We start from the raw sequence: 60,948 nt of genomic DNA on the forward strand, positions 1-60,948 counted from the left end.
GCCTTGGTGAACTGTACTGCATGATGTGAGCTTGGGAGTGTTCAATAGCTATTGCACTGCATGGTGCATCATAGATCGAGCAATGATTTTGGCTCTCTAGCCTATTGAAAGGCAGTAAAGAAGCTCCTCTTCCTTTTAAGGCTGTCCAGTAATCTCAGAATTTTTCAGTAAAGTTACAACCCGTGTGTTGCTCATTTCAGAGCTATTTACTGCAAGAAAACACCTAAGAATTCAATTTTTAGGGGCTTTGTTCACAGCCGCACGATAAAAGATTTGAATCCAGAGTTTTTTCCTAAAAAGAGTTCAACATACTTGCCAAATGCTTGCCAAAATTGCCAACTGCTTGCTTCCTGCTTGCTTTATGGCTTCAGAGAAAGCTACTGCTGCCTGTGCAACAGAGCATGGACCTTATATATGAATACTTTCAGGAAAAAAGTCTTTTTGTAGTCTGGTTCTTGGAAGGTAAGTACTAAAACAATAGCTAGCAACCTGATCTGAAGTTGCTCTAGTCTTTTACTCATGGTGCCTGCAAAACTTTATTGTGATAGCGTCCTGGGTTATCAGTCTTAGCACTTTTTCTACATGTGAAATTTGTAGCTGACAGTAAATACGCATGTCCGTCATCCAGCATCCAATTGCCTCTTCCATCCAAAAGAGGCTGAATGTGCAGCAGTTTTCATTAAGTACAGGTACCAGTACCTAAAAGAAATGGTAAAAAGTAGTCTGTGAAGGTACAAAGCTCAGAGCAGGTGTCCAGGAGAGTGTGCAGAAGGGTCCTTCTGTGGGGCTGGAGCGTGATGTGGGTTTTCAGAAGCCCAGCGCGCCGCCACTCTCCTCAGGTCTGCAGTTCTTCTCTCTGGGAAGCAAAACCAGTTATGCATCTACTCAAACGCTCATGTTGCAGCCTGTTGAACTCTGACAGGGAATGACTTTTTTTTCCCTACTGTACTAGGGTCACCAAAAGAACCGCGGGGCTGCTGGAGCTGGTTCTGCCAGCTGAAGTTCTTCAGAAAAACACACCACCTCGACAGAAGAAATATGGTTACGGGGGATGGAGGGATGTGTTAGTAATAGCGGTAGATACTGCATGCATGGGACACATGCATACAGGGAGCTAAGTAGACTTTGAAGGGCTTTATTTTGTTTCCTTTTAGTTTTTTCATTGCTAGTTTCCTTTTTTTTCTTTTTTGCTGGGGTGGGAACCTTTCACGTCTATTCAGATTTAATAGTTGAGGCATAATATTTCTCAGACATTAACGTATGTATGTCACTGGTATTCCCCTTAGTGCTATAAATTTTTTGCTTCCTCCCTAGTGGGAGAGCTGTTCAAAATGGAGGCAGCAGAAATTCTGTTCATAAAGTTCAACATCTTGCTAAATGACATCAACTAATTTTCACCACTTAGTGGAAAGGAATAAACAACTTTTCTTTGCACTCACAGGAGAGAGCCTTTAGCAAAATGTCTGTATGCTCCTGAAAATCTGGGAGACAGAAGTGGTTTATTCAGGTTTCAAAACTGGAAATGGAAGATCAGAAACACAATGCCTCCTCTTTGATCATACCTTGTATTGATTGCCCCTGATGGGTCAGCTGTTATAAAGCTGATTTCCAGAAAGAAAGCTTTTAAGGGCATGCTGATGGCCAAATTCCTTATCTTGCCATTTTGCATCTCAGATCAAAATGGATCTCTTTCCTAACTCCTTTGCTAAGCCTTAGCTACAAGAGTTAACTTTGTTTGAAGAAAGCACAGAAACTTCTGGAGAGACCAAAGGAACCCCAGTCCATGGTGAGCAATAGCAGGTAAGAGCAGATCAGGACCGTTATGCCACAATACAGATCTAGCAGGTGCAAGCCATTCCCTTGGTCCCATTTTCAAAGGCACACTAGTTCTACTTTCTTTTTGTTTGTTTCAAAGTCCATTAAAAAGTGTCCATGTTTCTATGCTGCAGTTGAAAATTTTTTCTGAGAAGATAAATTGATTAATTAATATTTACATCTGAAGGATGTCCCTGTGAAAAATTATAACATGTTAGCATTTAGCTAAACAAAGATTTAGCTGTACTTTTTTCCCCTTCATCACTTCTTTGTAATGGAGATCTGTGCTTTCATGGGATACAAACTCTTCAGCTGAAATATCTGGGCTTCTGTATCTGCAAATGAATCACAATGGTGTACGTATTTGGGGAGGGAAGAAAAAAAAGTAATATTAGAGGTCTTAAAAATTTAGAAATGTTATCCTGTCTTCTTTAGCTTTGTTGAGTGACATATAGGCATGTGACAGCATAAATCTTTATGAGTAATATAGGTTGTGAAAAGGGCATGTGTCATACAGTATACAGATGGGGGCCGAACTGAAATTGCACACATAACCTTATTTCGGGCATTTCCTTGTCTGTGAATGCTTGATATTGGCACTTCGGTTTGAGGAGGAAATCCCACATATTTTACAAATGAGATGGGGGCAGGCGTGGTTTCATCACGTGCCATCACGGTGGCACAGGCAGCTGTCAGGGCTGGGGGCTGTATTGCTGGTGCTGGAATAGCATCATTGCTACTTATTCATTCATTCATTCATTCATTCCAGCAAACCTGGTGCTGGAATAGCAGCACTGGCACTACTGTCGGTGGGGACCAGGCTAGAGCAGGATGAGACATGCACTTTGGTGCTTGGGGTGGCTTTGCCATGAAGCTAAGAAAATGACAATTAAGAGCCTGTGCATAGGTGTCTACCTGTGAGCTATGTGTCTAGGCTCCTACCAGGGCAGTGGGGGACGGTTCGCTTGCCTTGCACATGCACTATCTAGTGCCACTTGAGGTGTCTTAGTGCACTTTGCCTGACCTTCAGCAGTTGGTCTGGAAGGCCTCAGATCTCCCATAGATCCTCTATCATATCTACCTGAGCCATCGCAGGGTATCTGAGACGTCTCCAGGGGGATGGTGGATAGAACCCAGGGCTACCTGCAGATCCTTGCCCTTCTGCAGGAACACCTGTAAGCCAGGCAGGACAGCCTGGGGTCTCTGAAATGGCTTTAGATGCCTCTGCTTAGGCAATAGATCCCTGCCTGGGAGTCCACCTGAAGCACCACGACTCTCCCTGTTCAGCTGACTGAACCCAGCATCTCTCTGGCAGTGCTGGAGGGGTGCTGACAGCAGAGGACCTGGTCTCCGGAGCGTGGGCCACCCCCAGGTCAGGTGATAAGGTGGCTGCAGCATCCCCTCACTTCCTTGCCTCTGCTCTCCTCTCCTTCCAGCCAACACCATCTCCCCCTCTCCCCAATTTCTTTGGCCCACTCACCTTCCACTCCCCAGGCTTTTTTATAGCAGCCTCATGGCTTCAGGGAAAGTCCCCTAGCATCTCTTCCCTTGCCCCCCATCTCCTTACTCAGCCCTTTCACACCTCCCTGCTCCCTGCTCTGTGCCTCCAGGCCCCCTCCCCAATCACTCCCACGCTCCTTTCCCCTCTCTACCCCTGCCCCGGTGCTCCCCGCATCTCGCTAAGACCCCCACACCCTGCTCTGCCCGCTCTGCGTGCTGACCGGCCCCGATCCCCAAATGCGCCCTCGGGTCGCACGTGTCTGTAGGACGCAACTCGGCTGTGATAAATATGAGCTAAACCCCGTGCGGCACAGGCGGAGCAAAGCGACACCGGAGATGGAGAGACAGGGCAAAACCAGACCTCCATCTGCTCGTGTATCCAGTCCAGGAAGGAGGTGGTTCGGCTGTAGACGCCCGGCTTGTTCTTTTCTGCACAGCCCACTCCGAAGCTGGTGGTCCCCACCAACTTCCAGATACTCATATCTTCACATGCTAAAGGGCCTCCACTATCTCCCTGGAGGACAAAGAATTAAAACAAATGTCAGTGCCCTAGAAAAGGAGGGGAGCGTCTATTTGTGGGTGTAGGGGGAGAGGCATAGTCCAGTAATTCAAAAAGTCTCCTGTTTCTGCTCTGTTCTGGGTCCTGGGAAAAGCATATGTTACAGCAGAAGTTGGAGACTTCTTAGAGACGTCTATTAGACCATTTTTTTCTTCCCCCAGTTAGCAGTTCAGTACAACAGAAGCAATGTTGAAGCCTGCTGTTAAACAACATTCAGGCGCTGGGGAGCGTGCCTGTCCTGCAGGCAGGGCATTGCTCATCTGCAGTCTCCATGCCACGGTCTTGGTCTCTCACAGCTGCTTCTCTCAAAAAGCTCCTGGCTATTAAGCTGAGCTGAGCCCAGCGTTGCAACAAGAAGCTTGTAGCCCACCTCCTTCCCTGCCTGCTCCTGCACGCAGTCTCGCCCAATGCTTTTCTGGTCCTTCCCAGACACTTTGCTAAGCAGATCCAACTCAATGGACTCACATCTAAGTACTGAAAACTCTCAATGTATTTTGCTGGGGCAGTTTCCCGCCCTCTGAGCATCAGAGCCAGCACAACAACAGAAAAAAAGGGAATTTGGAACAAGCCTCTCCCTTTGGTGAGTAGGGCTCATTTTGTCACGTGGAGCCGTACACTGAGCGTGCTGCCTTTGGGCAGCTCTCCCAGGCATAGTGATGTGCTGGTGCCGGGTACCTTGCTGAGGGGGTTGTGCAAACAGGTGCTTGAATGAAGTTCTATGCACCTAATAGCTTTGCTTTGTCTTGTCCCATGCGTAATTAGGACTGAGCAAATCTGGAAACATGAAGTTCCTCCCCAGCCCTCACTCTTCATCCATGACTAGCTAGGTGAGTCCACATTAGTGTGTATGGAGATGAGACCTGGCACAAGGTGAGCGCTGTCATGACTCTGACAGTGATTTTGAATCCTCACCACCCTGTGTTGTGAAGGATCCTCTGATCCATCACTGCTATGAACCCTTCTCCCCAAAGTCGTTACCAGTCCTCTGAGTTACTCAAACACCTCTCCCTTTCTTCCTTCCCCTGCCTCACTCTACTCTTTCCAAAATCACACGCTTCTGCTTCTTTATTGATATATGCTTTGGCTGCTTTTCACCATGGGGTTTCTACACCTTGCAGGTCTCCAGAGCTGCTCACAGTGCAGTGCAGTGCAATTCAGTGCAGTGCAGAGGCCACAGCCAGGGCAAAGAAAGGATGGCACCATGCTGTAGCACATGCAAGAAACTAAAAAATGTCTTAAGTAAATTTGGCTTCAGAAGTAGCAGATATGGTCCACAGAAGAGGTATAAGAAGGGAATTGTAACATATGAATGCATGCACAGTCAGTGATCGATATTCATGGTAAACAGAGTAAATGGCACAAAACCAAATGTTTGCCCAAGAAAAGCCTGGGAGTGCCTTCTGATAACTTATCGGTCATGTTTTTCCATTACTGCTGTTAATGAGCACAGTTGCAGTTCGGAAACTTCCATACCTGGCAGGTGTCTACCCCTCCCTTTAGGAAACCGGCACAAAGCATTGAAGGAGTTATGATCCCACCGTAGACATCCCTGTGATTGCAAATTGCATTAGAAATCAGAGGAACACCTGCATAATTCATGGTGTCAGATGTATCACCTGTTAAAAAACAAAAAAAAACACCAAAGAAAAAACTCTCTATCCTTGAAACTAATCTCTAATTATAAACAGAAAATGTTTTAGTATATGCAGAATTGACAAGAAAGGGTGAAAGAAATACGGTTAAAATGACAACATATAAGTAAGGCAACTAGGTGTCTCATCATTTACAGAATCCAGTAACTAGCGATTCTATAGAGCTGTGGATTATCTCAGTATATAATATAAAGCTGTACATTATATGTTTCTACTTCAAACTAGACAACCAATGACAGCAATGAACACAAAAGCTAGTTAGACACTGTCTCCAATACTAGTGCCAAAATTTGTTTTGAATTTATCAGTTGTTCTGTTAGTGAACAAATCATCTGCAAACATCTGATTTATTTTATAAATATTTATTTGATTTTATTCAGAATCTGAATGGATCATTTCTACAAATGGGGGTATTTGCACACTGTCTATTGTCAATTTACAGCTGACTTTTTATGTGGTAAACCTTGCTTTCATCTTTTCCCACCTTTCGCTATTATCTGTGGGTGAGGTAACATACTGTTCTTGTTCTCTAAACAATGGGAACACATTAAATGAGACGAATGAAGAACGATAAAAACCAATGACCTGAGAATTCAAGCATTTTCACATGAAAGTGATTCAGTAAATATTATTGATTAACATGACCTGTGAGTCATGGTAAAAAAAAAAAAATTCCCTTTTCTTTGTGACATTATTCACAGATCCAATTTCTACATCATCCGACCGGCCTGAAAATGCATACATGCTTTCTCTGAAAAAATGGATGGTCGATTCTTACACTCCTGCTGTGCTTTCTATGCTTGAAGTTATAAAGGACACAGCCTGTTTGACTGCGGCTGAGTACAAGATTGTGGACAGTGTTGCTATCTACATGTCATTTTCAACCTTTTCACAGAGGAATAGTTGGGTATCCATTCCTTGTGGTGGTAAGGGTTTGTATAGCACTTTTGCAGTTCAGGGTGAGCATAAAATTTAGGAATATGTCTTCTTTTCCCCCCCAGATATTCCAGAAAATTTAATGTTGAACAATGCTCCAACCAAATCCTGTATTTACTGTATGTGAGATGTTTTCATGTAGTGTAATCAACAGCAGACCATTTAAAGTACCTCCTTCCACAGTTGCTCCCCATCCTGATACCCAACACATTTTCCCTTCTGGGAACTGTTCACCAAAATTAGGCAGGCAAATTGGCTCTATGTGACCTATTTAAAAAAAAGAGCGAAAAGAGACAATTGTTTTTAAAATTTAGCAAAAATTGTATGCCTCAGTAAAACTTGAGGATTTGGCTTGCAGTGAACTTGTTATGAACACCACCCACTCCCCACATAAATAGCCTGGCAGTTCTGCAGGTCTTTTGTCTTACGACCAATACCATAGGTTTGAAACAATACCTACACCAGGCCTAATTAGTTTCAAGTATGCAGCAACAGATTGGCAGGTCAATAAGTTGAAGAATGAGCAAACAAGAAACGCACAGCATACGCAGCTGATGGGCAGATCAGAGATCCCATGCATGCTGCTCGGGCAGAGGAACGGCCGCGGCTAACCACGGCACCACTGCATGGCACCTCCTAACAGGTTTTGTGCAGCGGCACGTGCAAAGAGCCGTGCGTGCACATCTCTGCGCTCTTCTGAAAAGGCAACAAGAGGTCTGGGGTGCTCTTTGCTTCCCACCCATCGGCTGATAGAGTTTCAGCGCCTCTGCGCTCTGGGGCACTGGATGCCGTGCAATATAATCAGTGTTTGATGATTGCAGGGACAAACTGTGACGTGTCAGGATGAGCTGGCACTGAGCAAAGCGAGGGAAGATACAAGGTATTACTGGGCAATTCCTAGCGGTTCAGTTCTCCACAGTGCAGTGGTCCCAGCTCAAAGCATCAAGCCCCCAGCGTGGAGCCTCCAAGCCCCCCTCCAAGCCCCCCTCCAAGCCCCCAGTCCCCCAGGGCATAGCAGGTATCTCGCTCAGGTGCAGAGCCATTACTGTTCTTGACAGCCTCCCAAACTTGCTCCTGAGCAAAAGAAAACAGCACTAGCTGAGATATAAAACAGAATAAAATCAAGCTTAATTTTCATTCAAAGTGGCAGTTTCAAGAGAATTGATTTAGGAATTGACAATCTAGAGGCATCAGAGAGAGCCAGCTCCCCTTTGCAGAGAGCTCACAGTGATTAGGAGGTATAGGCAGGTGATCATTTAAATTCATCCAATATTATTATACATTATTTCAATTCACTAACCGTGTCAGCTGTAGGTGGCATCCTGCTGAGAAAATAAAAGCAGTTTTAATTTAAAAGGATCATTATATTTGAATTGCCTTTTCTTCTCTTTGAAATTTAAGCTTGATTTTCAGCTTTGGACACTGCTGGATCTCCCTATACTCACAGAAAGGACACGATAAAAATCTCTGTGCCTTCAAGTAAAATGAGGTGGGGCGTTTATTTTAGATAGGAAAAATATTTAGAAAGAATAAAGTTAATGTTTGCCTATTATTAAATGCCTTCAGTAAGCTAATACTAGAATGGACGGGGAATGTTTTGCAGAGCCCTGTGACCGTGTTGTTGCTTTCTGTGCCTGGATATGAAGTACAGAGGAGTTCCTGATACTGAGGCCGGGGGGTTTCTGCCGGTGTAGTCTGAACAGGGGTGGCTGCCTTGCCACCACAGCAGCAGGCTGGCTACATCTACGCTGCACATCTCTCATTGCTTTTAGAAGTGGTGAGGACGCACCCGACTGTCCTGGGTCAGGCATAGGGCACCAACAGAAATTTCCTTGTCTCTACTAGGAAAGACCCTTTTTGCTTTTAGCTAGAAAGGTGAAAAAGTCCAGTGAAAGCTAAGAAAGCTAAGAAAGAATTACCATTGAGAGCAAGCGGTGCTGCCAGTTTCATCAGTGCTATATCATTTCCCATTGTCTTGGGTTTATAATTTCGATGGTATATAATTTTTTCCACTGAATATGGGTGAACCTGGGTGTCTTGCTGAGTCACAAAACCAACCTGCACGCTCCATGAGCTCGGCAAGTACAGGCTGAAACAAAGAGGTAGGAGAGAGTGAAAAACCTTCAAGAAAACCCTCAGGTTTTCTAATTGTCTGCTGAGCTTACAAACCACATAAAACTCTACAGGCGAACGGCTACAGTCTGCTGCACTTGCTTACCTATCTATTAATATTGGCTACGTTTTGCGTCTAATTTCAAAAAATGTAGAAAAGGCGACTAATCTTAGTAACACACTGGGTCGCTGGTATATTACCTGTGCAGCTTTCTACAAACACATGAGAGTTTTGCATTGGCCTACCTGCCTGTCCTCCTATGTGACCCCACAGCAGTCGATGCCGCTGCCCGGCACGCCTCTGCCCAGCCATCCGGCTAGCTCAGCCGCACTTGTGGCAAGGTGTTTCCAAGGGAGAGGCTTTCCTTCTGGAAGGTGCTTCTGCCCCCAGTTCATGAGCAGCTGCATCTTTCAGCCTCCAGCACACGGGCAGCTCCTCTTCTCTTGGCTTCACCCCACCGGGCTAGCCGCGGGCTAGCGGCAGGGCTGGGAAAAGGCTCCCGGGATGTGGGTTTGCGGTGCCAGCTCCCATCCCCGTCAGCCTTTGAACACACCACGACCAACTGGGTTGTGGGGGACAGAGCGAAGGACAAAAGTCCTAAAATGCTTAATTCCTAAGTAATTATTTTTACGGCAACACAGGGCTCTAGATAGGATCTAGCAGTGGGATTTGTCTGTCCCATCTCTTCTCTCTACTGGGTATAAAAGCATCCTGCAGGACTTGTTCAGAAGCAGGCATCCGTGTTGTGGGTGCCTAAAAGTGGTCAGACAAATCCCATCTTAGCTGTCTAAATGTCTTTGGTGAAAGCAGCCTGGAGTTTGTAAGAGCGAGGAGAGCTCTCCTGCTATTAGCAACAAACCAGATTGCAAAACCAGAAAACTCATTATAAATAAGAGAGAGGGCTATGTTTATAATTACACAGAAGAGTCTAAATAACTGTTTAGCATCTATTTACAATTCCAAGACTACTTTGAACAGCATGAAAAGGAGCAGTCAGTATGTGGTAAAGGGCACTAAGCACAGTACAACTCACTCACTACCACTGATTGATCCTGTCAACTTAAAAAGGATCGTGTAATTTATTTCGGAGCTCCAGAGTACCTGAGCAGCCAAGTACAAACTCTTCCTGAGCTCACACGCAATGTGAGAAATTGCAGATTGGGATACCTAAAATCTAGCACTTAAATGTTGTTTTAAGCTGATTTTCTAGGAAGCTGGGAGTGCCCAGAATATCTGAAAAATGTGGCCCCTGATTTGATCCACTTTTTGGGGACACCTTTTTTCAATAACGACTTGCACTTGTGCAAGGAGAGAGATGGTTTAAATGTTACGGAGCAAGCCCACTCCGTAACTCAATCTCTCCTGCAGTTTATTTTTAAGAGAAAGCACGGTGCATTAGCCCTCCTCTGCAGTGGCCCCACACACAAACGCGCTGGAAGCGGGGTCAGTGGGACACCCCGAGCAAGACAATTTAGCGACTTACTCGTAGACGCAGTGGGCAGCCGTGATGATCCAGCGCGGGGTGATGACGGACCCTCCGCAGAGGTGGTGCCCGTGGAACTGCAGGCTGACCTGCCAGGGCCACTGCCGGGGGGAGGACGCGTTGCCCCCCACGATCCGTGGCCCGTAGCTGGCCCGCGTCCCGCACGCTGCCAGAAAGCAAAGGTTACGGTCCGCGGAGGAAACGCAGGCGTGTTTTTGGTCACCTTCAGCCCCTCTACTCCCAGCCTTGCTGAGGCTGGGAGGTCTCTGCAGCAGGACTGTCCCCATCCCCATGGCCCACATCTCGGGCTGTGGCTGCTCCCAGAGGTTTCTCCTCCTCCCTCCCATCCCTGCAGCATCGTGCCTGGAAGCCGATATGGGGGCTGTGGGGCTCACATCTTCTCCCCTGCAGACGTAGTGCTCAGCTGAGCAGTAAAACCCACTGTTCTGCCCTCCTTAAATGCACAGGGTCCCAGGGGCCCACACAGGCAGGCTAAAGCATCTCCTCTCCCCTGGTGATTATTTTGCTGGGTTTTTTTGACTTTTCATATCCCGATCTGAAAACTAGCTGACGTGGAGAGGTGTGGGATGAAAGTTCCAACGTTAAGACAATATTTCCCTTTCCCTGCTAAGATGGCAAAGAGTTGGAATTACAGTATCAGTCCATGGGCTCAAGTCACAATCCTTAAACGTCTGCTTCCTACTGTGATTCTCACCGAAAAGCTCCTGCTACCTGATGCTCCCAATCTGCCCTCTCGGAGGGAGGAGATGCTTTCTCACTTTCTGAAAATTCAAAAAGCCTTTCTCACTTTCTGAAATTATTTTAAATTTTATATAAGAAATATAATTCTTCTTTGGTGTAATAAACTGATGGTATAGTATGCCCTGAGTACACAGTTCCTCCCAACTCTTGCTCTGCAGTGGATGAAGAAGGACAGTTGCTGATTTTATTTTCACTTTTCCTGATTCTTACCCAAGCATTTTAAGATGATCACATTGCCAGAAGTACATTCCTCCCTAAGATGAAAAGACAGTGCAGTATTAGTTCCAAATCACAAATACTGGGGGGGGGGTTCAATATTGTGTCACCTTCCTGTACAGCTATGTGCACGTAAATATAAGTAACTCATAGATTGAAAGAGGTACAAAGTCATGTACTCATCCAATCTACTTAGGGCATTTAGCTGAAATACTTGAGTTAGGAGCTTAGACACCGTCGGGAGCCTGCAGACCATATGCTGCCCTGCTGAAGAGTCGTTCACTCTTCCGCGAGAGGAGGCTCATCAGCAATTTTCAACATGTGGTCTGTAGTCTCCTTGGATCCATAGATTGCTTCTCAGTGAAAGGTAACTAAGAAAAACACGCAATTATCAGGAGGAAGAAATGGACCATAAAGGGTTCATAAGCCCACTGGGAAATATCTAGGGATCTGTAAACTGAAACAAACTGCTTCACAATGGGAAAAGATAAGTGCCCGGTGTCTATCCATTTGCAAAAAGGGGATCATGAGACAAACAGGCTTTTCAAATAGCTCATTTTAAAGCCCTTGTTGATTTTAATGGGCCTTGGATCAGGCTCTTAATTCGTATTCCAGCAAGACTGCTACTGAACCTTGGTCTATGATGCATAACAACACCAACCACTTACGAAGTACTACATGCCTGAAAAAATAGGCAACAATCTCAAACTATTGGTAATCCTTCTTCTATTGACTGCTCTCTTTCTGTCAGGATGAACAAGCTGAGGCATACCTGAGGTTTGTTGCGTTGTGCAGGGATGTCACTTGGTCAGCTGATAACCAGTGGCTGAGGGATACGAAATGTCTTTGAAACTGTTTTTCGACCGCAGCCACGGGCAGGTAACCTGAACTCACGTAACTGCAAATAATCCATAAACACAGCTTCCTCAGACAGCATTTCAGTAATCTGTTTAAATAATTCAGCAGTTCTGCTAATGAAAACCCAGTGTAGCAACCACAATAAATGGATTCTGACACTTGATAAAGTCATCCTATCCACCCCAAGAAACACTTCTTATAACGTGCACGTATTTTGCCATAATCCTGGCAAAATCACACATAATCAGCATAATCACACATGCTGAGAAGCATTTAACTGGCAGAGAAAGTAAATTTTAATTCTAATATTGCAATACAGCTTTTATTGTAACTGGTTGGCACATTTCCTGAAGCACTAACAAGCTCATTGTCTCCTTTTTCTAGTTATGTTTTGCAGCAGGGAGGATGAATAATTTGTTATTTTTTCATGTCTTTTTTTGTTGAACAATTGAGTTGTATTTTATCCTAAAGGCAACAGGAATTTATTCAAAGAAGCTTTATACTGCTAACTATAATGTGCAGAAATCAGAATGACGCCATTGTAAGAAATAACAGAGCATCATTGCAAGTCACAACTTCAAACTCTTTCTCAATTGTGTTGAAAGTTTGTGAAAGAAATGATGTTTTTTCAGGAATGGGATCAATCCAGTAAGAACCACCTTGCCATGTTCTTTTCTAATTGTGAGGTGAACCTTAATTCCTAACAGCTGTCATAACATGAATTGTATATACAATTTTCCTACAGAGGAAGTAAAAGAAATGGAAAATGCTTATATGTTTTTAGTGCCTCTCTGACAGGCTGTAAGCTATTGGAGAGACAAGTAGGATTCAGGCACCTGCACCCTATAGGGAAGATTTAACCAAACCATTGTATTTAGCCATCATCCAGGATTTATAGCAATAATAAATGGTATTTGCAGTGCACAAGTATTCAGGACTATTTCCCACATCATCCTAAATCTCCTCAACCATATCATTCACAAAGGTGGATTGTTAAGTACTTTTTTCTTTCAAAGCACAGACTAATGCAAGGTTTCATGAGAAAGATGGAAAACTTCAGAGTCTGTTCAAAATGCCAAATAAAGTTGCTTTCATTTTGTGTTCATACCTTGAGAAACCCAGGTGTTTGCAGGTAGTATTTCCATACTCTGCTTTCCAGTCATCAGAGCAGACTGTTCGCCAGGAGCCAGAAGTGAACACTTGCAGCACTGCTTTCTTGCCACTCAACCTGACTTTGAGATTCAGGAGAAGAAAAGCCTGAGTGAGTTGTGAAGAAGAACCACCAGGTACACAACAGTGTCAATGCACCACTATAGCATCCACAGTTCTTGGCTCACTGAGTTTTCACTACTTGTCTTTTTCATCATTTGGATCCTTTGACAGAATTCTTCTGTGGTTTGGTTTTTGTTTCCCCCTTAAGGAAGGGAACCAAGGTACGCTGAGCTAGAACAGCCAGGAGAAAACAGTCTGTGCTCATGGGAATGGCTAGGGGATGCTAGCTCTAACACAGGTGGAGAAGGCTGCCTTGCCCTCCCCCGAGCCTACGCAAGTCTTGCTGATTGCAGTGAGTTGGAGCTGCAGATGCTTGGCACGGAGGAAACCTACGATCAAGGTAAGTGATGAAAGGTGGTAGGCACCTCCTGCGCTGCACAGCACAGTTAGAGAGGTGGATGCACTTGCACCCAGCTGCCCCTGGACCCCCGTGGAGTTTCCTCCCTGCTTCCCTCTGCTGAAATGGGATTGGTGTTTCTGGGCTGATGAGCATGTAAAGGCTGGGGAGAGGAGAGATGTGCAGGCTGGGAGCTCGGCTCCCAAGGACTCCCTCCCCACACCAGCCCGGCTCTGCTCAACACAGCCCTTCCCTGAGGCGGCTCTTCAACGCCAGCCTGGCCGCGGGGCTGAGCCGCCCCACGGAGCTAGCACTGCTGCTGCCTCCGGCCAAGAGACCGACGGGGAAACACTGCGGGAAGCCCAGGTACAGAGACATCACCCATGGTGCCGTCATCCTGCATGTCGGCATGTCCTCCTCACCCCCGCACCCCGCACCACCACCCCTGCCGGGGCGCAGGCACCTGGACCTGGGAAAGGGCACGTCTATATGGTCTTCCCAGGGAGGAGGGAGGCCACGCACATGGTCGCTGCTGGACAGGGGTTTCCCACAGGAGCCCATGGGCCAGTGTCGTGGCATTGCAAAGGCAGACAAGAAAAACAGATGTATTGCCCAGAGGCCTGAAGCCTCCCTGGGGAAAACACACCAAAGGTTAAAAGCATTGTGCGGGGTTAGCTGAGGCCAAAAGCTCATGGTTCTTGTGATTCCTCGTACTGCACAGGCGGAAAGCTGTGCTGCCTCATTACCTGTGGGTACAGGAGTCAGAATTACAAGTGCACTGATGTAAAAATCAGTTATTCTGTTTACTAATATTAGAATCCTTTCCCTCCAGTGGCTGCAAACACCACACTCATCTTCCATAGCACAGGACAGGGAGGGACCATTTAAAATGGCCCTGTGATGCTCAAAACCATTACAGAAACTCAGACATGGGGACATACATTTCACACATGAAGCGGCAAACTTTGCAGTACTCAATGCACAAAAGACAGTGCTGATCTCTCCCGTTCCCACCCCCCTGAAGATAATAACGGGCTTTTGCAATCTTCAAAACTTACACAGTGCAACTGCATGCCAGTGAATACAAAGAGTGCTTTATATACACACCATACTGCAGTGATGGTATACCTTGCAGGCAGAGGAAATGCTAGCAGTCAGAAGGCATCTAGACTTCTAATAGAGAAACATGCCCGATATGGCAGTAGCAATATTCAGCAATCATCACATTTATCTTAAAAGCAGTTTGATTTCTCATAAATTGTAAATCAGTACCTCAGAGAGATTGTTCCTCTGAAGTGGTGATTTACACAATCCATCAGTCTCTATCTTTCTTGTCTCACCCAAACCCTTTACAACATGCATTTCTTGATAACGTGCCAGATGCTACAGGAGGAGGTAGGAGGGATTTATAATCAAATTTAAATTACCACATCCGTACTCATCCTCCCCTTCTTTACAGTTGAAGACACCGTTGCACCTGGCTGATTTCTGGATACACTTAAAGGATGATCGGCAGCGAAACTTCCCAATGCAGTTGTATTGGACTAACAAGAACGGAAGAAAACAGGGTGATGAAAACACACGTGGACATTAATTTAACACTTCTGACTTCCATTATCTGGCCAGATTTCTGTCTTGCTAAGGGAAAGACAACTCCCGTACTCTAGGAAATTTTGAAATACAACCTGGAAGTTGCTACCTGGTGCTGCTAAACTCATCCATTAGTAATGACTTGTAGGATGAGTCAGCCTTGCTGTCTGTGCTGACTCCTTCCCAGTTTATGTTTCACTCCAGGGTGAGTTTCTGCCTGGTGCCTCAGCCCCTCAGCAGCAAAGCAAGGAGACCCTTGCAAAATGCGGCCAGTGCACTCTCTTCCTCAGGGGACGCCTCAGCCTCCCGCAAGCTTATCCCTGTTGCAGGTGTGAAGGCACTGCCCTGGCATCAACATATTTGGCACCTAGGCCCGGGCAGGTCACACTTTCCAGTTGCAACTAAACTCATTCTGCATTTTCTTTTCCTTTGTAGAAGTTGTTTGTGATAGGGGAAAGTTCTTTAATTCTTTGAAAACAAACTTTAAAAAGTGAATTACAGGACAAAAATCTGGTGGTATCTGAAGCCCAGTTTCTAAACTCCTAGTTCACCACCCGAGAGGAATCGGTGAAGTTTTACTAGAGAAAGGTTTCCTGGAGCTGCGGGTTCCCCAGTGTTGTAAATATTACACCAATCCTCTCATGAGTGCCAGATCTATTTTATCCCTACATGTAAATAAAATTTAAAGCCATCACATCAACAAGATTTTTTACTTCAGCAAACAAGCTGCAGTAGCAGTTTAATTCCATTCTAAGTAAAAGGCTCATGAAAAATTAAGCATTTGAATGGTTAAGCGAGAACTTAATGAATAACTAATTGTACTCACCACCCAGGCCAATGGCAACTGCTAGGATTACTGCGAGGAATAAACCACAGATGTATGGAAAGTATTTTAGAGAGATAAAAACATGGCACATCGAAGGTGGTTCGATATCTCCTAGAAACCAGAGAGAACAGCTTCTGTGAAGTTAAATCAGCTTGAGTTTGCAATGAAAAAGATTTATCTAACATTAAACTAGATGGCATAGTAACCCCTGCGTACACTTCGTGAGCGGACCTGGCCCGGAGGGGTTCGGATCCCCTGGCTCAGGGGCTGAGAAGACTCCAAGTGCTTTGGGGCTGGCTGGTGCTCTCAGACACCCCTTCAGCATTTGCCTCGCGCGGGGTCTGAATCGTGCCCTTACGGAGCACCTGGCCTGTCCTCAATGCAATCAAGAATGCGAGCTCTAAATTTTTATTTTCATGGGCTACATCACACTGCGAGCTTTGGAAGTATAGGAGCACCTTTCCTGAAAACCTGAGTCCTGGAACAAAAATGAAATTCAGACCTGTTTTGTTTGGGTGATCAAACCTGTGTGCAGGGTACAGGTGCACTCTCTGAAGACTTCAGAAAGCTCAAGTGGACTAATAAATTCTTTCAGTGGGAGTAGCAAAGAGCGCACTAGTTTGAGTTTCCTCCTTACGACCGTTCCTGTCTGTGATGCCTCCTGACTCTTGCCAGTACCAAGCCCGCGGTCCCAGTGCTCCCTCCAGCCGTAGCCCCAGGGGGACGCTGCTCTGAGCGCTGTGTCTGGGACAACGGAAATCCTGGGATGAGGCCAGAGGCCACATAGCTCCGCCTCGTGCACCGGGGAGCTAAGTCCCATGCGCGATGCATTCCTCCAGAGTTGGGGTAACAGAGGCACGGAAACAAATAAGAGGAGCCTAAAGATTCGAACAGGAGCAGGGATATTGGAAAAAGGCAGGACTAGCTGGTAAATATGTGTTCAAGACAAGAAGGAAGAAAGTCACTGGTCCTTTTGATCTTGGAAGCAAGGTTAACTGAAAATGATAGAAAGCTAAATTTGCAAAAAACAGGACCCCCAAACTAGTCTTGAAAAATGTGAGAAAAGGTGATCTGTTCAAAGTTTTGCTATAAAGATGGGGAGAGAACTGAGCAATGGCTCAAAGTCATTTTGAGTTTTCAAGGAAAAAAGATGCATGTGAATTTAAAATACACATCAGTAGTAATTACTGAATACATTTCATGAGCTGGACCAGTCCTGCTCACCAACGACCTCCATAGCTGACCTCAACTTAGTGGTGTTGTCAATCTGGAAGGCAACAATAGATTCCACTGAAAATAATGAACAGTTCACTTGTTTCAAATGTATTCTGATATACAATGAGCAAACTATGGGAAAATAGCATACACAGCTCAGTCATGGGTACACACAGGAACTGGCAAAATCTTGTCTGCAATTTTAATCCATGCAGCTCTTCACCCCCTCATTCTTCAAGCTTTGAATTTGAGACTGGCAGATGCTTGCAATCAGTCAAGGATGAGGAGTGTCTCCCAGTGCTTATAGACTCACAAGTAAATCCCAGCCTACACAGACTCTCTCAGCAGCAGCTGAGTAACTGGTTTTGGCAATGGAGTTGATGTCTGGTATGCCAAAAATCTTAGACAGCTGTAGTAGCTAATGGACTAGGAAATTAAATTGTTCTACCTTCATCCTTGATGCTCAGCCTGCCTTTGTTGAAATTAATGGTTATTTTTGCCATGAAACCTATGGGAAGTAGCAAACATGCATGCTATTCCTCTAAGGCTGCTGTATTGTATATTCAGTTTTTTAATAGACCAATTTCCAGATTGGTAAAATTTCAAATAAGCCATTCAAAAATGTGTCTGAAAAGCGTGGGCAAATATTTGCTATGTGGCTGAAGTGTGTGAATAATCCGGCTGTGAAAAACGCTTGCGTCTGCAAGGCAACACAAGATGTCATCACCTGTTAATATGCTGGCAAACCTCACAGATGGGGGAGTGAGGTTGTGTTTCTTCTTCCTCTGAGTGATTGCTTTCTCTGACTGAGTGGGCAAGCATAGTATTGCAAGGCTAAAGACCTACATTAGCCATTTAGATTACAAAGGTCAAAAAGCTGTGCAGTATCCCTACCAGATCCATCTGCACTGGGGTCCATTTTTGCTTGTGGTATGAAGAAAAATCTTTTGAAGGAAAACTGAATTTCTGGTACTGGTGGTTCATCTTCTGTAATAGAGATGATTTCAAGACTTCCAGTAGTGGGATTTGCCTCTTGCACCTGATTCAACAGGAGAAAAAAGAAAAAAAAAAAGAAGATAATCACCTTGTAAAATGTTATCATAGAATCATAGAATAGTTTGGGTTGGAAGGGACCTTTAAAGATCATCTAGTCCAAGCCCCTGCCATGGGCAGGGACATCTTCAACGAGATCAGGTTGCTAAGAGCCCCATCCAACCTCACCTTGAATGTTCCCAGGGATGGGGCACCTACCACCTCTCTGGACAACCTGTGCCAGTGTTTCACCACCCTCATTGTAAAAAATTTCTTCCTTATATCTAGTCTAAATCTACCCTCTTCTAGTTTAAAACCATGCCCCCTTGTCCTATTGCAACAGGCCCTGCTAAGAAGTCTGTCCCCATCTTTCTCATAAGGCCCCTTTAAGTACTGATAGACCGCAGCCTTCTCTTCTCCAGACTGAACAGCCCCAACTCTCTCAGCCTTTCCCCATAGGAGAGGTGTTCCATCCCTCTGACCTTTTTTGTGGCCCTCCTCTGGACCCGCTCCAACAGGTCCATGTCTTTCCTGTGCTGAGGACTCCAGAACTGGACGCAATAGATTAAGTTATGTACTTAACATTCATGAAAGGAGCTCTTATAATTAATTTACCAGCAAACTACTGAAGTTAATTTTTGTTCAAATTTATCTAAGCACCATAGCTACTTTTAATAACTCACACTGGGGGTGTGAATCCATCCCCTGCTCTTTAGTTGCAATAGGAAACAAGAGAAAGACTAAAAAGCGCATGACACCTGCACAGCACCTCACAGGATCCTCATGCAGGGGCCCACTGAATTTTATTCCAGAAAACCTTTGATCACTTTCTACACAGTGAAAACCAATTAAAATGGGCTACATTAGAATTCAGGGTAAATAGATTTGAAATGCTAATTTCTGACTCCAGTTCTGCACACTGTCACTGGCAAAAGGAATCAGATTTTTTAACTCACAGTGGTATGAAATAGGTCCAGGTTTGTTAAAGACAGTGCAGCTGGTAAGCTGTAAAAGCAGCACAAGTGTTTGCAGAGTCAGTCCCAGAAAACACTTACAATGACACATTTTAGGCAAAGAATACCTGTTTTGTCTGTGACAGTATATCTTTAAGTCACCTGAAATATCTTTTCACCTTTCAGCAAACAACTGCAATAAGGTTTCTACTCTTTCATTTGATAAAATTTCACGTACATTTCAATGAACATACTAAATTTTATCTAGAATCTGCTAACTTTAAGGCAGAGAAAAGGACAGCTTGCTGTGCATGATTTTTAAATATTAAAAAAAAAGCCTTCTGGTGCATAAGTTGTCCGTCAGGAAACAAAACAGCATTGTGCAGTATAATACACACAAGCTAAACACTGATGTGTCGTTTATTTAGAGGATATCACATGTTCCCAAAGCTTCACTCACCTCTTCCTGAGAAGTCATAGTTAAAAGCAAAACTGTTTTCTTTCTTCATTATCTAAAGAAACCAAAAGGAAATTCTGAGGTTGCTAAGCCAGTCTGCTCTGGAAAGGTTTTCACTGAGCCGCCCGCGGCTGCCCGTTCAGTCATCTGTTGCATACGGCATTATGGCAGCAGCCTGTGTAATTCAACCTGGTGAGGGGTATCGGGTAGCCCCCGATGGCATGGCTATGGAAAGGGGAAGATAAAAATTCAGCACGCTTTTTAATTAGCCTAAGAGTGTCAGGTAATATTGTAGTATTTGCAAACCTTTCTGTAACCCCTCAGCAAAGGAGCACCACAAATGGCAGGCTCGCGCTGGCTCATCTTTTATCAAAACTCGTGCAGCTGAGAAGAAGAGTCTGCCGATAGCTGTGGGTGGCAAAAGGCAGAAGCCCCAGGTCCTTCATCTCTTCGGCACACAAGGCCCATAGGCTCACCTTGCTCTTCCTTCACTTGGTTTAGCCTTTGCTGTGTGCTTGCAGCAAAGGGCACACTTAAAGAGGGTTTTTGAAAAAGACCTATGCTTCAGTTATGGATGGCTTTTGTAGTTAAATATTGCACAATATTTCAGAAGTACTTTGCAAGCAGTATCTCATGTTTCTGAAGTATCTACTCATTTGTACTTCATTTGTACTCTGGGATTTAGAAAATGAAAATGTATGCTCAGCTTCATAAAATGCTCAAGAGTAGTAATAATTTGGCTTGGTTATTTTTACTAAGAAGAGAGACTGAAGACAGAGGGGAGGGTGGAGGGAAGAAGGAGGAGGAGAGATGAAGCAAAAAGCCACGACAGTGTAGGTGAAACAAGGCTCCTGGGAGGCCAGGGAAGAAATGAAGGTTTTCCATGACAAAACCCATGTCCCTGGAACATGGCTGTGATGAGGGAAGCTGTTCAGTCCCTTTGCTGTGCACGATGGAAACCGGCACTTCCAAAGGAGAGGATGCCATGTCACGATCCTGTTAACTGTTCACATCTAGGCCATGACATCAAGAGTTCTTCATCATCTCTTATGCCTGTCTTTCAGCAGCCTTCCCTGGAAACGGGAAACACAGGGGGACATAAGAAAAAAAAAAAAAGAGGCAAGCAGACAAGGATGTATAAAGAAAGCTGCACTTCTTCAGTAGCTCACAGTGCTCTGATGCTCTCCCCACCGGGCTTCAGAGACAAAGAGTTGGAGAAGCAGCCCAAACTGGCCAGGTGCCCCAAGGGGAACTTCAGTCAAGGGGGAGAAAGTGAGGGCTCATTTCAGGAGACCAGCAGCTCAGGTGACCCTTTCAGTCCACAGGGTGACATGTCCTGTCCTCCCCAGGGAGCGGTGATACCTTCAATGAGGACAGCCCAGGCCAGAGAAAATTGTCTCCAACCATTTCACCTGCTCTGGCCACGCTGGAAACCCTAGGGTCCAGCCAGCGCAGCTCTGGAAAGGCTCCTGTGGTGGGACTGGCACCACCAGAAAGGACAGGTTTCTCCCTGCTGCCACCCTGAGCTGCTCCAAGCCCAGCCTCAGGGCATGATGTCTAGATGGGAAGTTGGGTTTGACCTTGCACAGTTGGCCAGCTCATTGCCTTTGGCTGAGAAGACCAAAGCAGGAGCCAAGTACGACAGGGACGGGAGGACATGAAAATCAAGCTCAAAAGGAAAGAATTTGGCCTACACACTAACTTTTTACATGCTGCAGGACATCTCCGCTCTCCTCCCCCATGCTGCAATTTAAAATGAAAGGCTAAAAGATCCCATCTCAGACCCTTCAGCAAGTCCACCCTGACCGTAGTGTTTACCTTTGGACTGCTAGTCTTGTTGTGCTGGGGCAGATGGGAAAAGCCTGCAGATAGCTTTTGCTTTTTTAGCCACCCTAAAACAAAAATTCGGAGATGCAGACGCTACAAAAACAGGATGTCAGCTTTTGTCAGAAAAGATCACAAGAGGTTTGAGGGTTTTTTTATTTTAGCTGCCTCTTTCTCTTTCTCTCTCTCTCACTTTCTTACTCCCCCCCTCCCTCGCACCCTCCTCCCACCGCCCAGTTTCTGTCAGCACTCAGCACTCGGCCGGGGGAAGAGCGGAGGAGATGGCGGTGGCTGAGACACAGCTGTACGCAAAGGTGTCGAACAAGCACAGGAGCAAAAGCACCTCTGTACTCCTCGAGTCTCTCCTCGCAAAAGGATTCCCGGCTCATATTGCGTGAGTAATGTGTTCGGCTGCCTTTTCACAGTAAGAGGTATTTAAGATATAAGAATTATTTCTCATAAGATCCTGACAGCAGGCAGTTTGCTTTTTTCATCAAGAGAGCGTGCTGCTTCCTGGGGGTGATGTCAGGGATCAGGCCTGTCTTGCTTTGAATTTCTTGTAGAGCAGTGCGTATTGCTCATATTGCAAAAACAACCTGCTCTGTATCCATTTTTATAAATACTGTGTATATCTGAAGACACACGCCCTGCCACGTCTTCAGGTTGAGAGGCTTCACAATGAGTCAAGAAGTTGATGTCCATAGTCTGCTCTTCGGATATATCCTCTTTCATTTTTTCTGCTTATCACTGTCATTATAAGGGAGTTAAATGTGGATGTAACTTCTATCCAAACTTACCAAAAGTTTTTTTCAGGCCTGGCAAAATCTCCTGCTGGATTTTGTCACTCGAAACTGTTTTAAAAGAGTAAGCTTTCCTTAACAAGATGCCACATAAGTCTCTCAATTTTTCTTCCTGTCTTGAATAAGGATCTTGTTCCAAGATGTCCTACCTGGAAAATGTAATAGTAAAGAGTGAGGCACTATTCTCGGCAGCCCCAATGGATGAGAGATTAACTGGTGACAGCCAACCAAGTTAATAAAAAAGAAACGTGGTGGTCACTCCTCCCCCAAACATCATTCTGGTTGGACAAGGAAGTTTTGGGGAGGATTTCCCAACTTCTGAAAGGCAATAATGGACACTTTGGTTCAAACTGTTCAAAAAATAAATCTTTTTATTACAATGTCAAAGAACTCCTCATAAAAATATTTTAGAAAGGAGACCAATATCTCTCCCTTTTGACTGAAAATTAAGCAAGTTGTTGAAAAGACTCCATTCGTAAGTGCTGTGTTGCTTTTTTAGGAACACCTGTATTTAGCGGATCAACTTTAGACACGATGGGGACAGCTTACAAGGAAATTATGGGTCCCTTGTTCCAGTTATGCACAGTGGAATTTTAGCTGTGCAGCTGAAAACCTGGCTCATCATTTCTCTAGTAATACTATAAGTTTGGTCACCCCAAAATAATGGCTAGTTTTCGAATTTTTTGTCCTGTATGTGATGTTCTTCAAATCCCCTTAGAAACGCTTTCTGCTGTTACTGAGATGGCTTTGTGCTTCCCAGGTCAAAATCAAGAAACAGTGGCAGAAGCACTATGCAAATCGACATAAAATGACAAAATGTCCAAAAGCACTTTATTTTTTCATTTATTTGCTTGTATTGACTTTAAGACCTTCAAAATTTTGATTGTGTTTTTATAAAACCTTTTAGCTATCTCTGTAGTTCCTGGATTGAACCATAAATGAAAGTACTGAAAAGTTGTTCTTTTGAGATGTCCTGGCCTGAAAAAAATGAGGCTGGGTGGAAATATTACAAAATCTTTCATAATGTAGAACCAGCATGCCAAAGCAACATTTCCCAAAAGAACAAAAACCAAATATGTGAGGGTCAAGCCCAGCATCAGATCAACAAAATGGGCCTCCCCTGGTGCTTACACAGAACTGAATTGTGTCAGCAGCTTCTGCTTTATGGAAGAGCCAGTTTATTCCTGCTGTAAATACATTATTTTTAATACAGATCTTCAATGGTTTATTCCTACTCTCTATCTGAGAGAATTTGGTATATACAGAATTTACTCCATGCATTATCTTTCAATCTTCGCTGCTCATCTTGGAAGCATAGGATGTCTAGTCACAGCCTAATGCTCTCCTGATGCTAAGGGCTCTACAAATCCTGCTGGAAAGCATCCTACAGCCAACATATATGATGAGACAAAAGGTGGGAACAGGCGCAGAGAGGAGCACAAGGGAGCAAGGAGATAGTACTGAGCAGCATGACAGTCCATGGCCTCAGGTCTCGCTTGTCTTACTACATTTACGATTTTGCAAGCCCTATGATAAAGAAAAGCTGAAGTCAAGCTCCATTTGGCTTCAGAGCCGTTTGCACAGAGCTTCTCTCCGAGTGGGAGGAGCAGCATGGCATGAAGCAGTAAAACACTCACTTTGAGGTGTGACAAGTGGTTGACAAAGTCTGGCGTCATGGGCCAAGCAGCAGCAGGCACTGACATTTCAACAGGATACAGCAGGAAGGGCTGCATGGGGAGAACGAAAAAGACACAGCTTGTTCGTGTTGGATGTGATGGAGAAGGGGGAGCCAGCAGAGGCGTGGAAAGAGAATGTGTGGTATTCAGTCACAGAGGACATAGGCTAGTTTTAGACCAGCTACCTCATGGTTTTGCATTGATTTGGTCATGGTAGTTGATTTACTTTACAGAGAAGAAAGGTAGAAGGTAAAGCTTGAGTGGGAAGACTCACGTTAGCCCTCATCTGAGTCGAGTCCACACTAAAAAGCCAGGCATGGTTGCACATACATGTAAGTCCATTTAAATGTTTTTAACAAGCCCATGTGTAGCTTTTGCTAGAAAGAAGACAAAAGGCTAGGAGGAAGCACCAAGGACGAACCTGAGTCCTGCTGCTTAATGCACTCATTGCACTGCTGGTGCATGCTCAGGTGTCACAGGGATGGATGGAGGATAGAAATGTGAGGAGACTAAATGGATCAGTGCCCTCAGAACCCAGTGGCCAGAAAGGATGGCCTCAACAGAGAAGGAAAGAGATGAGCAGATGCCGAGTAATTTAGCAGGTTTTCCTCCATGTCCGCTGGCTCTACTTCCTCTTCACGTCTCTTCTGAGACGTTTGTAGGTGGGTTACAGGGCTCAAAATGGGGTTCATGGGTGCAGGTGCTACTTAAACACTGGAATCACCCATCACTTAGCATTTAGTCACAAACACTTGTTCATGTGAAGCACATCGTTGGCATTTTGAAAGCTCTAGTGAGAAAAGGAAATGCGAATCAAATCCGATCCCAGAGAATGACAGTTGCATTAACAGAGAGAAACATGAGAGATTGTCCCTCATCTTGGACCGAACTGGTGGCTTAGATCTGGCTCTCTGCTGGCCTATGGGAGATCCTCAATCCAGATTTTCAAACCCCAGTATAAGTATATTTTACTTTGTTTATATGTATGGGCTTGGGCCTGGCATCTTGAACCAGAACATTATCCTATGAACCGAGCAAACCCTGCTTTTACAATGCGTGGATGGATGGTTTACCCAACCTTAAGGAAATCCATATAGTCAGTAGGGCTGCCTCCAGAACACAAAGGACGACATCCTGTGGGGAGGACAGGTTACCAATCTTCAAGGAATTAAAGACTTGCAGTGGAAAAAACTATCTGGAGGGCTTCAAGAATGTTAATATTTGCCAGGAGTAACCTAGTTGTTAAAGGTCCTGTCTGTGCTGGAAAATAGACTTGGTGACCACAGCAAGTCCATTCTTTACTTTCTAGGAGTTTTGTTTCTGTTATTCTGATTAATCCATTTTGGTTTTTTTCTAGGCAAAAAGCCTTGGCTGCTACTGGGCAAAAGACAATAGAAGATGCTGCAAAATGGTAAGTACCTGCGATTTCTAAGGAGTGCTTTCGCATTAAACCTGGCTAAAAATCCTTGTTCACATGCTGATTCTGTCACTGAATTTGAAGTTAGCTGCCATAAAAAACCCTGCATCTGAGTTCTTTTTTTTTTAATTTTAGTTCACGCAGAGAAAGAAATAATTGTATTTGTACTTGTTCTGGGAAGCGAGGTTATTTGCAGAAGGTGCGGGGTAAATCAGAAAAACTGGGGAGGAAAGTCTTGGGCAGAAGCTGCTACTTTTACCGCAATAATGTTAGTCAGCTCATGGGACCGGCTGCCCTGGGCAGACATTTCTCCTCAGTTTTAAGCCTCCTGCTTATTTATGGCCGTGGCTGCCGAGGTCTGCTCCCTGCCTCTGCAAGGGGTTCCCGGGCTCCGAGTCAGGATGGCAGGCACGCAGCGGGGCACGTCCGGGAAGGCGCTCGGAGGCACCCATGGGGTAAATGTCCTCCGTGCCTCAGCACAGCGCTCGCACGGGGCCCACGGGGGAACCTGGACTCTGAGTCCCAAAGGAAAGGAGGAAGGAAACAGGGAAAATATCTGTGAACCCGTGGTTGCAGTTACAAACGCGTGCGGTAACACCGTGGGGTTAAATGGCAATGGCTGAAGGCAAACAGCAGGTCTTCTTCCCTTGAGAAAGGCTCCTTATAAAATATGCTGAAAGGCTGATGGTCAGAGGGAGGTATCATTAGAGTCAAAATCACTTGTTAGTCTTGATCCCTACCAAGTTTTTTCCTCTGCACCAAGACTCTCACAGTGTGTTCATATATTATTCATATGCTAATAATTGGTTTTTTTGCTTTAATCCACCTTCAATTAAATCCAGATTAAATCCAGTCTTTCCTTGTACTTTCTTCTGGTTTTTATTATGCTTTTTTTTTTTTTTTTGCTTGGTTTGATTGCTTTTCTCTTTTTTTTGTGTGAAAAGCCAGAGGAGACATTTGAGAATGGCATGTTCTTCCCAAATAATTTTTTGTCAGGGATGCTACCACGCTTTCCAGCTATCACTCCCAATCTAACAGCTGCAAAGCCAAACATACACCATGTGAAGAACAAGGTGAAGGATAACATCACATGGGATATGAGTTTCTGATCTTTGCTTGTGCATTTTCTGATTTGTCTTGTTTGCTTTTATTAGGGCTGAATAGAAAGGCTAGCTCTTTTTGAGTATTTTTTTTTTAATCTTCAGTTAGTTTTCATTTTGTCATTCTTCAACATTTTCTACCCATTGCTTCTTTTTCCTCCTCCAGTCCTTTGTTTCCAGTCATACAAAAGGGTGAAAAATAACCCAAAAAAACCTAAAAAAAATCTTTTTTGTTGTCTTTCATTTTCAGACATTGAAAGAAGTGAAGGCACATAATAAAATGTAAAGTACACAAAAAATAGGCAGAAAAAAAACCACCATTACCCATTAGTTAGTACTTCAGAGAGAAAATTTGTAAGGAGCTTTTATTTTAGCTTTTCATTTGTAAGAAAATAACAACCTTGTATTTCCTTTTTCTGGTGTCTACCATGGATGCCTTCAACCACAGGAAACAAGAGTAAGCGGTGCACACGCTTGCTCTCTGTGATATGCTCTTGATTTCAGGTTGCACTCCCACTGCAATGACCCCTCTTTGGACGACCCAATCCCTCAGGAGTATGCTCTTTACTTGTGTCCCACCGGCCGTTTGCATAACCACCTGCAAGAGTTTTGGAAGGAGAGCAAGCGCCAGTGCGGGAAAAACAGAGCCCATGAGATTTTTCCACACATCACTCTCTGCGATTTCTTCACGGTAAGGCACAAAAGACATGCAAAGGTCAAATATCAACTACTGGTGAAACTGGGCCACCTGCCATTGTCTCACACCAGAACTTCTCCTTGATGATCAAACTGACATGACCCAAGTCCAGGCGTGCTTGCTTAATATTTGAGTGCTCAGCCCCTGCGTAGGCACCGGGGGCTTTCTTCCCCCCACCCGCTTAGCTACCCACCTTAGGCCTTGGCATACCTAAAAATTGGATGCTGGGGCCAGTGGGATGCTTGGGGGAAGCTGAGTGACACGTGTCTAGCATCCATCTAGAGCAACCCTGTGCAGTCCAGGCTGCACATGGACCTGCCAGCGGGAAGCACTTCTCCCCATATGCAGCTATTGGCTTCAGAGACCGTGTCCATTCCTGCATCGATCCAGGTTGTTCAACATTCCTGGCCAGGGCAGCAGTGGCTGCCTTCAGCCAGCTGTGCCGTGGTGACAGCGTTATCATAGGATGTAGACAACTTTGGTATTATGCCTATGTGAATCTCAGGGAAACCCCTGCCTTCCCCAGAGAGCCCCAGCCAGAAGGTCATTGTTATGGTGGCGTGTCCCAGTCTTTACCCTTTCTATTGAAGCTTGGGTGTTGTGAAAAAGAGAGAAGCAGAATGCACAGGGATGGAAGGAGCAAGGGGAGCCAGACTGAAGTCCGGCAGTGCAATTGAGTCACTTTGTCAATAATTTAACATGGAAATTAGGCTCCTGAGCTGGACTCCCGGTGGGCTCTTTTCTGGTTCTAGAGATGCTACTGTCCTCCCAGGTGGTCTTCTGAATGCTGGGTAACCCTCTAGAGAATTTCCCAGCAGAGCTGCTTCTCCTGCATAGGTGAGTGTGTCAGTATCACCAAAGACCAGCAAAGAGTCACTGGTCTGGAAAAACTCTGAAGTCACCCAGAGTCCAGTGTTCACACGTTGATGGTGCAGCACATGAACATCAGATGCGCTGAAGCAGACATGAGCTACAGCAGTCGGACAAAAATTATTCTGTTAATCATACTTTTATGCTAAACCATGCCACTAAGTATAAACAGTGGAAATAAAAGTATTTTGTTGCAAGATATTGAATGGTACCCTGTGGCCATTAATCGCAATTATATAGAAAAAAATCATTAATTAATAACGAATGGCATGCTCCTGAAAGGTGTCGAGTTTAAAGGCCTGCCCCCGGAAGAGACAACAGAATTGCAACCCTCACCTCGTGCATCTCAGCCCCATTTCACGTAGCATACGTCTAGGGATAAATGCACCCTCCGGTGCTGTTCTCTGCTCCTCGGCTGTCAGCAAGAGCTGACCTGGGCGTCTCACAGGCAGAAAACGAGACTCACTGACCCGGCTCCCGCCTCCTTCTCTCGACCCGGCCCTCTCCTGTTTCCTGACCCCCCACATCTTTTGCAGCTCCCGGACTTGTTGCCCCCAGAGGAGCCTGCTGCGTGGCACTTGCCCTGGTGCAGAATCCCACCCATCCCTGTCCCCCCACAGCCCAGTCTGCCCGGTGCCCCCTTGGTGGATCCCTCTCTTCCCTGTGGCCTGAGAAATGCTTGAGAGAGAAAGACGGTCTAAGCAGGAGGAGCTCCTTTCTTTTCTTCCCCTTCAGCAGCTCGACCCAGTGTAAAGGCTAAATGGAGCAAATAGCTGTGCGGAGGAGAATAAAGCAGTGTAGAAACGGAGCATTGTTAATGTTCCTGTCTTTGGTTGGACGGCACAAATTCCATCATTGTCTCTTCACTTCTTAAATTGCTTAATTGCCACTTTTTTGTGGAAGCATGGCTCTGTACAATCCTTTAATTTGCTGTGATTAGAACATTAAGGATCATAATGACAAAGATGCCTTATGAATTTTGCTAGGTATGTTGCTCAGCATCTGAGATCTTGAAGTTTTAACAGGAGCAATTTCAGCTAAGGACTGTAAGATAACAATAACACAAATTCTTACTCAGAATTGAAGAGAGAAATCATGATCCCTATCTCATTTCAGGCAAGTTACTGCACACCCGTCAGACAGTAAAATCTTTTGGCTCTTTCTTACCCAGGCTAGATTCACCTCTTGGTAGAAGGCTCCATCGGCTATTATAGCACCAGGATACTGTGCTGATCAAACTACCCAATATTACTGAATTTAATACCAGGAATTTTGGGCAAGTTCGTAGATGCGTTGTCTTTTTCAGGAAGTCTAACGCCCACACTGTTTTCTGGTACTACTGTATAACACAGGCTACGATAGCGGCCGTTGAGCCGGAGGGTAAAGCCTGCTCCTCCTTTGTTTTCTTTCAGTGTGAAGACCAGAAAGTGGAACTACTGTATGACACCTTAAAGCGAGTCGGTGACAGCTTTTCGCAGCACTTTCCGCCATCCATTTCCCTATCACTACATTCATCCACCAGCTACCTTGGCTTCTTCATTGGTGACAGCCATGCAAATATCCTCAAAGAGTTTGCTCTGGCGTTCTCATCAGAGGCTTCAGCCCTGGCAGGTAGGACCAACATCAGAGGGAAAATGGGTGGGTCGTAGCACAAATGCTTAGGCATGGTACTGAAAACATCTCCTGTGTCTCCGGGGGAGCTTAGCTGATGTTTTACTGCCAGCAAGCACCCTTTCCTCCTATGGATTTGAAAACAACGTGGCTTGGGGAGCATGTTTTAAACTTTGAAGACACAGTGCTTTTATCTAGAAGCTGAAATGGTTGGCTGTGTGACTTGATAGGCAATTGATCGGGATATCCAAGATGGGGAGGAATATAATACTCCCTATTCCCAGATCCCCATTCCCATGTTGCTATGGCCTAGCCTGATGGCCTGACTGCATCCCTGAGAAATAGGTCCTAATCCCCACTCCAGTGACATCTAAGGGAAACTGCATCACCAGTGGAGACTGAAGGGACACAGCCCCAAAATAGCTTCGTCTGGGAGAAATGAGTTCAATACATCTCAGACTGGGAGAGGAATTCAAGCCCTGTTCATTTTTTTCTCCCAGCTGAAGCCAGGGAGCAAATCCAGTCCAGATTTGTGCATTCTTTTGCCATGATTAAACCCATGACATTCTGCAAAACCATTATTCAGCAAAACTATGATCTACTCTACTACTAATTACTATGATATTTCCTGCATGATGAAAAGCATGTAGGATAAAACAAGAAGAAGAGCTTTGAATGACCTTCGTGTCTATGTTGTGATGTGATTGTTTCATTCCTAGATTGCCAAGTGAAGCCCTGCCTAAAGCAGCTCCACCTTACCTTGGCTCACAAGTTTTATCCTCACCATCAAAAGACTTTGGAACAATTGGCCAAATGCATTAACCCAGGGGAGACCTGCCAGTGGGTAGCTGCTCTCTACTCACGGGACATGCGTTTTGTGCATTACCAGGTACTGTCATCAGATTGATTTAATTTCCTGAGCCCACAATAAGACTCTTTGCTACAGTCATCTTGCCTTTTCTTTCATGAAGAAAATCAGTGCATGCACAGTACAGTGTTTCAAAAAGAATGGTTGTTTCAAGTACCACTTTGGGTTGAAAAACTGTACTCATGAATCAGAAGAAGATACCTTTATGGTAGGCTGCTTGACCTGCATGTCAGCAAGGTCTAATTCCAAACTCCAGCAGAAAAAACTAATCTTACCATGACATGAGCCCCTCTACTCTGCTCTGGTGAGACCCCACCTGCAGTACTGTGTCCAGCTCTGGAGCCCTCGGCACAAGAAAGACATGGACCTGTTGGAGCGGGTCCAGAGGAGGGCCACAAAAATGATCAGGGGGATGGAACGCCTTTCCTGTGAGGAAAGGCTGAGAGAGTTGGGGTTATTCAGTCTCGAGAAGAGAAGGGTTCGGGGACACCTTACTACAGCCTTTCAGTACTTAAAGGGGGCTTATAAGAAAGACGGGGACAGACTTCTTATCAGGGCCTGTTGTGACAGGACAAGGGGGAATGGTTTTAAACTAAAAGAAGGTGGATTTAGACTATATATAAGGAAGACATTTTTTACAATGAGGGTAGTGAGAGGTGCCCAGGGAAGTGGCAGATGCCCCATCCCAGAGAGGTGACAGATGCCCCATCCCTGGAAACATGGAAGGTGGGGTTGGACGGGGCTCGGAGCAACCTGATCTCGTTGAAGATGTCCCTGCTCACTGCAGGGGGGTTAGACTAGATGACCTTTAAAGGTCCCTTGCAACCCAAACTATTCTATGATTCTATGATTCTATGATAAAAGAGACAGGAATTAATGATCCTTAAATATTTGCTAGGATTTGTCAGATCACAGCTTTGCAGTAAAATTCTATTCAGCAAAATTAGTTTTCTTGATTGTTGCAGCCATGATGAAAACTGCACAGATTAAATCTCAGTGAGCAGGGCACAGTTCTCGCTGATGATTTTCTGCTTAACAGACTCTTAGTTAAAACCAATCAACATTTTTCCAGTTCTTATTTCCAAATTTAAATTATGGAATTACCAACATTTTTTAGTCAGATCAGTATAGCACTTTGTCACAAGTCTCATATTGGATTTTGGTCACACTCAGAACAGCTGCAAGTAATCACAGAAATAACTGATAATGCTTTTGCTATGTTTGCTTTCAAATAAGACTGTACTAGTTACAGGAAAAAAGTATTTTTATGAAAACCAAGTGCCTATTTTTACACATACTGCTCATGCGGTAGTGTCTTCCTTTTTCTCTGCTGAAGTGCCATTAAAGAGCACATTGCGGAGTGGAAAACAGTACCGGTCGCTGTGTCCAGTAGAGAGTTGAACAAGTACCCCCTGAACTGCTGCGGCACTTGCAGCAGTGGGCTCCGGGCAGCAGCCTGACCCTGCTGCGTGTTCCCCCCAGACCCTGAGGGCCCTCTTCCAGTACAAGCCCCAGAACATCGATGAACTCATGATCAACACCGGGGACTTCATCTACGTGGACCCGACGCAACAGTCTGATGTGAGCGAAGGCTGGGTGATCGGGACCTCGCATCGGACTGGCTGCAGGGGTTTTCTTCCCGAAAACTACACTGAGAGGGCCAACGAGTCAGACACGTGGGTTAAGCACAGGTAAGTTGGGGTTCTATGGGTGTTGCTTTACGTCAGCCGCTTTTCCTGCTGGGAGCCGTGGCAGCATTCTTCCTCCGTGAGCTGTGGGCTGCCAGGCGGGAGCTGGAGGCAGCGTGGGCAGTGGAGGTCCTGGGGTCTGGGTGGGATGCTGAGACCTCTGGAAGAAAAGACACAGGACACACACCCACAGACACCCAGAGTTCATTAGTTCAGCTGCTCAAGGCATGACCCCCGTTTGCTCTTGAACAACCTGAACACCCTAATGAATTTTAAAAGACCGCGTTCTGCCGGGCAGGCTGAGCGTTCAGCCTGGCTCACTGCTTTCTTCTTTCTTCTTTTTTCTCATTTCAAGAGCTTGCAAAGTTAACTTAAAATGAAACCATGCAAGGGTTACTCCACCACCTTGAGCCCACCCTCGTCTTTACCTGTATCAGCAGGCATCTCCCTGGCTTCCGGCCCTTTGCTCTGCAGCTGACAGCGCGGCTGATGCTACTTGCAGATTAGAGCTGATTTTGCTAAGCAGGGAGGGGTAGGTGCATGTCTCGCTAGTCCTCAGAGACAGAGAAGAGGCAACCAGGTAGTATTTCCTGTTTGAAGATCACACTGTAGCAAGGTTACACCCAATATATGCCATCAGCTCATATTATTTTAGCCTCATTTTTACTGGGCAGATTCTAAATCAAGAACAAGTGGATTGCAAGTGTGCAAAAAACATTGAATGGAATATGAATCCTGACTTACACGTGTCTGTAGACAAAATCATGACTTAAAAATCCTTTCTGTTTGTGTGTTGCTTCTGCTTTTTCTACAGGGAATATGCTTTTGTAACAGCTTCAAGATTCTTCACCCAAACTGAAAATGAAACTAATGTAAAGCTGAATGGAGAAGTCCATAATCCTAGTATATCAAGGAGCGTAACCAACGTACTTTCTCTTCAGGTAATTGGTTTTTTCCATTTCTTATCTTTGCCAGGAGCTTGTGCAGATATATTATTAATTAAAAGCATTTAGTAAATTCAATAGTATCTTCCTTTTACTCCCTCGCATTTTCATGTTATGTTGCAATGCACATATATATATACACACACACACTCATGTGCTCATACTGTATGGTATAATATCCCATACGTATTTTGTAACATATATGATGTATATTACTCTTGCCTTCTTTCATAAAACTCCTTTCCTTCCTGTCCTAATAGCGCAACATATGAGTTCTCTGCTGAGGTTTCTCTGTGCACAGCCTTACTGGGCAAGCTGTGCAGAGGTATGGCAACAAGTCTGACAAGTGAGATGCAGGCACAACTTCGCCTGACTTTCATATGGGTTCATAGCAGAGTAACTAGAGCAGAATTAGGCTCATTGTTCATTTTTACTTTTATGTCCAGATTCTGTGGATGTCATCTTGGTAGTTTATGTGGTCCCAGATCTTAACACATTTAAATGTTTCATCTTTTGTATTTTTAGATACTTAGCTAATGCAAATAACTGCATAGAACTGCAGCAAGAGAAGAGCTAGCTGGAAAGGTTAGCACTGATGGGATTACATTTTTGTCCCGGTTTTAAAATCAACATGTATCAATTTTTTCCCAGGTTTTCCACCGGTCTTCTGGTAGAAAGAGCAAAACAAATAAGGACTCTCTTTTTTTACCTACAGCACATTTGCACCTGCACTGCCTTATAGGCTCTGACGGTCAGGGATGCCAAGACAGTCCTTTCTGGCACACTGACATGCTGCAGAAACCCCTTTGGGCTTGCTGGCCCCATGGCCTCTCTTCTTGCTGTGCTGGGGGATAATCCCAGGTTCATTTGTGTTAACATCAGAGAAACTTGAGGGCACCTTGAGGGAACTTCCATCCTGGGGCCTCCAGGACCCTGTGTGTACAACTGTAAGAGAGAAACTTCTGCAAAAGTCACACAACCTTCCACGGGCTCTTGATGGCTCTTGGCCTCTCTTATCTAGCTCAGATCTGTGGCAGAGCCATGGCTTGGTCTGAGGAACACGTTTTGCAGATATGCACGTCTCCTGTCTAGGAGTTTCCCCAGCCCCTGTGCTCCTCCTAAGCAGAAGAGCAAGACCACAAAACCTTAGTTTTAAACTCTGATCTTGTGGCTGTTGATTTGTGTTTCGTGGAAGAAATGTAATAGTGTTCAGCAGAATACATGAATATAAATCTCATACCACTTCTTAAGAATTCCCTTCTCTGCTGCTGAAGATACACATCACTAACCTCAGTGCTGCAGCAGCAACGCTGCGATGGGTTACTGTTGAAAAAGTTTGAAAGCCTTTGACCTCTTCCTCCTTATCTTCTAATCTGTATTTAACATGCATTGTATACTAACCCCAAACTACTTAGAACTTATTTGTAATTCCATGCAGTCTGAGTAAAAAAGTGGCCTCAGAGGAGATCTGGGTTCACTGTTGACTTGGCCACACAGTTATGAAAAGTATAAAAGTAGTGTTTTCATTAGGAAAAGAAGGACGAGCTTGGTGTTAGTCCTGGTGTAGAAAAGAGCATTACCACTTAAATCTTAGCTAGTTTCCCTCTTTTGTTTATACCAACTGTACGATATATATTAAAATTATGAATCCTTCCCACACTGGAATTAGATCTGTTATCAGCAGTACCTTTCACTAGGGTAAACACAGAGTTAAAACCTAATCTGTAGCCCATGAAGGTCAGGGATTTCTTTCATTTGCCTTCAGTGCAGAGCCAGTCAGGCTTACTATTGCCCTAAAGATAGGCATCTATTATAGCAGCTCCTTTCTCTCCGCCTCTGTGCTTGTTATAAACCTCCCAGGACGGGTCTGCTGTTCCTTCCTTCCAGTCCAGGAATCGAGACTTTTCATGCAGGTTATGTATAATATTGTAATGAAAACCCCTTTTTACACAGCTGTCTCAGAACGCCACCCTGCGAAGAGGCGTGCTGGTGATGCGCCACGGGGAAAGAGTTGATCAGGTCTTTGGCAAATCTTGGCTTCAACAGTGCTTGACTGCAGATGGTGAGTAAGATAATGGAACGATCTTCGCAAATCAGAACCAAAACCAATTAACCTCAGTAATGGGTACAGGAGATTCAGTCTCCTACGTGTAAATGTAAACACTGACATAAAGAGTGAGTAACATGGCAAATCAGGTACAGCACTGCTTTGACCTGCATGTAACCAGTATTTCATAATGTCCTAAAGTCCTTCATGCTTATTTTGGATAAACTCTGCAGAACAAGCAAAGATCTTGTGATATTGACAGATGTGCATCTCACTGACGGATGTACAAAACACAAGATCTCTACTGCTCGTTACACAAGGTGGTGGTTGTCAGAGCCCTCCACCTTTCCGTGCTTGAGTCAGAATTGTGGTCTGCTGATCAGAGTCACAGTACGTCACTAGTCAAACCTGGGGAAGAAGAGCAAGAGCAAACCATGGTGGAAATGAGATGTCAGCACTGACCTAAATTAACAGCTGAATTTCTTGGCCCTCTCTCTCAAAAAAAGTATGTTTTGAAGTGAAGAAAACTGACCCAGAACAGGGAAGTACATGTCAGGAGGAAAGAGGGGAACAGGAAGGTGGGAGTTCAGAAGGGAAAGCTTTATGCTGAAAGTCTCCTTTGTTATGCTGGAGATCTCCTATATTAAGTGTGCAAAATTCACACTAGATAATGAGGATGGTACCTTCAGGCTGCATAATTAATTCATTGGTTTCATTTTTCTTCAGTGGAAATGCTTTTTTGTCATTTTGGCAATGGTAAAAGAATATCAATATGGAGTGGATTTTTGTTTCATTTGAGCCCCACAAAGCCAAATTCTCATGATTTCCTGTCCTCTCTCTCCTCCCCCCTCATTTGCTCCTTCAGAGCTTGCAGAAGAGGTGCTATTTTGTTAGAACAGGTGATTTCCCAAGCCAGTGTTGTGACCTTAAATCGTGATCTCTTTAAGGTAATAGCAGTCACCGGGGTTTTTTAGTTAGTGAGACACTGACTATGTCTATAGTACTGAAATAATCCTGTAGGCATCTGAGTTCAGGCACTGCCCCATGATACCCCAAACTGCTTGGTTCTTAGTTGTCTCCTTGGTGTGGTCTCGGCTGACGGCAGCTCCCCCTCGCCCACATGGTTTCCAGGCGAGGTTTGGGGAGAGCACAGATCGTGCTCCCCAGTGGACAGACAGCGTGGGTGTTTGAGGTGGAGGGAAGAGAGACTAGCTCCTTGGGCAGATGTCCTGCTTCATCGCTTGCCCTTGTGGCCAGAGAATGGGCCTTGACCTGTTTCATTTGCCAGTCGAGATGTCACTCTGGGCTGCGTTTTCATAACCAGCCATCCAACCATTCAGAAGAAACGAAGCCATTACAACGAAATGCCACCTGTGCGTTCAGCTGCTGCCTCCTTGTGCCGTGGCAAAATGTCCCACCTCATTTCAGGAAAATACTACAGAGCAGATCTGAACTTCCCTTCCACCCTGCCGAAGCGGAAAGACAGCATGAAGCATTTTGAATACGATCCTCCTTTATCTTGCTGTGGTATTTTCCAGTCAAGGCTTATAGGTAAGCTGGATAATATCCTACTGCAAACGTAAGGGTTGGGAAGCGGGCTTTCATCATCTGCAAAAGCTCATACTGGCTTTGCTGTTGAAAAACTTCCTAGCAGCACTCACTGCGGTAACCCTTCTCTGTGGGCAACCACCCCAAGATCTTGTTAAACAGTAAAATAGAGAACGGGACTGGTTGCTCATCTTTGAGACCCATTCTGCCAGTTCTCATCAAAGAAAGTTAAAAGAAAGAAGCTGCAACACTACCTGTGCCCTGCTGCTTGTCTGCAAGGGACTAATGTCTTACGAGTTGTCACTGAATGGGCAGCGAGGAGTGAAGGGGCTGGCCAGAGGAAGCAGCTTCATGGCCAGCAGAGTGTGGTCACCTCACCCCAGGTACCTGGCGCTGGGTAATATGGGTTAGTCTGATGCAATTCACTCACCAGGTGAAGTTGTTTCTGCTCCCTGAGCAAGCACGCCTGACTGTGACAAGGCAAGTCTGGTGCAAATGCTTGTCTCTGATGATTCAGATATATGGAGACATCCAAATGCCTAACTGCTGTTTGCAGATTTGGAGTGAATCTTCTGTAATTATCTTTCCAACACTCATTTTAAACTTGCTGTTGCCACCAGAATGAGCTTTTTAGTGAGCGCAGTCAGCCAAGAGTGTGAAAAAATGAATAGAAAGGGACTGTCAATGTATCCCACATCAATGAAACTGAAAAGCTCCAAGCTGATTTTTGCAGAAAGTATTTTGTACTAGTTTCTCATCTGTCATGATTTGTAAAAGAGCAACTCACTTTGCTGTTCCCATCCAGGGGAAGCTCTGCTGGACCAGGAGGTGACAGTCAGCTACGTGTACTCGTCACCCGCACTCCGCTGCGTACAGACAGCTCAACACGTACTGCAGGGTAAGACAGCAAACCCGGCCAGGTGCTTTTGCCACAGTGAAAATGTCTTCATCAAACTTCTGTGAAGTCTGTGAGATGAGTAATTAAGAAGATGTATGACTTTGTGGTTATTTGTTGTTATATTTAAGCAAGGAAGACGAGGTGGTTTTGTCCAGCTGATAATATAGGCAGTAATAAACTTGCTGCCACGTGTATGGTCTGGAGAGTACTACCCCATTAACTCCAGGCCTCGCTAGTTAAAATGGAATCTAATATTACATGAAGCAGAGGTGTTTCACATCAGGTTGAGTTCAACATTAGTAGCTGCTCATCAAATCACCACTGCCACCTCTTCCTGAAAATATTCTGAGCCAAAAAGCAAATGTTTCCAGTGCTCTGAAGGATACGTAGGTGAATCAGGGAAGACAGCTCTCTCCTGAAAGCATTTGCCACCCGGTAACCTCTCTTGAGAATAATCAACAAAATAATGTGTCTTTTGACAAAGGAATTCAATTTCTAACACTGTAGGACAGTTTATTGCCCCAGCGAGGACCACTGAGCAAAATACTATATTAAAATGGTAAAAACATTTCCTGTCTAAAGTTTATTCAGATTGCAACATTGCTGAGGTCTTTTCTTCTGTTCTCTCCTGTACCTTGCAGATCATCACAAGAGAGCTCCAGAAATAATAATGGTAATAATGTAAGAATTTGTAGTGCCTTAACATTAGTCAGACAAGAATATAATGTTGGCTTCATTTAACCAACACGATCCTCTTTTGTTCGACAATAAGTAATTCTCTTTCATTAATGAAAACGTTACAGCGAACAAGGTAGAATGTACAGCACGAATGTAACACTTTGAGTGTACCTTTCTCTTCTTAATAAATATTTCTTGTTCTTGCAGGGCTTAAATTAGATCAAAAAGTCAAAATCAAGGTGGAACCAGGACTGTTTGAATGGACCAAGTGGGAAGCAAGCAGAGTAATTCCTAACTTCATGACTGTGACAGAACTGGCAGAGGCCTCTTACAAAATAGACACAAGTTACAGGTAATTGCTCTGTAACTAGCTGTTAAAGCTGTATCTTTTTCCCCTGAGGTATGTCTTCATCTTTTTATTTGCCATAAACCACTATGAACACTGCAAAAAATGGGTGATTCTGATCAAATTCAAGTCTGCATGATCTGTTCCCAAAATATAATATGCTGTCAGCTGTCTTGTGCCAAGGGTCAACTTTCTTTGCTGCTCTGACACAGAGACAGGCATGCTTGGGAACGTGGGCGCATGTAGCACACGGGTGCACCTGCCCATGCACAAACATCTGATGCTTGTGTACGGGACCAGCCCTGCTTCGGTGTTGCCTTCAGATCCTTCAGGCCCATGGTTTGTCACGCACAAGGATAGCTGCGTTATAGGCATTAGTGACAGGTACCAGGAGTTTTGTTTTCACCTCATGTGAAGCACACTTTAGAAATGTGAAGAATAACCTGTCGGGTAAATAACATGCTGGTTTTCAGCGACGAAGAAATGTGACTTTAGAAAAGGTTAGTAAGCCCTTTGTTTAGGGTCTGCAGGGCACCAACAAGATGTCTGCCCCGCGGCAGAGGATGAGGCCAGGCTGGGAGGTGGCAGGGAGCACAGCTGAAACGTCGCTGGTTTCTGTCACTGAAGCAACAGCTACAAGAAGAAAGAAAAGTGGGGCAGCCACCCCCGTGCACCCCGGGGCAGAGCCATGCAGGGTCTGGGGAGAGAGAGGTGAGCCCGACACGAGCCAGCTGTCCTTCTGGTTTTGGGGGCAGGCAGGATAACAGCGTTTCACTGTAATTGATGTTTATGCCAAATTCGGTCAGGGAGGGGAGTTGTTTTGGTTTGAGTTGCTCAAAGATTAGCACTTTAGGATTTTTTGGGGCCCTCACAACCTGGCGGGGGGGGGGATGCCTTTTCTGAGTGCTTGCAAACCACAGCAGGGCAGGAAATGATAAGCCTCCAATTCAGTCTAGCTCCTCATCTTGCTCACAAACCAGGTTGCTCTCTGTTCGCAGGGCACAGCCAGATCCAGGAAATTACTCAGCTAATCAAAGGGAGTGTCTCTGGGGTTTCCCACACACACAAGAAAGGGGGAAAGGAAACTCCTCATGTCTTAATGCATTTCTTACAGCCAAGCTACTGTCTTCATTTGGAATTGCATGAAGGAATGAAATCCTTCATTTTCTTGGTATGTTTTACCACCGACAGACTGTTTTCCCTAGTTTTTTTCAATAAAAAATCACCTGCCTCAAACTTCCACATAGAAAAGTGTGCAAATGCAGAGCAGTGGGAAGTTCAGAGGGGAAGCTCTGAAGCAGTGCTAACTACAGGGTTCAGACCCTCACTCAGGTCCAGGCAAAGATAGGGTGGATGAGCTATAAACTTGCACGTATGATGCCAGTTTCTTCCCATCACAGGCAGATTTCAAAATCCTCAAGTCCCAGGGGCTGATTTTACCATATTCAGCCACTGCAAATGACAATCTTCAACTAGGTTAAGTCCCTGATCGTTCCCTGACATTAGTGGACCTAACCCAAATTCTCCTGTTTCCAGGACCACTAAGAGGCAACGTGAGTGGTGCTGAAGCATTTGCTGCCCATGCGTTGTGTGCTGAGATGAAATCACCTCGAGGTTCACTGCACCCAGTTGTAGACATCTAAGAGCTGGGTGCCCAGGCTGTTACCTAGCAGCCTTCTGGTCAATGGAAAGAAGGGGACTCCCAAGACAGTGACTTTCCATCTTAGATAGGCTATGTCAGTCACTTAAGATAGCATGACTTGCCCTCTGAGGGGGCTTACACTTGTCTCCATTGACCTAGCCAGACACTTGAGCTAAGATTGGGTGAGATTAACTCTGCCTCTCTCCTCTCATGCTCTCACAGAAGCAGAAGGGTGGTAGATGCTCCCTCTCCCAAAGCAGGATAAACTCCGCCTTTGCCGTTCCTGCTGTTAAAGACTGCCGGTCACAGTGCAAGCCACTCATTTCTTTCCTCTTCAGCCTTTGCATGGAGGACAGACCCTTCCTTTCCTCTTCACAACAGCCTTTTGCGGACTATTACCATGTCCTTCTTCAGCCTTTTCCTCCGAGCTGAACTCTTCCCATCCTCCCTTGTAGGCTGTGCTTTCTGGACCTCTCTTCACTGCTCCTCTCTGGATTTTCTCTTGTTGGTCCTCATCTCACTTGCACTGTAGCACTCACAGCTGGACACAGCACTCCTACCGAGACCTTGGCCTGGGCTGAGCACTCCTGTTGCTAGTTAGCCTGGAAACCACTTGGGCCCGTGATGGCGATGCTCAGTTCTGCTGCAGGACGACTAGTTAATAACAGAGTTAATACTGAAGGGACTGAGGTGCCAACAGGACAACACATTAAAAAAAAATTGCAGCTCTGCCAAAAGGTCGACTAGTTTTGAGTACCCCAATCTGGACTTCTCTGACCTAGCCAGGATTAATATTAGCTATGATTAACAAACCGGCATGAGCTTTTCACATGGTTTTACCACCTATTTTCTACTTCTGCAGTTTGTGCTGACATAATGTACCGAGGACTCACCTGTGAAAGTACACTGTGATACCATTCCTTACTACAATATATTGATCTAATCTTACTCCTGCCTATTCACTAAATAAGGAGACAATCAAATCGGGGTGAGGGGGGCAGTTGTTTGTAGAAAAAAAATTAACACCTTGTATTGTATCACAACACATGGCTAACAATATTTGCCAGCCATAGCAGTGAACGCCTCCCCTTCCCAGAGAAGATAGATTAAGAGGATGACATGAAAAATGGATGAAAAATAGAAGAAGGGCTCAGATACTTAGGAGTGGTGCACTGTTCTTTTTTAACTCTAGGAGTGAAAGTCTTTACTATCCATTTGTCCAGCTAATGGAGATATGCCTTGTTTGTTGTTGATTTTGTTTTCCTTTGTTTATTAAGGAGACTAACACTGAGGTGCCAAATCTTGAAAGCATTCACATCATCAGTGTCTCGCCTTGGTTTGAACTCAGGCAGGATTGCTAAAGCTGGGCTGGTCTGCAAGTCTGCAGTCCACACCTGGGCAGTCATCCTTGCCGACAGAATTGCTCAAAGCACAAGCTTTTCTTAGGCATGAATCCTACTTTAAATAATCTCCACTGTAAATGGCAAGTTTTATTAAAGCATGGCTTTCCCTGCATCTGGTGCTTTATGAGCTATGAGATTTAGCCGTAAGATTTAATAGAAATTACTGGGGGGGAAGCTAATGCTCCATGCAAGCTGAGGTAGCAGTACGTCAGCCAAGTCAGTAGATAAACCTATATCCTTTTAACCAAGTGCCTTTTCTCTGGTGTAGTCATTCAATAGTGCTAACAGTGTCCCCATATTCAGCTGGATTAACATATATCTGTGATTTTATTATCAGGGGTAACTTCCCACTCTCTTCTCTGGTGCCATCGGAAAGTTATGAAGAATATGTAAGCAGAAGCTCTGAGGTTATAAAACAGATCATCACTGCCTGCCCCAGCAAAGGTAAAGGTTTCAGATCTTTGTATATTCTGTCAGACACTTTCAGTTACAGGAACAGGCAAAGATTTGCCAACAGAAGCACATTTCATATGAGTAGTTGGTATTGCACAGAGCTTAAGGCAGACTCTTAGTCCTTGTCTTGGCTACACAAAATCAAAATACATGTAATTTATGGGATAGAAATGAAAAAGCAAAACGAAACAGAAGGCGGTAAAGTACTAAATTGCTAGAGTATACTCTTTGCTCTTTCAACATCAGAATGTAGCTCAGCATGAGATAATATACTTTTCTGGAAAGCTTTTTTTTTTCTCTTTTCCTAGCAAATGCTTTCTCTCACTAGCTGGCATGCCTACAACACACCAGCCTTTTTCTGACCAGCAAAATACACCCTGCCACATTATCAAAGAGGTCTGCAAAGATGAACAGCCCCGAAAGAGCCTCATACCCACCTGCTGATGGGGTAACCTGATGGTGCTTGCAGCTCCCTTACTACTTTTCTTTGCTTTCTCTGGTATATCAGGTGTCATCCTCATTGTCGGCCATGGCTCTTCCTTGGCATCTTTCACCCGACCTCTGATAGGGCTCCCTGCCAGAGACAGCAGCGACTTTGCCCAGGTGGTACGAAAGGTAAGAAGATTTTTTTTCAGCAGCAAGCTTTTTTTTTTGTTTTGTAATACTTTTAATAAGAAGCCTGCTTAGGCAGTGAAACATGCGTCTAACTGCATGCCAATACCAATGACATTAGCTTTCTCATTACAAAGGGAATCTCATGTAGTTTTAGCAAAGCTAAAGGTCAAGAGAAGGATCTTCTCCTGCTGAACAGTATGTGACTAGCAGCTAAGTCTTTGGAGATTTTCATCTGACTCCCCTGGAAAGTCAATGCCAGGTAACACCTACAGACAAGAGGCACATTTGGAAACCTCTCCATCTGGAGCTAGCCTCCTTCCTTTAGAAACAGGGCTAAGAGTCTTCCCCCTCCTCCCCATGGTGTTGTGAGTGTACAGCTACATTCAATGAGTCACTCTTTAAGAAGCTATGTGTTTTTCGAGTCACTTTAAGTTCACAACTTTGGTGCTCAGCTGCGGAATGAAGTAGAGAAGGGTTTTCTTGCCAACTTCACAAGTGGGGCCTGTGCTTGAGACTTGGTCGCCAAGGTTTTTGGTTTCCTTTATTTATGTATTATCACTGGTGGCAGAATTCTTCACCCCAGTTTTCCTTACCATCTGCCTTGGTATGACCAACCAGAGAATTCAGTCTTTAGATATATTTTTACTACCATTGCCGATGCATAAAAAGGAGTGAATATATTTTGATCATCAAATCCAAGTATGAATGTGGGGTGATGACACAAGTTCAGCTTTCACCCCGCAGGCCTCCAGACTGTTCTTAGTTCATTTCAGAAGTGGCAAAATGTCCTGGTTTCTCCTCCCAGAACAGTCCCAGGCTCTGCTCCCTTCTGTAGCAAAGCCCTCTCTTTCCTGTCAAAGCAATCACCCTGCTAGTAACTCTGCTGGTAACTTCTTTCCTAGATCCCTTCGCTGGGCATGTGTTTCTGCGAAGAGCTGAAAGAGGAGAACAAATGGCAGATGGTCAACCCACCGGTGAAGACATTAACTCATGGAGCAAATGCAGCGTTTAACTGGAGAAATGGTATCGTGGAAGATTAGAAGGCTGGCTCTGCCTTTGCAGTTGTCAAAAAGTGAGCCAAAGACAGGTTATGGTTCAGCACAGTCCAGTGATTCATCCAGAAGACTTACAGAGGGTGGGAAATACCCTTTCTGAGTTGTCAAAGCACAGAAAAACACTTCTGAGTTTGGTGCCTGAATTTTGCCTTTATTTCAGTGGCTGAGAAGAAGGAACCTAGGAACTGGCATGCAAGTGAGAACTAACTCTTCTGGTGGTGAAGAAAGTACCTTTTAACCTTTTCTGAGAGTACCAACGTTTAATAAATACAGAACTACCTGATGATAAATTCCACTTTTAAAGGCACAAAAGTAGACAATGTTGCATTTTCCAAGACCAAAATACATCCAATAAGAATTGCTTTTTTTCATGCACCTGGATATTTTCAGACAAGACGAGAAACTGGGACTGGAAAAAAGTCATCTCCTACCCGAAGAGGAGACCAGCTCTACCTAAAGCCACAAGGTTTCCTGTTCACTCCGTCAGTTCGCAAAAGCAAATACCAGACTGACTATTTATTTACCTCTTCTACAAAGGGGGTCCATTTTCTATCGCAACAGCTCCCCATTCAGCAATTCCTGAGTGATCCATATTGCAAAAGGGACCAAATGATTCCTTTTTGAAGAAAACTGAACTGATTGCTTTACTGTTGCTGGGACAAAGCAAGATGCCCTGCGTTACTGTACTGGTGACAAAACCATGACGTAAGCAACTCTAACCGCTGAACACTTCCTGAGATGGCACTCGCAGGACAACAGCTTTGCTCTGTGCTGTTCCGTGCCAAATTGTGGCACATGGCTGCGCAACTCGATTGCATAAGGGGAGATCTCGATCTGGGTGGCCCAGGCACAGAGGCTGGTTGGAGCGAAACAAAAACCCAGGTGAGGATAAGGATGGGGGGGGAGCGACAGTGGTGCTCCAGGTTCACGTGGGAGGGGAAAAGGCCAGCTGCTCAAATGACACCCCGTGAGCGCGGGGCATGGTGGCACACTGCCCGCCTGGGGATGGAGCCAGAGGCAGATTAGGAGAGGCAGGTGAGACCCGTGCTCTCCTCGTTACACGACGCACCTGCCTGTGGGGTATGGAGTTGGCACTAACTGACAAGAAAGAGAAAAAGGAAACTCCCTTCAGGAACAGGAGTCTTCAAAGTGATTTAAAAGACTGGTCATTTTTAAAGCATTATGCACCTAAATTTTCAAGTGCTTTCATGAGAAACTTTACCCTATCTTTTTAGAAATAAGGGTTTTTTTTTCCATAATACTCATACATTAATCCTAGATTGTGCTGCAAATACCAGTTTGGGTTAAGAATCTGGATCTTCTTTTAAAACACCAAAATAAAATACCAAATGACACCTCTCCCTTCACCCAATGGCATCAGAAGTATTGTCAGGGTGGGTCTGTTGTGAAAAGTAACCTGTAAGAACAGCATCATCTCCTTTCTTTGAACAGCTTTCCTACGCTGCTGCTGCCGTGTGCCACATAGCAATGAAATATTTCTCTTTGCTTTTCATTCCTTTTGGTCTGCAGCAATAATGTTACTAAAAGCCAGTTTACGGCACTCTAATCCTGTTAATGTCCATGAAGTTCCTATCCAAAACGAGTACGCGCAGGCTGCCCTAGAGGCAGGTGTTGAGAGGGGAGATGGACACAGCTGGGGGAAGTGCCTCTCTGTCTGGTAGGACCTTTCTTACAGGTGGGGGGGACATGGGGGAAGGATTCAACCAGCTTGCCCAATCTTGGCATGTAATCAAAGGGCCCACAGAGCATGAACAACACTATTTGCAAACTAAATATGCTTAATAGGCAGATTGCTAAGACACTTGCATCAAAATCCCACTAGGCTTTTTTTTTTCAATACAGATGCACTCCAATGAATTTAACTTCATTAAATGCAATGAAGAGCATGTGGGAAAGAGGGTTTGGGGACTTAAATATTTCTTTTGTGGTGGTTTCTAATTCAGACAGTGCTGAGCAGGTGAGGACAAATGCTTAGTTGCAAAATACTTTCTTTAACTTATAAATACTTCTCTATTTCTACTGTCCGAATCAACTGAACAGAAAGAAGAGGCAGCAGAAATAGCAAGCCATTGAAACTGTATCTCAGTCTTAATAACAAAAGGGCAAGAACAAGCTCTTCTACTCACAAAGACCTTGCCTTTGGCTTTCCTGGGACCCCATGTGAGCGCAGCTTCACCTCTAAAGAACACTTCTTAGGATCGGAGCTGAAATTATATCTTTAACGTGCAAGGGTTCTTAGTTGTAAAATCTAGTGCTTAGGAGAGAAAGCGAATTCCTAAAGTGGTGTGTTCGTAATATGAAACTAATCACTGAACACAGGTGCAATGAAGAAAATGTCCTTGGAAGCTTTCAAACTGTTTTTGTAATAAGCAAGAGAAATAGGAAATTCTTTTCCAGTTTCTTGATTTTTTAATGCAAATTCAAAAAATAGATGTTGCTTTACTCCATTGCAGTTTTCTGTAATTGGATCTATTTCATTACAAAGTTATGTACTTTAATAGATGCTTTTAGTACTACCTAGAGAATTTGAATGTTTTGTTTATATCTTAAAAGCTGAAAATATATATTCTTTTGATAAAGCCCTACAGTGAAGTTATTCTATGGTGACACCTTGTGGGAAAACACAACCTCAGATTTACATGACTAAGAAAGATCTTCTGGTGTGATTGAGGGATGGGGAGGAGAGGCAGCATTTTTTTCATTTTGAACAAGAATGCTCCTTCCATACACTTTGAAAGGATAGTAACATAGAAATTTATAATAATGTTTGGGACTACTTTTAGGCAGAAGTGCTTGGAGACATACTTGAGTCCAGTTCTTCTGAAAAGCAAGATAAAAAAATGATATGAATGCTTTGTTCCTGATTTTTCCAAAGCTTTTTCCTTGTGCCAGCATTGGTACTGGTGCAAGGCGAATGTGCAATTCTGCTGATTCAGAACAGTAGTTATTTATATTCACTTTGCACAATTTTAAATCATCAGGTGGCGAGTAAAGCAATTGAGTAGATTTTTGACTCTCTCCTGAGAGCTTTGTTATTGAAATGCTCTGAAACAAAAGGAAATTTTTTGAAAAGACTGCATGCAGCTGTTTATTGTGGGTTCAGAAGGATGTATGGGTCTGGTCTTGATCTTTCAGTGCTTTCTTTTTGGGTGATTAAAAATTAAAATGTTTGTGACTCTTTGAACTTGAGATCAGCACAAAAGCTTTGAACAAATGACAAATTGTACCATGGGGAACAGAAAGGAGTTAGTGAATCATTCAGTTTTACAGTCCATTTTTTTGTGGACATCACAAAAGGTCTGGAGAGCACTTCAGGCCTCTTGATTCTAACACCTAGTTAGAAGAAAGACTTGGAGAAAAACTGTGCAAAACCTCCAAATGGGATCTCCTTGAGCTTCCTGGGTTTTTGGTGAGGATACCCAGGAGGCAGCATCTCCTACCTCTATGGGTGCACGGAATAAAAACAAAACCATATTGTTAAAAACATTTAACCTGATCCACCTGGAAGTGTCTCCTTAATTGAACTGTTTGTGTAATCAAGTGTCTGGAAAACCAGGGCCTAAATCTGTAGCATTTCGGTGTTCAGATACTGGTGGGTTGGGGCGGGGAAGCAAATAGAGATGCTACTAACACACATATGCTTTCTAATTCACAGCAGGAATTTCTGTTGCAAATCTGTTTATGAAAATTCATTAATCCAGTTTTGACAGAACACATTTAAAATGCAATGACCTTATTTCTGTCTTTTAAAGCTCAGTTGTCCCTAAACTTGTCTGATACTAAGATACCATTTCGCAGGTGTTCTGCCAGGTTTCTCTTGCCACCTGTGGGATAGAAACCTGAACAAATAACACACAGAATGGAAAGTATATGCAATATAACCTATTATCCAGTACCAAGTTATTCAAAATAACCTTGCCAAAGCATCAGTCTTTATGAAAAATAGCAATCTAGCTGTACTTAAGAGATGGGGTTTTGTGGTCCCACAGGACTTGTGTCAGGAAGTTCTTAATTTACGACTAACACGCTATGGTGTTCAGTTTTAAAATCATGTGGTACATCACTGTATTTGAGGATGGTTCAGAAACTGCTCCAGCCCATGAAAGTAAGTGTGCTATTTAAAAAAAACCTCTAAAGGGTCCTTTGTGGAAATACCTCTGCCAGTGAAAACCTCTGTGATTTTGTGGGTTGGCAAATGAATCACAACCCATTGCTCGCCTTCACAAGTGGAGCCAAGCTGTGTATTCCATGCAGAAGAACAAGGAACACACATGTAAATCTCTTTTATGGCTTTGTTTCCCATTTTATGTGCACAATAAAACTTCAGACTCTGCGGTCAGCTGTGCTCTTCTGCAGGACTAAAATGCACAGCCACCTGCATCTGCACTGTATTTTCTCCCTTCACTTGCCCACACGGCTCAGCAGCGCTTCGTGCAGAGATCTTTGTGTCTGTGTCACACCTGGAGAGATGCTCTCGGCATCTTGCTGGGCCTACAGGCTGTACAAGGCAGGTTACCAAAGACCCTTTCAAGGGATGTCATCTTTTGGGATACTGTGCTGGTTTTGGCTGAGTTGATTTTCTTCATAGTCTCTTGTATGGGGCTGTGTTTTGGATTTGTGATCAAAATAGTGTTGATGATAACACAGGAATGTTTTAGTTACTGCTGAACAGTGATTAAACAGCATCAAGGTCTTTTCTGCTTCTCATGCTGCCCTGGCAGCGAGCAGGCTGGGGGTGCCTGAGAAGCTGGGAGGGGACACAGCCGGGACAGCTGACCCCAACTGACCACAGGGATATCCCACACCATATGACGTCATGCTCAGCAGTAAGGGCTGGGGGAAGAAGAAGGAAGAGGGAGTGGGGGGTGTTCAGAGTGATGGCATTTGTCTTCCCAAGTGACTGATATGTGTGGTGGAGCCCTGCTTTCCTGGAGATGGCTGAACCCCTGCCTGCTGATGGGAAGTAGTGAATGAACTCCTTGTTTTGCTTTGCTTGTGCGCACAGCTTCTGCTTTACCTATTAAACTGTCTTTATCTCAACCCACGAGTTTTCTCACTTTTACACCTTCCAGTTCTCTCACCCATCCCATTGTGGGGCAGTGACCAAGCGGCTGTGCGGGGCTGGGCCGCCTATGACAAGTAATAAACCACGACAAGTAATATGTGGGGAAGTCATTGAAACAAGTATAATAGCAATTCCATGTCTCCTTAACCTGTTTTCTTCCCCTAACATTTGATTTCTGACATTATTTCTAATGTGGTAAAAGACCCCAGGCTGAACACATTTGAAAAGTACATGGCCAGTTTAAAAAAACCTACCTTACACTGTATAACAAATTTATTGGCCTTTGAAAGGGGGGGTGGGGAAAGACAGCCTGCTGGAACCCTTCCAGTACAATCCTCCTAGAAAAGAGCAACGATCTTCACCCATGTTCCACTGCATGTGAAGTCTTTTTAGGATAGAAAAGGCCCCAATACTGCAAGATTTCTCTGCTGCAGTCCTTCAAACTTGCAGGAAGTTAAAATTTGACAGAAGGGATGTTTCCTACATCTTGCACACATAGATCATAGTGCTCTGGAAAATGGCATAAATTTCCTTAGCATGAAGTGGATGAAAGAGGGGAAAGCTTGCTTTATGCAACAGCTCAAACGGGTCTTTGTTCCTTTATCATCTGTGAATGATATGGACTTCTCCCCAAAGGTGTTTTAAAACATTTGCATTTTCAGGTGGAAGTAGGTGCACTCCAAGACCTTCTTGGTGTGAGAAGGACTTGAGAACCCCAGATGCCTCCTTCAGCTGCAATGGACTCTTGTGACCAGCTTCCTTGTTGACTGTGGAAAAAGTCCCATCTCTGGCGAAGAAGTAGCTCTTCAAGTCAAATGTAACAGGGTCTCCTGATGTTTTTCTAAGACATGTGGAGCATAGATACTCTTAGCATCATTTTTCATACAGAGCTTTATATGTGGGAGAGAATTACCGGACTCTTAACCTTGAACTCATAATGTCTTATATGTCATTAATATACCAAGGTCAGGTTGGATGGGGCTGCGAGCAACCTGATCTACTGAAAGATGAAAGATGTCCCTGCCCATGGCAGGGGAGGTGGACTAGAGGATCTTTAAAGGTCCCTTCCAACCCAAACCATTCTGTGATTCTATGATTCTATGATTCTATGATTTAAAGGCAAAATCAACATGCATCTAAATCAATATTAGATGCATAAATTAAAATGGTATAATATTTTTAAATAATACTTGTACCAACTTTGGAGTACGTTTTAGACACCAGATGAAAAGGATGAAAAGCTGGAGGGAAATGTTCAAAGTCTTAAGTTCAACATCATATCCTTGCATTCAGCACATCTTTTTTTACTTTATTTAGGAAGAGATCTAAAAAATGACTGCTCCGATACTATCTAAAATGGTCTTTCTTCATTATTGAAAAGTGAAGATGCAGAAGGGCGAGAAAGGCTTAGCATACCTTCGTGCAACATGTTTTGGCAGGGGTTCCTCCCTCTCCAATATAGGGATGAAGGAACTACTATTAACTAGTTTCCAAATTATCCTTAAGGTATTTCTGGAAAACACAGTGAAATGAAATGTCTCCTCCAACAAAAGCACCACTGGTTTCCAACAGGAGCAAGCCATCTTCTTGGGAACACTTTTTAGCACATTAGAGACTTTCAGATGTTCTTAGCTGTTCTTGTTTGTATTCCAGACAGGATGCACTTTTGGCAGGTATACCACTGGAGGTCACTCATGTACTAATAAACAGTACAGTAGTGGCTGCGGCAGGGGAGAGGGTAATTTAATAAATCATCCAAGAATGAACTCAGCTTGAACTGAGGATTACCTTAAAATGGAAATGAGTTGGGAAATATGCTGTGCGGATATTTCTCAAATTTACAGTAGAATATATTAAAACTAGCAAGTAAACTAATAATTTTTAGTTTTTTATAAAAAGACAAAAGAAAAACATTAGCAAGCCAGGTTTGCTTTGATCTAACTACAGTAATAATGGAAATGCAGCACTTCTCTTTGCCAAAGAAAAGCAAAAAGAGGAAAAGATAACCACCTCTAAAAATGCTTACTGAAGTCACAATCAGTGTGACAAGAAATTGCAAACAAAATGACATGTAAGATAGGAGGGGAAAGATTGCATGGGAATTTTCTCACTATGACATTTCTGATAGGAGAAAAATTGCAGGAAGAAGTAATAAACTCTATTTATATGACTTGTTTCTTTATCTCTACTTTCTGTTAATCCATTTTTATCACCACCTTTCAAACTTCTGGCCATACCTTTGCTGAAATTGTGAGTTGTTGAGAAAAGGAACTTGTTAAAATGTTTTCCCTTTTTCCCCTAAACTAAAATTTTAGTATAAATTTCCTGCTCTGAGGTGAAGAGTAAAAAAATGCAGGTCTCGTTTCAGCAATATCAGTACAACATCTTTTATCGCAACTGGGCCAAAACCAGTTATTTTTCTTCAAAAGCAAACTGCTACTGACTGGCAGCTCTCTACGTCAGGCTCCAGGCCCATCAACATTCATACCAATATTCTCACAATATAAGAGAGTCAATTAAAGTCAGATAGATATGAATGTTAATAATTAAGGTATTGCTTACATATTATCAGGAAAAATTGTTTCAGAGCAGCTTTATTCACCTGCAGAAGAGGAGAAAAGATCTGTCCATGGCATTTAGTGCTTGTACAATACTTTGTGCAGCTCTGCCTTCCTCTGTACTTTTAACTTACTATTTATATAATGCCATTTGATTCTGGCGGCTTCTAGGGGGCTTCTGCAGCTGCTCTCTCCTGATGGCTGCTTCCTGATTGACAGGTTCTTGATTTAAAAGGAGCTGCATGTTCAGTAGTTAGCTGCCTGCTGATTAGGGGGTGCTGGACTGGTTTTTGTCTGCAAAGTGGATGCTTATTCAGCTGGGAGATGGGAACAGAGCAAGCAGAGCTTTTGGTAGTTTGTATGGGTGCTGGGAAAGGCAGAAACTCTCCTGCAAACAGCGTGGGACTGCGCAACACCAGTTTTGATGAGCTACTGGGTCTGATCTCCAGCACCAGTGAAGTACCCTTGGCACATCAGTGGTGACAGCCTAGACAGGGCTTGGGCAGGGGGATGTTGTGTCCAGGTGTCTCACTGGGGCTGTGGGTGATGGGGTCCTGCCCTGTGGGAGGTGTGTAGTGGTCCAGGTGCTGTGTATCCAAGGACCTGCAGAAGGAGGCGTGCAGACTGTTCACTATTAGGGAGAGTAATGGGATATCAGCAGGATCTCCACAGAGGCGAGAGCCTGAGCCTGGGTTGGAGGGATGTCTAGGAGCTGTGCTGGATGGAGCAGTGGATGGGGACTCCGCTGAGGGAGGTTGCTGAAGTTCGTGACTTCTCGCAGCAGGAGAAATATTCCTCCTCCCTGCTCAGACCTGAACGCAGAGAGTTGGTATTGAGCCCTAATAGCCATGGGAGGGGAGCAGATGCTGCTAAGGGAGGCCTCAGAGCCAGCTGTGCCCAGCTTGAGCATCAGCAGCAAGGGGTAGCCGTTTAGTGGTGGATTTGGCAGTGTTAGGTTAACAGTTGGACTCGATGATCTTAGAGGTCTTTTCCAACCTAAATGATTCTATGAGTCTATGAAAATGGAAACAAAAACAGACTACAAAGAAAGACTTTAAAAACACTGCCCCAGTGTGTTAGGAAAGCAAAATTCAGTTTGAATTCAAACTGGCAAGGGGAAATTTAGGGCAACGAGAAGAGCTTCTACAGCTACATGAACAACAGAAAAATAAACAAGGAAAATGTAGGCCTGTAATTGGTGGTCTAGTGACAGGGGATACAGATAGAGCTGGGAAGCCCAATACTGCCTTTGTCTTTGTCTTCACAAGCAAGACCCCCAGGCCTCTGTGCCCAGAGGCAGGGTTCAAGAGAAGAAGTACCAGTAGTGGGAGAAGAGTTGAGTTTGCTTCTGCAAACTTGTGAGGACACAACTTCATGAATCCAGAATAATCCCATACTGGTTTCAACAACTGACTATCTGCTACATGGAATAAAGAAAGTTGTTGTGAGACTGCACACTCTGAGATCATAAAAGTTTCAGATATATATATTCCAGACAGAACAGTGACAGAAATGTTTATTCAAAGTATCTTAACTCAGCCTTTTATGAATAAAAATATTGCAGGTTTACCATAAGAAATTATTCACTCGGAAATTTCTTTTTTTGTTTGTTCTTTGTCTTTAGTTGTATCCAATTACTCTGCTTCCTTTGATTCATCCTCCTTATCCTCTAAACTAGTAGTTCCTGTAGAGGTGAAGGAAAGGCAGGACATAGAGATGCATTTTATTATAAAATACTGGAAAGTAATCCTAGTAACCTAAAACATAATTCTAGGATTATGCTGTCTACCTCAGTCATCTTTCCCATTGCCTTTCACTGCCAACACTTGAATTTAACTGTTATACATTGTTTGTCAGCTACCAGACAGACTCAGTACACACACATTGACTGCCAGCTGGCCCGTATGTAAATCTGGAATAGTCAAATAATGTCACCTATTTAGACAAGTATCATAAGAAACATGGAGCAAGAAGGACGGAATTCCTGTGTGGAAAAAATGATGGTAATGGGACAGAGAATACAAGGCTACAAGAAACCAGATTCTGTTACATCTGCTCTTCACAGTATGCATATTTTCTTCAAATCATTTCCTCTTACTATAACTTAATCTTGCTAAACATAAAGACAAGGGGAACAATATGTTGCATAATTAATTATGGATGTAGATCTATGCTGAAAAATGTATAAAACCCAACTCTTTGATTCTAGAAATAAAGAGCTGGAAGGAACTTTGAGAATACCTATCACATTCCTATGTTTTCATGCATTGGAATCTGCATCTATGCTGTCTCTGACAGATACTTGTGTCCATTTATTCTTTTTTTAAAAAAAAAACAACACAAAAAACCAATGGGAATATCAGAACTGCTTCATTGTGGCAGGCCAGAAAATTTGTTAGAATCAAGTTCAGTCAAAAATGGTTATTTAAGTCCAAGAGACTTTGAGACAAACCAGGCTCAATGAATTTTTGCCAAATCCAAAGCAGAGCTATGCAGGAAACCCGCTGAGATTGCTGCTGGATCTGATCCAAGCCCAGGGATCCTGTAAGATGTCAGTCCTACACACCAGCTGGCTAGTCTGCCTTGAAGCAGGAGTGCACCTTCAGTGATCGGTAAAAAATGAGAGCAAATAAACTATGAAAATTCCAAGAGCTGACCTAAATGTTTAGCGAATACCTCCAGGCATTTTCACACCATTTAATAGTCTTTCTGATCCCTATGGATAGTGCTTTGCTTTGATTTATTGTAAAATGGACTGATTACAAATGGATAAATTTATCTTATGTTTTCATACATCAGATATGTAAGCTTGTAAATGTTAACACTTAATAAATACAAACAACACAATTGGGTGGAGGCCTATAGACTAAATACAAGTAAACATAGATGCATCCTTTTGTTGCTTCTTAGTAATTTTATATTTAAAACAGGCTTCTGAACTGCCTGGAAGAAAATCTGAGCACCTGAATTCCAAATCTCTTTGGTTTGTAAGAGAAACAAATCAACCAGAGACTGTTCAAACCATAATGCATAACAATACCTAAAATTTGTTTCTTCAGATTTGTTTTGCCTGCTTTTTCACTTCAGTTGAGAGAATAAGAATACACAGTTCCATTCATGAGAGAAAAGTGGCGCGCTCAAAACCCCCTGAATTTCCCAGGGTCTGAAATCTTCTCTCTCATTTTTGTACAGAAAAAAGTTTGCAAATGCAATCACTTACAAACTCAGCCCTGCAAGTGTGGTCAACTGTACATGCATAGATAACGCTGCACAGAAGTGTCACTTCTAATTTGGACTGTTACAATATATGAACTTGACTACGCAAAACCAGTTTACATCTATAGAGGACTGCCCACTTATGAAAGGTAGAGATTCCCATGGTCTCTTCAGCTTGATAATGGACCTCTCAGCAGCAGCATGACTTCAGCTCATTGACATACATCATTTCAAACCCTGATTGCTAATTGAAGAATGAGCATGCATGCCCCATTCCTCACCTTGGTCCTCCTGATCTTTGTTTTCTTCTTCCTCTCTGCTTTCCTCACCTTCCTCTCCTGCATCTGCTGCTGGACTAAGAACTTCACTGGATACTTCAAGAAGAGAAGGCTCTTCATCCCTACCCTCAGCAGACTCATCAGTGACTGAAATAGGAGAATTAGAAATACCGAAGAAAATTAATTTTTACAAATTTTCACTCAGCCATTGTTTTCATGCAGTAGCTAATAACTCCTACAGAAGTCTGCAGTCTTTACTCATATGAGAAATCCCACAAAATCTTCTGTAACTGTTTATAATCAAGTTCGTATAACAGGCCATGATATAGACTAAAATGATTCACAGGCTTTCCCAGACAGTTGTATCTCATTATGCTATGTGAGATAAAACAGACATATATATTGTGCAGTTTATGAACAGGCTTGGAAGTTCCTAACATTCAATATGTGGTAAATTATAGGAAAAAAAAACCAAAAAACCTCTCACACCACTTGATATTAAACCTGAAAAACACGGTTTCAGAGGATAGTCAAAGCATGGCGTTTCCAGCTGTCCAGCAGACAAACCTGTAATTGATGGCATTTTCTCCTCTTCAGTTACTGCTGCTGCTGCTCTTTCTTCTACTGCTTCTGCTGCTGCTGCCACCGCTAGGGAGGCTTCTCTGGGAGAAGGTGGGGTTTCCCCATGGGGAGTCCAGAGTGTTAATTTGGTAATTTTCGATGCTTTCCATTTTGGTGCAACAAGTAAGGAGGGTTCCTCCTCTTCTTCTCCCTCTCCTTTATCCTAGAAGACAACTCATGAAATCCAGCATCTCATCTTACAGGTATTAAGGGAGTAACTAAGATGATGGGTTTGTGTACTAAAACCTCTTCATCTGGGCTCAAAACGGCAATGGCATGGCCTTTTAAAGTATTTACAGGTGGAGGAACTTCAGCAGCTGCAAATCTTGGAAGAGAACTACACTTTGAACCTTGATGAAGTCAGTTGACTATTACTAATGATCAGTGCTTGCCAGCTTGCTTTCTTTCAGGTAAAATTTTGTCTCTCCCTTAAACAGAATGGCTGTGAGGGGCCTATCAACTATGTCTCCTCTTCTATGCCTGCCTACAGTGTAATAGCAGCAAATAAGACCTGATGCTCTCTCTGGTAGATGCTACCCTGTCTACCTCATACAGAACAGAGTGGCAAAACAGCTCTTTCTGCCTCAATCTTTGCTTAGGGAAGAGCTTGGAATGGATCTAGGAAGCAGTAAGGTACTGCAAACCTTTTTGAAATTTGAAGATACTCTTTTTTATATAAAAAATCGTGCTTTATTTTATCCAAATATGAAGGAGTCTTAGTAATGGAATCATTATCTTGCAAGATAATTTCTTTTAATTTTTTTTTAAATGGGCCTTGTTCTGCAGTTACTTCAAATAAAGGAAAGAAGCAAAATTTAAACTTACTTTAGTGACAGCACTTTACACAGTCACTACAGCATTCACATGAGAAGAAATTATTGTTCCTGAGAGTAATGATTTTCAGAAGACAAGTGCTTAACCTTGGGTTCTTAAATTCATGTTTAAACTCCCACATCAGTGGCATAATATTTCAAAATCAGCACATCCAACAATTCCCAACTGAACTGAGGATGCTAGATACATATCACTTTGGATACTCATATGAATCTGATACTTAATTTGAGGATCTCTTGCTTTTAGCCAAAAAAGCAAAACAGTCTCCATGTTTTGCAAATCTCTATCACTAATGCTAGGATTTTTTATTATTATTATTTTGTCCTTGTCTTAAGAAACAATTGGTGCATCGGAGAATTTTCAACGAGTGTGTAATGGGAACTAATGTGTCAGACAACAGAGGTAGCAAACTCTAAGCTAAAATGTGACGTATTTTCTTGAAATCAAAACAGCAATATTAAGATATATTTCTCATTTCTATAGCTATTTTGCATCATATTAATCAGAAACATTTAAAAACATTCATGCATGAAGGAGAAGGAAAAACAGGCCCTGATCCCAGCTTCTCCCTACAATTATTAGAAGCTGTGGATATTAAGCTCCTAACAGGACCAGGACAACAATGGGACATAAGTCCAAAACACGAATCTGCTGAAAATTACCATTTGTACGCATAGCATCAAGCAATTCAGAATTATAAGAAGAAATATTTTTCCTTGTTTTCTGGTGTTCAGAACAAAGTGGAATACAGGCTAAATGTACAGACAAATACATCTACATTATTCTGTGGTTTGAAACTTCAAATGTTTTGGGAAGGTCCTGATTCTTCTAAACTTTAAGCAGAAAGGACTCCTGTCTACAAGTAGTGCAACAATCACACCTTGTACATGTCAAAGCTTACACAGTAGAGAAGCTAAAGAAAAAAGCAAAATGAAACCTCATTTAGTTCTTAGGAATGCATGAGTTTCTACCCTTTTTGACTAATTAGATCTACTTTAACATCAGTATCTATAAGGCATTTTATAGATTACTCAACAATAGATTTGATTTACTGAGTTCTCTGATATTCAGTATAATCTGCACTGTTTCTTTTACCTGCTCTGATTGTATGTATTCACCATGCTGTTCACATCCAATATCAAAGACATATTTGCCATGACCTACAGGCTGCACAAAGATACAAAAAGTCAGCAGAAATATGAAGTTAGTACATTCTAAGCATATAAATGTAAAATATGCTTTACTACAAAATTCATACAATAGTCAATAACAATATAGTTTGAAAGCAAAGTTACAGAGAAACTTGGCATTCTGTCCTACAGATTAATTCCGTTTCATGTTACACTTATGGTACAAGAAATACTACAAGAGATCAGGAGCCTAGCTTCTTATTTTAAGTGGAAACAGATCATATTAAGGCTATTCCATGCTAACTGTTCAGATGAATAGAGAGTTTTCCAGCACACTTACATTTCCATTCAAAAACTTGCCCTTAAATCTATGGTTTAGGTGGATAAGTTCAGCTTGTCCTTCCTGGTTTCCGTTTACCCAACCACCAACATACTTGGATCCTGTGTCTTTATAGACATATGTACCTTGCCCGTGCCTAAGGATAAAATAATAATTTTGCTTTATATTACTGCATATTAAGAATTTAGGACATTGTTATACTTAAGGTATTAAAACTGTATTATTTAAGTAGCTGAAATGACTCAAGTTGGACTAAATTGCCAAGGTCATCCAGTAGCACTTGATTTGCTGCAGTCAGCCACGCTGTGAAAATAACTTTTGCATTTTAATGCCATTGGGTGATTTGAAACGTTACTGTAAGAATGAAACAAACCTATTGTGGTTAAACCATTCTCCAGTATAGGTGTCTCCATTTGCATATGTATACTCTCCATAGCCGTGTCTCCGGTCATTCACCCAGTCTCCTTTAATGAGAATACAATAAAAACAGAGTGAGACATGGTGTATTTCATTGTGTGGTATATAGTGGTCAGTTTGTAAAGTTATCATACATGAATTATTAGAGAAGGCAAAGAAAGCTATGACACCATTGTGATTCCTTGCCATTGCTTACACCGTTCCTTACTCTGAGCTCTTCCTCTTTTTTCTTCTGTCTGTCCCTCTCCACACATATTTATGCAGCTGCCTGACCTCCCTTTCACTTTGTCCATCATTCTGTCTCTATTATCACTCTCCATTACCATTATGAACACAAGAAGCTTGCTCCTATCTTTAAATTTGGTAATGTATTACAATTGCATTAGATAATGTGACATTTCCACTCAAATAAAAAGAGGGACTACTCTAGTTTGACTCATTTGCTAAAATTGTCCTGTCAGTCAGGGGGCATATATACGCAAAAGGATGCTAGATTGTGTGTCTTAATTACTCTTCTATTCAAACTTAAAAGAAATTAAAAAAAAAAAATATCACAGGTGTATATGCTCCCGTAAAGCGAGATTGGGATGCTCTTTTTGCTCTCTGCTTCTAGCCCTCACAATGTGAATGTTCTTTCTTGCCTAGCTTAGAAAGGAGGGGGGGAAATACTGTCCCTTGAAGCCTAACTGATGTTCAGAGTGTTTTGGGTACTCTCCTGGAAGAAGGGAAAAAATGCGAGTTTCAACTTCTTCAAACTTCAGAGGCATCCCAATCTCTGAGTAAGTGCTCTAATCAGTAGACTATTTTTTAAGGATGGACCTAATAAAGTCCTAAAATACTTCATACTGAACACAACTGTGGTTCTAATATTCACTCAGAAATAAGTAACTGTACTCTCTTCTACCATGATTGCACTGATTTGTAAAAGATACTTAATATTTCTCAGGACTTGGAACACCCCACTTGAAAGGAGGACATGACAAGAATAAACTGCTACTAAATATCAGACTTCTTACGATAATCAACATAAATCCCCATAAATAAAACCCACACTTCTCAGAGCTTGTAGTAAAAAAGGAATAAAAGGAAAACATTTCGTAGCAAATCTATCTTCTTAAAATAATACGTTCTCCAATTCACTATCTCCTTGCATTCGGGCAGGGGGTGGGTGGGTGAGGGGGAATGTGTCCTTTCAGTTACAGAAATCCTTGCAACTGTGTTCAATGTTTTACCTTCATACTTTGATCCGTCTGGATAAAAAAAAATACCCCGGCCATGCTTTTTGTTTTGAAGATATTCTCCAGTGTAGGAAGCACCATTTCTAAATCTGTAGGTCCCCTGAAACATATTGGGTATAGATAAAATACTTGTCAGTTCTCACTCTTGTTTCAATATAGTGCCCAAACTAACAGGACTGCTGAAACATATGCACAACCACTGCCTTTTGTCACTGTCTTACCTGTCCACTTCTGAAACCATGTTCATATTCTCCATCGTATGTATCACCATTGGGTAGATGTGCTTTTCCACGTCCATGTCGCTCACCTTCTGAATTGCGATCACCATCATACTCCTGATCAAATGTGAAAAAAAATTAAGACCTGACTGAGTCTAACCTCATTGGACAAAGGAAAACAAGTGTTTGCTCAAAGCTGCTCCAATTTGGCTTGAACCAGGGACTGCAAGAGCACCTGGCCAACAGATGTACTGCTTATGCAGACACTTTCGTCAGATCCTGGCACCCCGAGGCTTTCCTCCCTTCCTGACACACTACTGGAAAGTATGGATGACTTGTTTTCATCCAGTGGAGAAAGTTAGGCAGGTCCCAACCGAAGTGGTACCCCCCCACTTCCGAAACTCCCGTGCCCACGGAAGAAGCGCCTCGGGAGCTCTCCCAGGCTCGGCACGGCCGGCATACAGTATTTAAGACCCTACCTTCCCCGCTGGCGCTCCCCCATCCCCTGCCCGAGGCGCCCGTGGCCGTGAGCCACTTCCCGCCCCGCTCCTCCCCAGCGCCCTCGGCGGCGGGTGCTCCCAGCGGGGACGGGCCCCTCGCGGCAGCAGGGGCCGGCAGACGGGGCAGAACCGCCTCCGCTAGTGCTGCCGAGCCGCCAGCGGCCCCCCGACCGCCCCGGCGGACCCCCAAGTCGGCCTCGGCCTCGGCCTCGGTCCCCTCCGAGCTCAGGTCCGACATGGCCGCGGCGCCGCCGTCACCATGGCAACCAAGGCGCGCGGGGGAGGGCGGGGCGTGCCGCCGCCGTTTGCTGCCATGGCAACGCCCGGGGGGCGCGCGGGGGCTCGCGCTGCTGTCCCGGGTGCTGAGAGCAACGGCCGGCCCCGTCGCTCACCGCGGCGGCGGGGCGGGGGCGGGGAGCGGGGAGCGCGTCCGGCGCCGCCGTCTCCCCTCTGAGGAGAAGCGCGGGCGGCCTGCGCTGCTACCGACAGCGGAGAGTCCCGCCTCCCCAGGAGGCGTCCCGGGCTGCCTGGTGGCTTTCGGCGCGGAAGTCCCGGGAGGGGGGCACCAATCGTCAGAGGGCTGTCATAAACGCTCGGGGATGTGGGATGCCGCCTTTCCCCCGGTACTGATCTCCCCATTGCTTCTTGCACTTAGCTTTTCCTGACCTGTACCTTAAGTGTCGTGGAACAGGCTGGTGACATTTGAGATGAGACCTGAGACCCCTCAGTCTCCTGAGAGGTCCCAGTAGTTCGGCC

At 44.0% G+C, this 60,948-nt stretch overlaps 3 protein-coding genes across 4 annotated transcripts; 1 reads left to right on the plus strand and 2 right to left on the minus strand.

The window, feature by feature from the left end:
- Positions 1 to 835: 835 nt before the first annotated feature.
- TMPRSS3 (transmembrane serine protease 3) lies at positions 836 to 19,597 on the minus strand. Its single transcript, XM_075176026.1, has 13 exons — positions 19,580 to 19,597; positions 18,029 to 18,173; positions 15,920 to 16,030; positions 14,931 to 15,047; positions 13,003 to 13,126; positions 11,809 to 11,934; positions 11,031 to 11,074; positions 10,059 to 10,224; positions 8,382 to 8,551; positions 6,634 to 6,729; positions 5,348 to 5,490; positions 3,677 to 3,829; positions 836 to 856 (listed from the first exon to the last, which is right to left on the minus strand). The coding sequence occupies exons 1-13, from the start codon at positions 19,595 to 19,597 to the stop codon at positions 836 to 838; spliced, it is 1,434 nt and encodes a 477-aa protein (XP_075032127.1).
- A 2,034-nt stretch (positions 19,598 to 21,631) lies between these two features.
- On the plus strand, positions 21,632 to 48,189 carry UBASH3A (ubiquitin associated and SH3 domain containing A). The gene is made up of 14 exons (XM_075173138.1): positions 21,632 to 21,794; positions 25,234 to 25,287; positions 26,898 to 27,084; positions 29,373 to 29,571; positions 30,291 to 30,460; positions 31,922 to 32,130; positions 32,942 to 33,068; positions 35,025 to 35,133; positions 36,547 to 36,669; positions 37,472 to 37,564; positions 38,450 to 38,594; positions 41,971 to 42,077; positions 42,595 to 42,701; positions 43,604 to 48,189. The coding sequence occupies exons 1-14, from the start codon at positions 21,682 to 21,684 to the stop codon at positions 43,739 to 43,741; spliced, it is 1,881 nt and encodes a 626-aa protein (XP_075029239.1). The 5' UTR covers positions 21,632 to 21,681; the 3' UTR covers positions 43,742 to 48,189.
- On the minus strand, positions 42,708 to 60,454 carry RSPH1 (radial spoke head component 1). Of its 2 annotated transcripts, none has more exons than XM_075173148.1 (9): positions 60,377 to 60,450; positions 59,696 to 59,809; positions 59,469 to 59,574; positions 58,193 to 58,283; positions 57,820 to 57,955; positions 57,445 to 57,516; positions 55,462 to 55,678; positions 54,898 to 55,041; positions 42,708 to 43,636 (listed from the first exon to the last, which is right to left on the minus strand). In XM_075173148.1, exons 1-9 carry the CDS (start codon positions 60,428 to 60,430, stop codon positions 43,461 to 43,463), a joined length of 1,110 nt encoding a protein of 369 aa, XP_075029249.1. In that variant the 5' UTR covers positions 60,431 to 60,450; the 3' UTR covers positions 42,708 to 43,460. The 2 variants fall into 2 exon arrangements, with proteins under 2 accessions (XP_075029249.1, XP_075029253.1); XM_075173152.1 differs by lacking the exon at positions 42,708 to 43,636 and adding an exon at positions 52,892 to 53,084 and having other exon boundaries at positions 60,377 to 60,454.
- Between the last annotated feature and the right edge of the window lie 494 nt (positions 60,455 to 60,948).

This window comes from Calonectris borealis, chromosome 1 (assembly GCF_964195595.1).
Source record: "Calonectris borealis chromosome 1, bCalBor7.hap1.2, whole genome shotgun sequence".
NCBI classification, from domain to species: domain Eukaryota; kingdom Metazoa; phylum Chordata; class Aves; order Procellariiformes; family Procellariidae; genus Calonectris; species Calonectris borealis.

Excerpts from the sequence above, each read along its gene's own strand:
- TMPRSS3 (XM_075176026.1), bottom strand. Across the intron at positions 11,075-11,808 it reads CACAACGCAACAAACCTCAG|GGAGGAATGTACTTCTGGCA; the intron begins GTATGCCTCAGC and ends TTTTCATCTTAG. Across the intron at positions 6,730-8,381 it reads AGCACCGCTTGCTCTCAATG|GTCACATAGAGCCAATTTGC; the intron begins GTAATTCTTTCT and ends TTTTTTAAATAG.
- UBASH3A (XM_075173138.1), top strand. The coding sequence starts at position 21,682 with ATGGCGGTGGCTGAGACACAGCTGTACGCAAAGGTGTCGAACAAGCAC. Across the intron at positions 27,085-29,372 it reads CTCTCTGCGATTTCTTCACG|TGTGAAGACCAGAAAGTGGA; the intron begins GTAAGGCACAAA and ends GTTTTCTTTCAG. Across the intron at positions 38,595-41,970 it reads AAAATAGACACAAGTTACAG|GGGTAACTTCCCACTCTCTT; the intron begins GTAATTGCTCTG and ends TTTTATTATCAG.
- RSPH1 (XM_075173148.1), bottom strand. The coding sequence starts at position 60,430 with ATGTCGGACCTGAGCTCGGAGGGGACCGAGGCCGAGGCCGAGGCCGAC. Across the intron at positions 58,284-59,468 it reads AGACGGATCAAAGTATGAAG|GAGACTGGGTGAATGACCGG; the intron begins GTAAAACATTGA and ends TTCTCATTAAAG. Across the intron at positions 43,637-54,897 it reads CAAAGATCAGGAGGACCAAG|CTCTTCGCAGAAACACATGC; the intron begins GTGAGGAATGGG and ends CTCCTCTTTCAG.